At 47.9% G+C, this 57244-nt stretch overlaps 1 long non-coding RNA gene across 3 annotated transcripts; it reads right to left on the bottom strand.

Annotated features, from left to right (window-relative positions):
* Positions 1–17048: 17048 nt before the first annotated feature.
* Positions 17049–25990, bottom strand: LOC123330038. 3 transcript variants are annotated; one of them, XR_006545737.2, is made up of 3 exons: positions 22091–25990; positions 20308–20392; positions 17049–19286 (listed from the first exon to the last, which is right to left on the bottom strand). It is a non-coding gene; the product is annotated as an uncharacterized LOC123330038 (long non-coding RNA). The 3 variants fall into 3 exon arrangements; XR_006545741.2 differs by having other exon boundaries at positions 23099–25990; XR_006545740.2 differs by lacking the exon at positions 22091–25990 and adding an exon at positions 20585–21812.
* Between the last annotated feature and the right edge of the window lie 31254 nt (positions 25991–57244).

Raw genomic sequence — 57244 nt, 5'->3', positions numbered from 1 at the left:
AGAGAGGGTTAGTCATTGCTCAAGGTCCCCCCAGCTGCTGGATGTAGGAACCAGGTTTTAACACAGTGCACTAAGGTGAAAGCTCCATCCATCAGGTAGCAGAGCAATAGGCTGAGCAGAGAAGGGGGAAAAGAGTGAAGAAAATAGGGGGAGACAGCAATAGGAGCTGGAGGGGAAGTCTGGGGAGCATCTCCCGCCCTCTAGAGGGTGGGTTAGGCTGCTTTTTCGTAAGAGACCACCAGGGGGTGGCAGTGACCAGCAGCCCGCATCCAGGGGCCCCAGCCTGGGCCCTGACACGTGAGGCAGACAAGTCACAGATCTTTGCCCAGCGGTTTGCTCCTGCCTCCCTCCGCAGTCTGAGGCCCCCTCCCTTCTGTAGGGTATTTTTAAATTTTCTTGGTTGAGTCACACGGCACGTGGGATCTTAGTTCCCCAACCAGGACTCAAACTCACAGCCTCTGTTGTGGAAGAATGGAATCTTAACTCCTGGACTACCAGGGAAGTCCCTTTAGGGTATTTTTTAGCCCAAGAAAACCTACTTGGCACCATGTCTCTGGGGACCAGCCTGGCCTGGCTGTAAGTTTATTCCTTCATTCAACAAGTATTTGTTGAACATCTTTTTGAGCCAAACGTAGTTCCTATACCAGGGTACAGCAATGAAGGAGACAAAATCTCTGCCTTCATGGAGTTTATGTTCTTATTCAACAAAGTAAGTACATATTAATAAAATGTAGAACATATTAGATGTAACAAGTGACAAACCATCCAGACTTGCCTAGTTTTAAAACTGAAAAGCTTAAGTCTCAGGAAACCCCTTGTCATTCTGGTAGGAGAAAAGGAGTAAGAAAAGGAGCAGGGGGAACTGGGATGTGTGTGCATCCGTGTTTAAAGGAAAATCAAGGAGGGCTTCACTGAGAAGTCAGTGTCTGAAAAAGAAGCTCAAGGAAAGAAGAAAGGGAGAGCAGCACACAGGTGGCAGCGGGGAGAGCATTCCAGGCAGAGGGAACAGCAAGTGTGAAGGTCCTGCGGTGGGAGCCTGCCTGGTGCGTGCAAAGAATAGCGAGGAGCTCAGTGTGGCCGGAGCGGAGTGAGCAGGAAGGAGATCAGGGCAGAAGACCACTAAACTGAGGGTGGGGTCAGGGAGCAGGGCTGAAGGAGATGAGGAGTCTTGAGGGGAATCTGATTTGTTTTAATGGACTCTGTCCTGCTGCTTTTGCTGAAATAGACTGAAAGGGATGAAGGCAGAAGCAGCTGAGAGGCGGTCACAGCTGTATCAGTGAGAGGGGAGGTGGCTTATATTAGGGTTGGAGCAGTGAAAGTGGTGAGAAGGGATCGAATTCTGGGTTCATTTTGAAGGTAGAGTGGAAACCCCCCTACACAATGACTACGGTGGGAGAGAGAGGGAACCAGAGGTGACTCTATGGCCTCTGACCTGAGAACAGGGGGCTGGGGTGGAGTGGCCACTAGCTAAGATGAGGCGGCCTCGGGAGGGGCAGGTTGGGACGTGCACGAGTTACAGCTGAGGTGACCGCTCACAGCCTCGGCCAGTGGTCAGGTATCTGAGCCCAGGCACTGGGTCTGAGCTGGGAGTGTAACATGAGAGCGGTCATCCACAGATGGGATTTAAAGAGTGGGTGAAACAGAAGGAAGGGGTCCATGGACTGAGCCCCGGGTGTTAGCACCCTGACGTCCTGACCACTGCTGCTGCTACTGCTGCTGCTAAGTCGCTTCAGTCGTGTCCGACTCTGTGCAACCCCATAGACGGAAGCCCACCAGGCTCCCCCGTGCTTGGGATTCTCCAGGCAAAAACACTGGAGTGGGTTGCCATTTCCTTCTCCAATGCATGAAAGTGAAAAGTGAAAGGGAAGTCACTAAGTCGTGTCTGACTCTTAGCGACCCCATGGACTACAGCCTACCAGGCTCCTCCATCCATGGGATTTTCCAGGCAAGAGTACTGGAGTGGGGTGCCATTGACTGCACACACCTTTTACCTGCAGTGACAATTCTGAGAATTTACTCCAAGGAGGCAGATCAGTGAGACAAGACTCATGCATGTTGTGTATGGTGGTCCCCCAAACTGGAAACTATGTAAATATCCACCCAAAGGAGACTCAGCAAATAAACTCATGCCCATGGAGAGGGAACTCCTGGCAAAGTGCTGGGTCCACACAGTGGAGAACCGTGCGGCTCTGCAGTGAGAAGCTTCCATCTTAACAAGCTTACCTGGGAAGATGCCCGCTAGGTATTAAGTGGACAATAGCTACAGAAGGCTCTAACATTTTAAAACACTCACTGTATGTCAGGCACTGAGTTAAGGCCTTGGTGGAGATTATTGCTCTTAATTCTTTTTTTTTTAATTATTTATTTTTTATCTGGATTTTTAAAATAAATTTATTTCTTGCTTTCACTGGGTCTTCACTGCACGCACTTTCTCTAGTTGCAGAGGGTGGGGTGTACTCTTGAGTTGTGATGTGTGGGCTTCTCACTGCGGTGGCTTCTCCTGCAGAGCACAGGCTCTAGGTGTGGGCTCAGTACCTGTAGCGCACGGGCTTTGTTGCCACGCGGCATAAGGGATCTTCCCGGACCAGGGATCAAACCCGTGTCCCCTGCATTGTCAGGCGGATTCCTGTCCATTGTGCCACCAGGGAAGTCCTGCAGCTTCTATTGTGAAGGTAGTTTTATGAGTATATAAAAGGCCTTTGAAGATATTTGCTGTAAAAATGTCAAAGGTAATAGTAGTTTATTAAGTGAAAGGAACGTTAAGGTGTCAATCGCTCAGTCGTGTCTGACTCTTTGTGACCCCATGGACTGTAGCCCACTAGGTTCCTCTATCCATGGGATTTCCCAGGCAAGAATACTGGAGTGGGTTGCCGTTTCCTTCTTCAATTAAAAAATTATTATTACTATTTTTTGGCTCTGCTGGGTCTTCATTGCTGTGTGCGTTCTTTGTCCAGTTTTGGCAAGTGAGGACTATTCTTCGTCCTGGTGCTCGGGATTCTCATTGCGCGAGGTGGCTTCTCTTGGTGCCGAGCAAGGCTCCAGGACACATGGGCTCGGTAGCTGAGGCTCGGGCTCTAGAGCACAGGCTCAATAGTTGTGGTACACGGGTTTAGTTGTTCCTCAGGTGTGGAATCTTCCTGGATCAGGGATCAAACCAAGGTCCATGCAATGGCAGGCAGATTCTTATCCAGTGTATCACTAGGGAAGTCCCACTTAATTCTTAATAACATTAGAAGTAGATACTATATCCAAATCCTCATTTTACAGATGAGGAAACTGAAGCATCAATGGTTGAGTAGAACTTGCTTGTGGTCACACAACAGTGGGGAAGCGGCAACTTTCCAAATCACTGGCTGTGGAATGTTCCGGTCCTGCTTGGGTGAAGATATTTTACATCTGCCCCGACTGAAGGGTACACAATGCCCTTTACAGGTGATCGTTCTGCTGTCTTCTTTAGCTGCGTCTGTGGTGTTTGAATTTTTTTTTTCAACATGAGATATTATTCCATGATCACAAGAACAAAAGTGACTTTCCTGTGTTAAGGGGAAAATAAAGAAAGGCCCAGAAGAAGACTCACCCACCCTGCCCTCCTCGCAGGAGGGTACCTGATCTGCCACCGCTTGGGGTTACTTGGCAGAAATGCCAGAACCCAGAGGCTGTGTGCCCCACTGTGTGCTCCAGTGGCCCCCGCAGCCACTAGGAACTGCAAGCTGGAAGTACCCGACCGGAATGGAGTCGCTTATTATTCCGTGAATGAGTGTGAAGACGTGAAAATGTGCAGTGACCAGGGAGTAGAAGAGAGCTGGGACTGGCAGAACTGAGTCCCACCAGAAAGCCAGGAACACCATGGCTCATCTCCTGAGAGCTCAGAGAGGCCCTTATGACGCAGGGGGAGCCCCTGACCTTCCCGGGCTGACCTCATTCTGGCTTCCCTCACCCGTTGACCCTGTTGTCCCAGGCTCACGGGCTGCGTCAGGTAGGGATGACTCTAAGGGATTCCAATTTTCACCTTAAAGCTCCCTGCTTCTAAAAGGCTGGAGGCTTGCCTAGCAGTCTGGTGGCTCAAAGTACCCATGTGCCCTGATCGTGGAAGAGGATCTAGGGTGGAAGGGGAGGGAAGGCTGGCAGAGGCCAGGGCAGGGGCATCTCTGGAGGGCCTCGGGGGCCCCAAGTCAATGGAAGATGTTGTCTCTCCCTGCCTTCCCTCCGGGGGAATCCTCCTTCCTCCGGCACCTGGGGCTGACTCCAGGGCTCTGGGAACGGCATCTACTCATTCATTCACTCATTCATTGCTTCTCACATTCATTATTGCTCAACTTGCTGAGTATTTACACTACAGTGAGCCCTTGGCACACGTCATTTCATTCATTCAGGAACAGCCTTTTGGCATCAGTTCAGCTGTCCACATTTTACAGATGAGGACGGTGAAACCAGTCAAGGCTCAATAACTTGTTCATGGTCACCCAGCCTGTAAGTAATGAACTCAAAGTCTCCTCCTAGCCAACACTGGGGGGCAGTATGCCCCGTGGTTAGTGGGCCCAGGCCTCCACACAGCTCTGCCGCTTATTGGCTGTGCTGTCTTGGGTGAGACTTCATTACTCTGGGCTGGGTAAAGCGGGGGGGTGACCATAATCCTACCTCCCTGGGGAGTTCGGGGAAGTCAGCTGAATGACTATGTGTCCAACACTCAGAGCAGTAGTGGCCACACGTGCTTATTACAGGCTTTCACTGTGTCACACTGCGCTGTCTGCTTCTATGTGCTGCAATGCACATATTCATGGAGAATCTGGGAATACAAAGTTGAATAACTTGTAATCCCTACTCTTAGGGAGCTCAGTGTCTAGGTCATTTAAGTCACCTGAGAAGCTTTTGAAAAACTCCCAGTGCCCAGGCTGTACCCCAAGGCTGTTAAATGAGACTCCCCTGATTCAGAATGGGCTGTGACATCAGCATTTTAAAGTTCATCAGTGGTTCTGATGAAGAGTCCCTTCAGAAAGGGCAGGGCCGGTTCCTGAGCTCGGGAGCCCTGACTATGGTCCCCAAGGGTTCCCAGCAATGGTGAATCTGAGTGGGGGGTGTGGAAAGTGGCCTTACTAGGGCACTACGTGAGTTAGGATATATTGAGCTGTAATTTACATACAGTAAAACCCACCCTGTATAAAATAGTTGCTATGAGTTTTGGCAAAAGGTACAGTCACAAAACCATTACCACAATCAAGACTTATTAATAGGATAGGGACTTTCCTGACAGTTCAGTGGTTAAGATGCTATGCTTCCAGTGCAGGGAGTGCGGGTTCTATCCCTGGTTGGGGAACTAAGATCGCTCTTGCCACATGACATGGCCTTTAAAACAATGACATAGAACAACTCTGTCCCTCTGAGAAGGTTCCCTGTGCTGCACCTTTGTAGCCAGCCCCTCCCCTCACCCCCTGGCCCCTGGCAACCACTGTTCTGTCCCCTGACCTATAGCTTTGTCTTTTCCAGAAAGTCATCTAGATGGAGTCACAGTATGGAGATGTTTGAGTCTGGCTTCTTTTGCTCAGCCTCAGGCATCTGAGACTCACCCATGATGTTCATGGACCAGGACTTTGTTCCCTTCCCCTGTTGAGTAGAATCCCCCGTGTGGATATATATGGTTTGTTTACCTTTACCAGCTGAAGGAAGTTGGGTTATTTTCAATTTGGGGCAATTATGAATAGTGTTGCTATGAAGTATAAACATTCATGTTCTTTTTTTGTGACCATACATTTTCATTTCTCTAGGGTAAATACCTAGAATTGGATCACGGGGTCAGACAGTAAGTGTATGATTAACTCTCAGAAACTGCCAAGCTGGGACTCCCCTTGTGGTCCAGCGATTAAGACTCCACCTGCCAATGCCCCCAGGTTCGAGCCCTGCTCTGGGAAGATTCCACATGCTGCAGAGCAGCTAAGCAGCAACTATTGAAGCGTGGGTGCCTGGGGCCTGTGCCCTGCAACAAGAGATGCCACCGCAATAAGGAGCTCATGCGCTGCAATGAAGAAGAGCCTCCGAACGCCACAGCTAGAGAAAGCCCACACACAGCAGCAAAGACCCAGCGCGGCCAAAAAATGAATTAGTTTTAAAAATGTATTTTTAAAAAGGAGTATTAAAAGGAAGAACAAAGAAACTGCCAAGCTGTCTTCCAGGGTGGCTGTACCATTTTGCACTCACTCCCATTATCAACAACGAGACTTCCATTGCTCACATCTTCACCAGTTCTTGGCACAGTCAGGGTTTTTGTTTTTGCTTGTTTACAATTTTAATCATTCTGGTGAGTGTGTAGTATTTACAACTCTTTTTTTTAAGTTTACAAATGTATCAAAAACATCATGTTGTACATCCTTAATCTATACAATTTGTTGTCAATTATACCTCAATAAAGCTGGCAGAAGTTTATAAATGTAATGAAATAAGGGACTGTAATAATTAATATTTTGTAAACATAATAATTTTAAGTGTCTATTATGTGCCAGACAGTATCCTAATCCTTCCAAAGTCCTAGGGGCAGCTGGTATGTTGGGAAGGGCACCATGATGGTCTAAAAGGCTCAGATCCCAGCTCTGTGGTGGGTTTGCTGTGGGACTTTGGGCACATCACTCTCTGAGCTTCCATTATTTATGTAAATAGGTTGAGCAATGCCCCATTGCAGGTTTGGTGTGAAAACCAAAGATGATGCAGGCAAAGCTCCTGGTCCACAGAAGGAGTTCAATAGCTGGGAGTTGTGATTAACTATGCTCTTTGTGGAGGCTTCCCAGGTGGTGGAGCGGCAAAGAATCCACCTGCCAATGCACGAGACACGGGTTTGATCCCTGGGCCGGGAAGATCCCCTAGAGGAAGAAATGGCAACCCACTCCAGTTTTCTTGCTGGGAAAATCCCATGGACAGAGGAGCCTACCGGGCTACAGTTCATGGGGTCGAAAAGAGTCAGACACAACTCAGTAAACATGCCTGCTCAGTAGCTACATTCCTGGGAGAATTTGTTCCATTAGCAAGTCTAGTTACTTCTGCCTTCAGCGTTAGTATTAGTCGTTCAGTCGTGTCCAACTCTTTTCGACCCCATGGGCTGCAGCCCACCACACTCCTCTGTCCATGGGATTTTTCCAGCAAGAATACTGGAGTGGGTTGCTGTTTCCTCCCCCAGGGGATCTTCCCAACCCAGGGATTGAACCTGCGTCTGTTACATCTCCAGCATTGTCAGGCGGGTTCTTTATCACTAGTGCCACCTGGGAAGCGCCTTGGTGGTCATGCTCCAAACATCAGACATAGGAATTCTTTCCCACCTGAAACTTCAATCCAGGGTCCTGGTCCCAACCCTCCAGAGGTGGCATCACGGTTAGAAGTCCATGTAATGCCTCCCTCCTACAGTCCACTAGGCTTTTTGTGATCTGGGCCCTGGCTACCTCTCAGAGTTTGTTTATGCATCTCTGTATCCCAGAACTTAGCACATAGTAAGTGCCCAAGAAATACCTTCTGGCCTGGATTCACTAGCGCTGTCAGGTCACCAACATGGTTTATTTAGCCATTTAGAGGTGTGATTCCTCTTCCACTGAGAGGTGTAATGGGTGTGTGCAAGGTCGTGCGGCACTTCCACCGACTCTCCTAGGGCCCAGGACAAGGTCCCCTAACCCTGACCATGGCCTCCCACCTTTGCCTTTTCTTCCTGGCTGCCTGTCCCTCCCCCATGACTGGACCCCAAGGCCCACTTCTTCATGCAATCGGCCATGGTGGGAGGGTTCCCACCATGGAAATTGGCAAATCAGTCCCTCTGTTACTCCTCACCTCTCAACAAAGATCTGGTTGCTACTTTTTGCCAGCACACCACTGTCCACAGGGTCTGGCATCCTGAAGTAGCTGAACGAAGCCCCCTTGCTCACCTGCCCAAGCCTCAGGGTGGCATCTCTTCTCTCTTCTGGCCTCACGCTCTGTCCTGGGCCAGTTGCTAGCGGGCCTTAGCCTATGCAAACAATGAGCTTCTGCAAGTCAAAGGCCAAGGCAGAGGTGAGGGCACCTAGCTACTGGTGCTCCTGGCCTGACCCTGGCCTCCACCTGGTCTCGCCCTTCCTGTTCTTACTGCCTGAGTCACTGACATGCTGGAGCCATTTCTGCCTCTGATTTTTTTCTCCTCACCCTCTTCTCTCCGTGATTCTCTTATTTGTCATTTTTGGCACTTTAATTGTGTCTCTCTTTATCTCTGGGAACAAAAACAAGGGATAAATTTTAATGAACACTTATTATATGCTTTCAGGGTGCCAGTGCATTTAATCTGCAAACCTGCTCCATTGTACAGATGGGGATAGGGAGGTGCAGATTCAGCAGTTCACCCCAAATCACACTGCCCGTAAGTGGGGGAAGCTGGAACTGACTCCGGATGCTCTGTGACCTTTCTGGGAAGCGGCAGTAATCACATTGGACTTAGAATTGTAAAACACGGGTTTGAGTTCTGACTCCGTTGCCTCCATGTGACTTCACTCTCTGTGCCTTGGCTTCCTTCCTCCTTCATAAAACAGGGTGACCAACATGTGCTCTGTCCATTCATAGAGCTGTTTCGGGGTCAAATGAAATAATGGGTGTCAAAGGACTTTTAAAATGTTGACATGCTGAGCGTATGAGTGGATTATTCATATGTGGTTTTGTTTTCTAGTTTTTATTTTCTCTCTTGCCTCTCAGAAGAGGTCTTTGTCTGCCTTGGTTGTGCCAGTGCGTGTAGGGCCCAGACACGGAGGCACTCGGTTAATAACCTTTTCCTCTGTTCTCTGCTGGGCTCCTGTTTCTCAGGCCTTTCAGGGAGACTCATCACCTTTCCCTCTCTCAAAATCATCAAGCCCAGACTCAGAGGGTGGGGAGTTTACCACGGCAGGATTCCAATGCTCAGATCAAGACCAGCAACAGAATAAGCCCACAAACGCATCTCAGACATTATCACGGAAGCCAATTGGAATTTATGCTGCACTTTATAGAAACCGGCTTAAGTAAATTTTCAGAAACATACTTACTTTTGTGGAGCAAGGCAAGGTCTGACTTTATTTTTTGGCAGCCTGCCTGGTCTGGCTTTATTTTTCTTCTTAAAAAATTATTTTGGGGACTTCCCCGGTGGTCCAGTGGTTAAGACTCTGTGTCTCCATTGCTGGGGGCGTGGGTTCGACCCTTGGTTGGAGAACTAAGATCCTACATGCCAAGTTGTGTGCCCCGCCGATAAAATACAAAGTAAAAAATTATTTATAATATATATATATTTTTCATTGATAGACATTGCTTTCTTGAAAGTATAACATAATAAAGTGCATTGATTTTAAGTGTACAGACTGACAACTTTTCGTGTGTGTTCATCCACATAGCCACCACTCACATCAAGAACCAGAATATTTCCAGCACCCTGGAGAACTCCCTTGTGTCCCCTCCCAGGTGATATCTGCTCCCACAGTTTTGGTTTAATTCTGGTATAAAATTCAAAAGGAACAAGGATAAATCTAAAAACCTTCCTCCCACCCTGCTGTCACACACACATTTTTTTTCTCCTAAGAGTCGATATTACTGAGAAACCAGTTTCTATAAGAAACTATAGATATTTCCAAAGAAAGGAGATACACACACATTATATTATGTTTTATGTTTTGTTGTATAGATTCTCCCCCTTTTTACAATAAATGTATCTTTTTTCACTAAAGTTGCAATTGTTGTACACCTTGTTTCTTTGAAACACTAAAATCATTTTAACAACCAGCAAATTAATATCTTTACCAAAAGGCTTCCCCTTATAAAAAATCTAAACTTTGATTACTAAATAATTCTCTTCTCTGTCTTACAGCCCTCTGAGGGTCCTTAGGCAACAAGTCCAGCTACTACATCAAAAAGTATGATTCAATTAGGAAAATGTGATTCATGTTAACTTCTTGATCCAACCAATAAACCATTTTGTGAGATTCTATCTTATTAGTATTATCTTTTCTTTTTATAGCTGTTATCAAATAACATCATGGGTTTGTATTCTCAGTAATTCATGAGTTCTAAAGTACAAAAAAAAAAAAAAGACTAAAATTTGGAGCATAAATCATGGAATTTCTCTATGGTCTGAATTACTGGAGTTTATTCGGCTGGGGCGAATGAAGGGTGAATGAAAGACACATACTGTACTTTCAGCTGTATTAAGCAGTTTTCTCGGGAAATTGGTCAAGAAGAATCCACTGGAGGTGTATGAACTTTCCCAGCGCGGAGGCAGACCAGACCCTGCCAGAGGACAGCTGACGGGGTGGGGCTGTGAGTTCCAGGAAGCAGAGTGGAGGCCAGGCTGAGCGGGAAGGCTGGCAGGTAACCTGAATCAAAGTCCGCACATATATCAGCAAGGCCAAAGGGCATAAACAGGGCCCCAAACCAGAGACACAGCTTATGTCCAGGCAGATCTTCTGAGCTGGACTGGCTGAGAAGGGAGTGAGGAGCAAGCTGGGAGGCAGCAGGTTGTTCCAAGAGTGAGACCAAAGTTCGCAGATCTCTGGGTGCATGCGTGGGGCGTGCTGACCCAGTGTATGAACTTTGTGCACCATCCCTAGGGAGTATTGTTACAATAATGGCCCCCCAGAGAATTACCGCCACCTCTTTGTTCATGCCTCTTTGCAACTGGACTTTGCTGCTTCTGCTACCACAAGACGGAATCTATTTCACCTCTTCTTTCTCTTTTTTTTAATTTTTGGCTTTCAGGATTTAATTCCCCAACCAGGGATTGAACCTGTGCCCCTTACAAGGAGCACGTCAAGTCCTAATCACTGGATGGAATTTCCAATTTCACCTCCTCTTGAATCTAGGTTGACCTGGTGACCTGCTTCAACCAACAAGACACAGCAGCAGTGATGTTCTGATATCTTTGTGGAGACGTCCATGTGGAGAGGCACCTAGGCACCCCGCCTACAGGTGGCACTAACTGGCCAGCTATACAAGTGAGTAACCTTAGCAATGATCCTCCAGTCCCAGCTGAGTCATCTGATGACTTCGGCCTCAGTCAACACCTGACTAAAGCCTCGTGGGAGACCCCAAGTGCGAAGTGCCCAACTGAGTCCTTCACAAATTTCTGACTGAAAGAAACCATAAGAGAAAAAAAATTTCTGTTGTAGTTGTATGTCAATATATTTTGGGGGTAATTTGTTATATAGTCATATATAATTAGTAAACAATCTATATGGCCATCAATAGGGAATTATTTAAATATATTACAGTACATACATATAACAGCAACCATGCAGCTGCTCAAAACAATGAGGAAGTTGTTTATGTTCTGATATGGGACAGCCCTCCAAGATGATTCAAGTGAGAAATGCAAAGTGCAAAATAGTATATAGAGGATACTGCTGCTGCTGCTGCTGCTGCTAAGTCGCGTCAGTCGCGTCCGACTCTGTGCGACACCATAGACAGCAGCCCACCAGGCTCCTCTGTCCCTGGGATTCTCCAGGCAAGAACACTGGAGTGGGTTGCCATTTCCTTCTTCAATGCATGAAAGTGAAAAGTGAAAGTGAAGTTGCTCAGTTGTGTCCGACTCTTAGTGACCCCATGGACTGCAGCCTACCAGGCTCCTCCGTCCATGGGATTTTCCAGGCAAGAGTACTGGAGTGGGTTGCCACTGCCATTTGTGAAAAAAATTATACATAGACATATATGTATATGTAGAGAACGCTTCCCTGGTGGCTCAGACAGTAAAGAGGTCTGCCTGCAATGCAGGAGACCTGGGTTTGATACAAATGCATATTATTTTATGTGTGTATACACATAAACACATACTACCTACATGTGTATATGTGTGTATATATATGTATGTAAAATATCTCTGGAAAGAACATAAGACATCGGTAACAGCAACTGCCTCTGAGTAGGGGAACTGGTTGACTTTGGAACAGAGATGGGGATATACCTTTTAAATTTGGATATAATACTATATCCTTGTGAATATACTATCTATTAAAAAATAAAGTTGAAAATTTTAAACAGTGCTCTCTCTTTGACTCAGAAAATTCACCTCTTGGAATTTATTCATAGTATATAATCACGGCAAAGATTTAACTATGAAGATGTTGTTGCAGCTTCATTCAATATCATAAAAATGGTAAAATAACCCAGTTATTCAACAATAGGAAATTTGTTCAGTAGCTGATGGCGTGTGTCTGCCACCATAGAAAATAGCATTTTAGAAAACAATTCAATGCCTAGTGAGGTGATCATGATACAGTAATGGATAAGAAGTTATGAAATGGCACAGCTTACTCTTATCTTTAAAGTAAACTCAGCTATATAAATTTAGATGAAGATGGAGATTAATAAGACACATCAATAGATACAGATAGATATAGAAACCCAAATGTTAACGGTGATTATCTCTGGGAGGCCTGATTACTGATTATCGTTAATTTTTCCTTCTTTTTTGTCTGTTTTTAATGATAAACATATACTACTTATGTAAAAGGGCTTCCCAGGTGGCTCAGTGGTCAAGAATCCACCTGACAAGCAGAAGACTTGGGTTCATTCCTTCCGTGGAGAAAGAAATGGCAACCTACTCCTGTATTCTTGCCTGGGAAATCCCATGGACAGAGGAGCCGGGCCTATAGTCCATGGGGTCACAAAGGCTCAGATATGACTTAGCAATTAAAAAACAACTGTTGTGAAAACACCAGCACTGAGAGTTCATCTCTTTTTTAAAGAGACTCTTGAATGATCCTATAAATAGCAGCTCGGGGTAGAGAGTTTGAAACTTTGTTTTTAAAGACCACATCTGTTCAAGCACAATGATTACCAGACCTTTATCATACAGTAGGGAGCTGCTCACCCTATTCTAAGTCCCAGCATTTTGGTTGCAACACTAACCCCGCCCAGTCCACTGGCCAGTGGGGGCCACATCCAGAAGCTGCATCCCCAAACTACCAGGATCATAACTGGGTAGGCTTGTAAAAAACAACAACAAAACAACTGGGTAGGCAGGGGAGGCTCCAGAATGTCTAAGGAAAGCTGGTCATCTCTGAGGAGTGGTCTTGGGACCAATCTCCAACCTGCATTTCCAAAGCCAGCACACTGTCTTCACTTCCAATTTTAGTTAAAAATCAGCACATGTTTTTGGTTGAATTGTGCCCTCCCCCAAACTAGTATGTTGAAGTTCTAATCCCCAGTTCCTCAGATTGACTGTATTTGGATATTGGGTCTGTAAAGAGATAATTAGTGTAAAATGGGGACTTCCCAGGTGGTGCTAGTGGTAAAGAACCCACCTGCCAATGTAGGAGACACAAGAGATGGATGGGAGTTCGATTCCTGCTTTGGGAAGATCCCCAGAGGAGGAAATGGCAATCCACTCAAGCATTCTTGCCTGGAAAATTCCACGGGCAGAGAAGCCTGGTGGGCTACAGTCCAGGGGGCCTCAAAGAATCGGACACGACTGAACAACTGAGCAAAACACAAGATAAAATGAAGTCAACAGGTGAGCCCTACTCTTATATGACTGGTGTCCTTATCAGAAGAAGAGATTAGAAAGAGAGAGAAAGCCCCTTGTCTAGGGAATTCCCTGGCAATCCAGTGGTTAGGACTCCATGCTTTCACTGCTGAGGGCGCAGGTTCAATTCCTGGTTGGGGAACTAAGATCCCAAAAGCTGTGGAGCGGTCAAAAAAATAAAAAGCCAAAAGAAAGAAAGAAGAGGAGATTAGGACCTAGGCAGGGGGAAGGCCACAGAAGACAAAGAGGAAAAGAGGGACCTTAAAACAAATCAACCCTGCTGACACTTTGATTTCAGATGTCTAACCTCCAGGATTGTGAGAAAATTAATTTCTGTTTTTGAAGTGTCCACAGAAGGAGTCCTGTGCTTCAGCAGCCTGAACAAACTATAATTCACCAATTTTCCTAAAGATATACTTTTACGCAAGACTGAGAAAACGTGCATTGTCCACAGCAAAGACGATTACCTTCTGGTGGTGGCTGTGAGAGATGGCGCTGACGGTGACCAGGGGACCTTGGGTAACCCCAGCCCTAAGGTGTCGCTACTGCCGGCTACATGTGAGCATCCCTGGCCTTTCAGGCAGACAAAGGTCAGGAAGTAATCCCAGCGCTCATCCCCCCTGGGAAGCACCCAGGGCTTGCCCCAAGATGTGGCCTCCAGTTCCCTGTCAAGACTGTAGCCCTACTAGGAGCTGTAGTCTGGCCCCGAGGCCCCTGCCGGGTCTCAGCGGTCCCCTATCAGGGACCAGTGGGACCCTCTCTGAAGGGGCTTCACCAACTCCCAGACCTGCTCTTCCCTCATCTCTATCTCCAGAGATTCACCTTTACACTGCCGTCAGACCCTGGAATACGGCTGGTGGTCTGGAGGAATTCGCTGTCTCCACATCTCTGGAACGGCTGTATATGGAGCTTCCAAGCCCTGGGCATCTTACTCTCAGAGGCTACATCCCTGGCAGACTCTTGAGAGTCCCTTGGACTGCAAGGAGATCCAACCAATCCACCCTAAAGGAAATCAGCCCTGAATACTCACTGGAAGGACTGATGTGGAAGCTGAAACTCCAATCCTTTGGCCACCTGATACGAAGAACTGACTCATTGGAAAAGACCCCGATGCTGGGAAGGATTAAGGGCAGGAGGAGAAGGGGGCAACAGAGGATGAGATGGTTAGATAACTCTACTGGCTGAATGCATATGAATTTGAGCAAATTCCGGGAGATAGTGAAGGGCCGGGGAGCCTGGAGAGCTGCAGTCCACGGAGTCGCAAGGAGTTAGACACGACTGAGCGTTGAAAAAAACAACATCCCTAAATGTATTCAAATGGACCCACGTGCCACAGCGCATAATAATTTACATAAAGTACAGGAGCTGAGTTACAATTGCGTAGTTAACATTTTGTAGACCATTTAGCCATTTCATCCTTACAACATACTTTTCTAATTTGGGAGCTAGCAATGATCCCAGCTGTGGCTCAGGTGTTGCCATGAATGTTTGAAAAGCTGGGTGGGCTGACCCCAGAGGATCCCACCCAGGCCCCAATCTCCTTGGGTGCTGGAGCATAGGAGGGACAGCACTTTTCCCGGCAGAGCTGTCTCTTGCTTGTCTCTAAACCTGCTCTTTGGCTACTTCCCACCTCTTCTTGCTTCTAGCAGATTTTCAACGAGGCCAGAAACCAAGGGCTAGGAGGTCCTTGGGGTTTCCAAGGTGGTGCCAGTGTTAAAAAAATAAATAAATAAACAAACAAACAAAAACCCATGTGCCAATGCAGGAGATGTAAGAGACACTGGTTCAGTCCCTGATTTGGGTTACGGTCCATGGGGTCGCAAAGAGTCAGACTCAACTGAGCAACTAACACACACTCTCACTTCAGATAAACACTTTTTTTTTTTTTTTAGTATCAGGGTATCCCAAATGTTGTAGTTGATCTGAAACTCAATGTAACTGGGTGTCCTGTATTTTTATGTACCGAATTGCTCACCCTCCGAGTGCCCCCTTCCGTGTGGGTCCGGCCCTCCGCCCTGCAGCTGTGAGTTTTCTTGACACCTCAACAGCATGAGTCACACAGTTGTGGACTTCTAGGCAAATGTTTTTGAGCAGAACAGCATCATGGTTTGGGGGAATCCCCACACTGTCCCCATAACGCATGTGTTGGCAAAGCAGAAACCCTAACACGATGCCTGTAAGAGGAGAACAGAAGAGGCGACAGGAGTGTGGATGTCCTGGGGAGACCCCCAGCCGTGGCCGTGCTGCAAAGCCGGCGGTAACTAGATCGCTGGCTCGTCACCACTCAGAGCTTGCTTTGAGGATCGGCGATATTGGAGATCACACCTTCCCAGCCAGCTCCTTTGAGGGCCTGATAGCTTTCTTCCCCGCCTTTCTGAGAAGCAGTCTACTGGGAAGAACGGGCTTGCGGGCTGGGTGAATGGGCAGGTTGCTTGACTTCAGGAGTAACAATGGTGTCTTCGTCATGGGATTGCCCCCTTGCTTTGGGGGGGCGGGTTCCAGGAGGATATTCATGTAAAATGCTAGCACACGGTAAGTGCTTAGCCTCCATGGTGGCTCTTGTTTATAATCACATCAGGACTTCTGCTTTGCCACCAAGCCAAGCCTTCTTAAAAAAAAGGCGGGCTCTCAGTTCTTGGGGCTCACACAGTGTGTCCTCAAAGAAGTTTGGAGGTCTTCCGTGGCCCAGCATCGGCAAGAAGCTGGAGTCACCTGGTGGGTCTTGGTCTGGGTCAGATGTTGAGTCGCCCAGCAGAGCCCCAAGGAAGCGGGGCTCCAAGCACGTCGGCTGGGAGGGCTGAGGAAATAAATTTCCACCTGGCGGGTCCCTGAGGGAGGGCAGGCCACATTCTGTGCACCCGCTGCACGTGTTGGTGGGGGCAGGGAGGGGCGCAGGGGACCTGTGACCGGAGGGGGAAGAAAGGAGGGGGGCATGGGAAAGGGCCTGCAAAACCCGGGTCCAGTTTTCCTCTTCTGGAATGTCCACCCGTGAACCCGAGATGGGAAAGCCCCTGACGTGGGACGTCTCTTCCCTTAACACCTGGCTCTGCACTGCGGGGTTGGGACACTCCGGCTTCTTAGAAAGAAACTGAAAGCCCTTAGGAGAAACTCCCCCACTTCCCCTTCCTGAAGAGGAACTTGGAGTTGCCCTGACAGGAAAGTCTTGGTGGGGTTTCTCGGAAGCTGCCGCCCGCTGTTCTACTGAGGAAAACCGCAGGCCCGGGGCCAGGCCAGGGGCCCGGCGGGTAGAGAGCTGGCCATTGACAAAGCTGTGGCCCAGCTGAATTGGTAAGCCGCCAAGCTTTTCTCTTCAGCTCCACCTGCCACCTCCTCTCTGGGGAGTCCTCACACTGCTCCCCTCCCCTCAGCCGCCCCAGGGTCCCCTTCCGGCTGCCCTCCGGCTCTCTACCCTAGACCCCTGCTTGTGTCAGAGCGCCAGCGTCCCCTACTGCAAATGCGTTTCCACCCGGCACGATGCAGCCATCCAGTTACCATCTGTGCAGAGAGGCACCGACCCTCTAGTAGGGGGAGCTGGGGGCGCCTGAGGGTGCATAGGGAGCTAAGTTGTAGAAGACCTCTCACCCTCTGAGCTGTCTGGGCGGCCTGGTGAGTAGAAAATGGGCATCTTCTGGGCACATAGGCTGCCTGCCTTAACAGTGGCTGCTGTTTGCTTCATTTCTAGAGTGGACACAGGCTTCTCTCTGGAGACTGGGGCGGGGGTGCGCCTCTCCCCTTCTCAGACACATCCGAGGACTGCTGCTGCAGAAAGAAGAGGCAGTACCCAGGGACAAACCACATGCAAGGCCCCCAGCCCTAGGTGGGGCTGAGAGACCCTCAGGGCCTATGCTTCGGTACAGACGTGTCAGTAGCTATGGCTCCGGAATCCGGCCGGGCTGTTTCCCGGCTAGAAGCTTTCCATGGCTCCCCACTGCCTGCAGGGACAAAGTCCAGACTCTGTGGCCCATGTGTAAGGCCCTCTGCCCAGGATCTCAACTCTCCCCTCCAGCTCCTCCTCTGTGCTTCGCTCTATTTGACCTCTGCCTCCTTCACCCAGCCATCTCCTGCTCACAGGCTTTGACCCAGCAGGGGCTGGATCACTTGGGCAACTTGTCCCTGCCCCCAACTCCAGTCTAGATGGGTTAGGGGCTGCCTCTGCGACCTCACCAGGCGCATCTCTCCTGGGACCCTTACCTACATCGCCTAGTTACTGCCTGGTCTCTTGATCATCACCCAGCCAGGGATAGCAACTGTGGGCTTGGCATATCTGAAAGAACGTTTGGTAAAGGAAGAAATGAGTACATGAGTGAATTCAGTGCTATCTGCCAGGCCGTGTGGCAGAGAGCCCCACATGCCCACGGGCCCAGACATCCACGTGTGGATGTGTCCGCCCCCATGCAGTGGGAGGAGACACGTGCTTGCTTGTCATGGTGTCCCTGTTGAGTGTGTGTGTGCGTGCGTGCGTGCGTGTGTGTGGGTCCCTGCATTAATCAGCCAGCATCGCTGCTGGTGTCCTTCTGGCCAGCAGGTGGCGCTGCGCCCCTCCACGGCAGCGTGTGTCCATCCTGACTGCCACTGGCTGTCATCACCGGAGGGAGCCTGCGTCCCTCATCCTACAGGGGGCCAGGCCCACAGGGTCTCCTGGGGAATCAGTCTTGGTCTTCCAATTGAGCAGCCAGGGCTCTGATGCCACAGTGTGCGAGCTCCGGTTCAACCCATGTCCGTGGCACGATGAACACGGAGCGCCAACCCGGACCTCCACAGGACAGCCTGAAGTCCAGGCAGCTGTGGAGCACAAAGGTTGAAATAAAAGTATGAGCTCAAAAAAAATAATAAAGTATGGTCTCAGAGTCCCAGCTCTTAAGTGGAAATCATGGCAATGTGTAAGATGATGGACCATGGCGGGGCTGTATCACTGTCAAACTGTAGCCCTGGAGGGCTTGTTAAAACATGGATTCCTGGGCTTCACCTGCCAGAGTCTCAGATTCAGAGGGTCTGGGGTGGGGCCTGTGAATCTGTATTGCTAACAAGTTCCTGAGTGAGTGCTGATGCTGCTGGTATGGGGACCACATTCTGAGAACCCCTGGGTACATACTTAGGGGAGACACAAGGTTATAAATGCAGCAGGCTTCTGGTGAGATGTGATGGAAGCAGAGGTGACGGAGGGGCAAACTCCAGGTGCTACAGGGCCAAGAAGAGGGGACAGACCCCCGTGGCCTGGGCAATAGGAAGGGGAGTGGACCCGGCTGTGCTCACTCCCACCACCGTTCTCAGCTCTGCCCCTGGGCAGTCGCACTGGAGGAAGTGAGCCCAGAGGCCGGCTGTCCGGTTGGCGGGGCACCAGGCTTGCTCCACTCCACGTGGCTGCTGCCTTTTCCCGAAAGGGATGGGTCAGTTCTCTGCTCCGGGCCTGGCCTCTGCTGTACTTCCTCAGCTTCTGGGAACTCGCATTTCCTTTCTGTTTCTTTTTTTAATGCTGCTTTCAAATCCAATTATCATGAAGGCAAAGCATGTCTATCTTAGAACATCCATACAAAGCAGAAAAGTGTAAAGGAGAAAGCAAAGTTTCTTCTTCAGTGGAAGTTCCAGTTACTCAGAGGTAATCACCGTCTACTTCCTTCCTTGTACAGGTGTCTCCTGCACAATATTCTATCCGCTTGATGTTGTAGCATGAGTGTTGTCCTTTGACGTGAACATCCTTAGGAAACATGATTTAAGGGCAGCACAAGTGCACAGGTGCAGCTCTTGATGTAGTAACCGTGACCAGCGTGTCAGGTGACTTCTCCAGGGAAACCTCCCAGAAAGGGACTCACTGGGGTGAAGGGCATGAAAATTTTAAGACTCTTAATACATATGAACCACGTGCTTCCCAGAAACATTGTGCAGGTTGGTGGCCCGGCCCAGGGTGGGAGGGGAATGATAGCTGCTGGGCCAAATTCACAATGTTTGAAATGAAATGAGGAGGCCCATGCGGCCACATGGTGGGATGGAAGAAGGGCCTGGCACTGTCCAGCCTTCACATCTGCTTGGGCAGTGCCATGCCCCATGCCATGCTTCCGGTGGAGGGTGTGGCACCTCTGATGGGACCTGGCCTGGGCAGAGATGCCCTCCTGTCCTGGAGCCAGCGTGGGACTAGTGTCAGAACATCAGAAATGACCACTTCTGGAACTTCCTTGGTGGTCCAGTAGTTAAGACTCTGTGCTCCGAGTGCATGGGGCCCAGGTTCAATCACTGGTCAGGGAACTAGATCCCACATGCTGCACAGCTTGACCTAAAAACAAATGACCACTTCTTCCCACTTCACCACTACCAACCTGACCCATCTCCACCAGGATGGTCTCGGTAGCCCCTCATTGTCTCCCTGTCCCCATCCATCCCTTGCCGCGTTAGTCTGTCTCCGTAGCAGCCAGAGAGATCCTTTTCAAACCTAAGTCAAGTTGGGTCACTCTTCAGCTCAAAACCCTCCAATGGCTCCCATCTCACTCAGGGTTAAAAGCAAAGACCTCACTGTGACCTCCAAGGTCTTTAGGATCAGTGCCTCCCCTACTCCCATTAGCTCTCTGACCTCGCTTCCCACCACCCCCTCCCTTACCTGCTCAGCCGCCCCATGCGCCTCAGAACAACCCAGCATACTCCTGCCACAGGGCCTTTGCACTGCCGTTCCCTCTGCCTCAGCTAGCCACACTTCCTCAGCCATCCACAGGTCTCCTCCACTCAAACGTCATTTCAGAGACAACCACAGGCAAATATGCCCTGTTCTGGAAAGCCCCTCCCTGGCCACCGTGTTGGTTCCCTCACCCTGTGTGACGCTCCTCAGGGCACTGCTCACTCACCTGACCGTCTGCCTTCCTGCCGAAGCGAGGCCTCTATGAGGATGGTCCTCTTTGCCCATTTTGTTCTGTCTGGTTTTCTGTGAACCTGTTGAACGGACAACTTTTTTTTTTAAGTGGGAAGGCATGGGAAACTCCCCCAACCGGGGATTGAACCCGTGCTGTCTGCAATGGAAGCGTGGAATCTTAAGCACTAGACCACCAGAGAAATCCTGAATGGACAATGGACCGAAAGATTTCAGCAGCTGGGTACACGTGTGGTTTCTCCCCGTGATCGTACCTTGCCACTTCTAAGTCGCCAGCTTGTGGACAGCACCCGGTCCATACCAAGCACCCGTGTAGTGTTTATGTAGAGAACTTGAGGTAGGGCACAGGAGACCGCTGCACGGAGACTGGAAAACTGGGACTTGAGATGAGCCCCTGCCACTCGTAATCACACAGGCCTTGGGCAAGTCCCCTCACCTCTTTGAACCTTGGTTTTGTCATCCATAAAATGGGTATGATGATACCTGTGCTGCCAGCATCACAGGGCTGTGGTGAGGATTAAATGACAAATGTAGGTCAGCAAAGCCCAAGGACAGCCCTGCTCAAGCTGCAGCTCCTCTCTGAGGCTCGGCCCAACACCCCTCACCCCAGCAGCCACTCCCTGCTCTGAGTGCCTGCGGAGCCCTGCATAGGTATGTGGGTGTCTGAGAGCCATGCTGGTGTATTTACTAAGACTGTGCACCCTTGAGACAGGGCCAGGCCTCACCATCTCTGCATCTATCGGCAGAGCACTGTGCCTGGCAGCTGGGCAGTGCCCCTTGGACATCTGATGACTGGCCAACAAATATATTCATTGAACGCGATAGACAAGTTACTGTAATATGAATAAATAAGGGTGGGGATTTCAGACCCAGACAGAGGGCTGGGGTGAGGCCACCCAGCTAGGGGCTGTCTGGGTTCTGGACAGAGGGCCCACAGGGACACCAAGTGCCCCGACTGAAGAGGAAACGTGGGAGGGAACCAGACTCAGTGACACTGGGATACGGCCTGGCCAGCATCTTCCCCAGAGATCCACCACATCGAGAGCATCTTCTGGGCTTCGGGGCAGAGGCCTGGCTACCCACCTGCATTCCTTGCTCTGTGTACCCAGGATCTCATGCTGGCCTTGCGGGCCACCCACAGGCTAGAAGGCTTTGCCCCACTCTGAGCTCATGGAACTCAATGCCCCGACCTGAGGCAGGGAGTCATCTCACCTGGGTTCAGGCAGGCACCCTGGTGGAATTTGGTCAGGGAGACCACGCCACACTATTCAGTCAGGTTTTAAAAGCCCCAGTGATCCTATGCCCCTACTCAATAAACTCTGGTCAACCGACTCTCCCTAGGGCTGCCCAGGGAGGGTCCTGGGGTTTTCCAGGCCCTGCCGCCTTCCCTCTGCAGACTGGATGACCCAGACAGACTTAGCTGACAAACAGGCCCTACCCGGGAGGGGCGTGGGATGCAGCGAGCGAAACTCCTTTTAGGAAGGAAATCTCAAAGCCAAAGTTGAGAAACCAGCGTCTCGCCAAGGCCTGGGGGGGTGGTGGGGGAGAGCCCAGGTGAGCCGACTCAGTCCTCAGGAATGGGTGGGGTCTCGAGGTGGGGGGGGCTGGGCAGGCACTTCCTCCCGCCCCAGCCCAGGGTCTTGTTCAATCCTTATTGAGGAGTTTCCTGGCGACAGGTAGTGACCTGTCGGCCGCCCGTGTGGGAAGCAGCTTGGCGTGGCCCTCACCATCTCATTAGCCGTGATTCACCCAGGACTCACCTGCTGTCAGGGACCTGTCCCACTGCCCGCCAGAACCAGCCTGGCCGGCACCCTTGGAGAAGCCCAAACCCTGTTCCTGCAGCAGTCCAGCCTCCACGGCAGCCGGGGCCAAGCCTACCTGGCACACAGTCACTACTCAGAATTCATTTGTTCAACCAACAAATATTTACTTATTTGCACACCTACTGTATGCCAGGTGCTGTTGCTAGTGCTGAGGACACCGAGTGAACCAGGCAGACCCAAATCCTTGCCCTCCTGGAGCTCAGTTCTCAGGGGAAAAGACAGACAGTAAACAAATAAGTGAATCATACAAGCTCTTGAAGATGGTGAGTGCTGCGGAGAAAAAGGAGGGAAGAGCATGATACGAGTTGCAATTTTAAATAGTGTATTAGGATGTACCGCTCTGAGAGGTGATATCTGAACAAAATCTGATGAAGATGTACAAATAAGGAAGGGGAGAGGTGTACTAGAAACAGCAAGTGCAAAGGACATGGGGCAGGGATGCAGGGTGGGGGCCGTGTTTGAGGACGAGCAAGGAGACGGGGGTAGCCGAAACAGAGCTGGCAAAGAGAAGACAGTGGAAGATGGGGGTCAAGGCTGCGGGGGCAGGTCACCCAGTCTGTGCAGGGTCTCACAGGCCTTTGTAAGAACTTTGGCTTTTACTCAGCTGAATTCTGTTAAAAATTCTCCAAAATCCCCCCTTCCCCGCCTATTTTGAGCCCAAGATAAGTTTTCCAGGCTTTTGCCTGGCTCAAGAGGCCAGAGAGCTAAGTCAAGGGTCAGGGTTATTTTCACCAGGGAGGGTCTGGAAGGACAAGTTTGCTGATGAGAATGTCACTGCCTGTGGAGGATGGGGGAAGAGGAAGATGCCTGTCTGAGAATCAAGTACCTACTGCAGAGAGATACCGTGGGGAGAGGAGGAGAAGGGAGCAGAGGCTGAAAAGGAAAGGTGTCGGCAGTTAGAGACAGCCTTGCCCAGCCACTCCAAGCCTAACCCTCTAGACTCACCTGGGACACACCCCACTGATACTCTGCTCCAACCTCTCCGTCAGCTCTGGCCCACTGTACCTGCTGTTCCCTCTGCTTGGGAATCCTCGATGTTCTTTGCCTGGTGAACTCCCACTCAACCTCCACGAAGGGGTCGCCGAGTCCCCAGAGCAGGTGCTCCTCCCACCAGCCCAGCACTTCACTCCCACCCCTGGAAGCATTTTCACACTGAGTCATACCTGCCCACTGAGGAGTCTCGCTTCTCTGTGAGACCATGGCTGCGGACCACGCTGGGGGTTGCTCACCTTTCCATCCTCTGAGCCGGGCACAGAGTAGGTGCTGAAACAGCTAAAGGAGTGAGAAATCGCTTGCTAAGATTTGGATCTCTTCAAGGTTTTGGAACAGCGACAAGACCAGATTCACATTTTAAGAAGATGACTGTCTCAGTGTGTGTGTCTGTGTGTGTGGAGGTGTGGGGGAAAGATTGGAGGAGGGCGACAGCTAAGAGGCTACAGCAGAAGTCCAAGCAGGGGCAAGAGGGAGGCAAGGAAGGACAGAACCAGGGTGCCAGCTGCTGGGAGTGAGAGGAGGAGCAGTTTTTAGACGGGGCATCAACACTGGCCCTGGGGGCGATGAGGAAGAGGGAGCAGAGGGTGGGGTCCAGCTCTCCCTCTTGTGTTTTGTGTCCCTCCTTCTGTCCCGCCGGTGGATAGACAGAAACCACTTCTCAGACACAATACAGCGTGGCGGTTAGGAGCCCAGGTTTTGAAGCCTGAACCTGGGTTCATATCCCATTTCCACCACATAGTCGCTCTGTGGCATCAGGCAGGTTTACCCAACTTCTCTGTTCCTCGGTAAGGCTGTAAGGCAAGGATGACAACTGAGAATCGGTTACTGCATTTCATTGATTCTAACGTTCCCGTTTTAACATTTCTGAGCGCCAAGTGAATCTTAAAATCAATGGCATGTCGTGGATTAATTGGCAGTATTCTTTAGTGGTACATCATACATGGCATATCTGAAGACTGATGGAGCCTCAGATTTGATGAACCACAAAAATTACACAGAGAGACCAGTACCTGGCATGCCATAAGGGCTGAATAAATGTTAGCTATTATTACTGTCCTTACTTGCTTTCGGGAGTACTGTTCGTCATACAAGGTAACAGATGCTGCATCAGAATAAAGAGACAAATATAATCTGGAGCTAAAAGGGAAAAGGAGCTAATTCACAAATAGCTATAAAGGTGAAAGAAATCTTAGTAATTTCCCCTCCAGAAAAACACCCAAAGCGTAATGCTTCCTCTGAAAGATCCCACAGAATTCTGCCAAAGTTCCAGAGAGAACTTCAGAAATTCCTCCTTTACAATGGGAGACCAGAACTCCTGGCTCCCTGACCGGCAGGGGGAACCAGGGCCTGTCCCCAGATGACTTTGGGGGTGTTCCCTGTGTCCTTTCGAATTTTCCTGAGTCACCATTGCTCACTGCCCACAATCAGGGCTCTGCCACCTTCTGACCAGGAGGCCGATGCCCCGGGATGAAGGGGCACCCTCAGACAGAAGTGTGATTGTGGAATGCTCAGCACGGGCCGTCACCCGCGCCCGGCTCAGAAGAGCAGGGTGACCCTCGCCGCCGTCTTATTTTTGGCCTCTCGAGTTGTGTTCCTGCCTACTGACTTGGCAAATCCTGGGCGACTCGCCTTGTTTTCTCTCCTCACTTAAATACATGTCTGGAAAAAGCCTCCGCCCCCACAGACCCTGCTGTGTGTGGAAATGGTGACAGGCCCGGAGGAGGAGGAGGAGACACTGGGCGGCGGGTTCGCGGAGCCTCCCCCTCGATGAGGCGGGGAAAGAGGGCAGAAGAGTTGGCTCAGGCCGGCGCCCTGAGGCCCAGCTGCTCAGGTCAGCAGCGTTCCCAGGTTGGGTCCCGCGCCCCCTTGGGCTCAGCCAGGGCCCCCACCCGCCCGAGCTCTTATCCTCTCCTGCTCTGTCTGTAACAGCAAGAGACCATCTCAGCCCCCTTCCCCCGTGTGAGGCTCAGTCAAAAGTCCCCGGTGACAGGGACTGGTTTGCACCTGGGGTTGGGAAGCAGTGGGCATGAAAACTCAGGAATCTGACCACAGGCAGGCGGTGTGCACACGCTAGACGGCGAGGGGGTGCTGGGTAGACGTAGCTCTGCAGGCCACAGCCGGGGCCAGCTCTCAGCCGGCAGGCAGGCGAGGACAAAGGTGGCTGGGACACTCTACCAGGGGGAATGAGGGACTGAGCAGTCAGCGGTGGGTCCGTTGGGAGACCCGCCCCTTTAAACAGGACAGCTATCCCTGCTCCTGGCCCCCGGACATCAGGTCAGCATTCTTCCAGTGTCACAGTGTGATGGCATCTTCATTCCAGAACAGGCAATCTCCTGCAGATCTTTCCAATCACGAGTTCCACCGAGTCTCTTCTCTGGGCTGGAGTAAACACCAGGATGGTTTCAAAGCCCCAGGACACCCCATCCCACCGCTCCCATTTGCCCGGGGAGGATGGAACTGACAAAGGCATGTTGTTGAATAAAGGCACTGTGTGATAACCTGTGGAGACAGGCGTTGTCATTTTATCATCCTATTTATCATCCCCATTTTAAAGATGAGCAGGGTGAGGCCCTGGGAGGTTAACAGTCTTGCCTGGGTTCCCGCAGTTAGCAAGTAGCAGGTCTGGGCTTTTAACCAAGTTCTATCAGTTCCCAAGAGCCTTCACCCTTGACCTCTGTATCACACTACATGCTTAGAAGGTGCTTGACAAAGCCCCTGGCACAAAGGGTGGTGTTGGGGTGGGGGGCTTAATAAACAGTAGCTACTGTGACAAATAATACTGATCTCATAAAAACTCACAGAGATCCTTTCTTTTCCCATTTTACAGATGAATCTGAGGCTCAGAGAGGCTTCATAACTTGCTTCATAACTCACCACACAGAATGTGGTGGAGCCAGGTTGAGTTTGAACCCCAGGCTCCTCTGACTTCACAAGCCACGGTCTAGCCGGTGCACTCACTGTCTCTTGGGGGAGGACCAGCATCCTTGCTTAGCTGCACCCCTCATAGACTGAGGTTCTCTCTCTGCAGGGAACCATGGCTGGAATCTCCTCTTGGTCATCTCCCTCTCCTGGGCATCACCTGGGCTTCTGATGTAGCTTCCCAAGTGCGGGCACCTCTTTGATCTGTGCAGCTCCCCATGTAAGCTACCTCTCTACTTGTCTCTGTAAGTAACTCAAGGCCCTGCCCCCGAAGCTCATCAGAGAGAGCCAGAAAGCTCTGGCTTTGAACTTCTCAACAAGAATTTCTCCACTAAAGGGAATCTCGGGAGACATGTCAGGAGCAAGATAACAGTGGTGGGAGGTCACTGAGAAGGATGACAAGGGCCGCACAAAGAGAAGGCCCCTGGGAGGGTCACTTATTTCCTTGATGGCATCTTTGGAGCCAAAACAAACCCAGTAGTAGCCTCAGCCAGCCTTTGCAGCGTGTGTGTGCACACACACCCCAACCCCACCGCCCCAGTCACAGGCTATGGTGGACAGCTCTCAGCAGGTTGAAAGTACTGGCATTCCTTCTCCACCTGGCTTGCTTCTCCAAGAGAAACCACACTCCTTTCACCAAGTGCTGGGTCAATCCTGCAATCAGACTCATTTGCAGAATTGCTGGACTGATGAGAAGAAATGATAATTTTGCATAGAGAGACTGTTTACTTCAGACCCATTAGGATGGCTACTTAAAAAAAATATATATATATATATATATATATATATATATATGACAACAGGTGTTGGCAAGGATGTGAAGAAATTGGAAGCATTGTATACCATTGTTGGGATTTTGAAATGATACATCTGCTATGGAGAGGAGTATGTAACTTCCTCAAAAAATAAAATTACCTTATGATCCAGCAATCCCACTTTGGGTGTATACACATCCAAAAGAATTGAATGCAGGGTCTCAAAGAGATATTTGCACACGCTTGTTCATTGTAGTGTTGTCCACAATCCCACCAAGGGGTGGAAGCAACCCAATGTCCCTTAAGGATAAATGGATAAACAAAACGTGGTATATACTTACCACGGAATATTACTCAGCTTTCGAAAGGTAGGAACTCCTGTCACATGCCACACGGATGACACTCAAAGACATTATGAGAAATAAAACAAACCAGACACAAAAGGACAAAAAGTCCGTTATTCCACTTATGGGAGGCATTTAAAGTGGTCAAGTTCACAGAAACAGAGAGTAGAAGGGTGATTACCAGGCACAAGGCAAAGGGGGAAATGAGTTGTTGTTTAATAGGTATGGAGTTTCAGTTTTGCAAGGTTAAAAAGTTCTCGAACTTGCACACACAGCAATGTGAATATACTTATCCCTACTGAACTGTAGGATTAAAAATGGTTAAGATGATATGTGCCTTTTTACAATAATTAAAAACAAATTTTAAAAGGAAGGGATGGAATTCCTCAGCAGTCCAGTGGTTAGGACTCCATGCTTTCACGGTTCAGTCCCTGGTCGGGGAACTGAGATTCCATAAACTTCGCAGTGCAGCCAAATAAACAAATAAAAGGAGGGGGGACCTTGTTGATTTCCTCACTTTGGAGGGATTTGTAACATTGATCAAGATAAGTGCTTTATGCATATCATTTTCTCTCGCTCTTACCACAACTTAATTGGGGTAGACATCACTAGTCCTTGTTTACAGACTGGGAAATTGATGCCCAGTGAAAGAAACTGACTCACCCACAGTCTCAGGGAACTCAGGGAGGGCAGGAGCCCCCATCTGCAGTCAGACTCCTCTTCCTCCAAATTGGGGGTCTTGCCATTGCCCTCATCTCTCTGGCTGTTCTCCTTATTCAAGCTCCCAGTCATTGACAGAAAGCAAACTTTTAACATTCAGCGTTCCATTACCCCAAACTGAGCACAAGGTCCTTGGTGAGGAGCTCTTCGCATGTTCTATTTCTTGACTTGCCAGGTGGATTAAGCCAAGTGCTAGGCACACGTAGTTAGTGGGTGAAAAAAACACTTGAGAACTAGTGGATTTTGTTAAACTTCTCCAAGGGCTAGATAAAGGGACAAGGAACACGCGGAGCCGTTAGTGAGAGACTGTTAGTGTGAAACTTAGCGGATGACCGTTAGCGCAAGTGACCATTAGTTCGTGACCATTAGCATGGCGGTTAGGGGTCCTGCCCGGTCGGTGGTCAGCTTCAAGGTGGTCCTTTGGGCAGAGAGTGCAGTAAAAGGTGGACGGTGACCTTCTCCCCAGGGCCCTCCAGGCGCGCTGTCCTCGGGCTGGCTGGCGAGCCAGGGGCCTGGGCACGGGCTGCAGGCTGCGTCCTGCTGAGCTCCGGGGCCCTCACCATGGCCACCTGCTGGCCTGGCCTAGGCCCTGAAGCAGCAGTGAGCCTTTCTTCTCACCCGCAGCACGAGGCTGTGTGGAGCAGAGAAACGTCCAGAGCTGCGGCCACATCCAGTGTCACTCGGGGTGTCACTAGCTTGCTTGGGCTGGGAATTCTCTCCACTCGCTTCCCTTGTGGGCAGTAGCCCACTTTGGGCCCGTTCTCTTCTGAAAGCTGGGCTACTCATCGTGGAGGTCTCTGTCTTCGAGTGAAAGTCGAATTGCAGACTACACTTCCTGATTGTCAGCGCGGCCTGTAGTATCTGTTGTTTGTGTTTTTGAGTGCATCATTTGGGGGTAAGCTTTTTTAAATAAATTTTTTAAAATGTTTATTTATTTGACTGTGTTGGGTCTTCGTTGCAGCATGCAGGGTCTTCCTTGGGGCATGAAGGATCTCTCCACCAGCTCTTGGGCTCAGTAGTTGCAGGCTTAGTTGCCCCGCACCACATGGGATCCTGGTTCCCAAACCAAGGATCAAATCCACATCCCCTGCATTGAAAGGTGGATTCTTAACCATGGGACCATCAGGGAAGTCCCTGGGGTGAGCTTGTGACCCCACAGGTTTGTGCTTCTGTCTGTGGGACTATGCTAGTTATCTGTATGTTGTATGTGTATGGATCAGTACTTGTATTGGCTAGCTGAGACACCTTTGGTGAAAAATGGAGCTTGAGCTCACGTGTAATGACACCTTCCCTATCTGTGTCAGTTTTCACCTGTGGTGGAGCGCTGGTTGGGATTTTCCCTTTGCAATGGTTCCCTTTGCAAAGCTCCCTTTTTGGTGCTAGGGAAATGTGATCTTTCGAGACACTTTTTGTGCATTTGCTTGGTTGATATTTGATGACACCTGCCGTGATAATCAGACCTCTTTCCATCTGATAGTTCTTCTAGTGTGTATTTTGCAAAACTACATCTTTAGTATGATCCTAGAGAGAGAAAGTTTGTTTTTTTAAAAAAATGGAGAGAGAAAGAAGGTGTGTGTGTTGTTTTTTTAATGTGGATCATTTTTTTTAAGGTCTTTATTGAATTTGTTACAATATTGCTTCAGTTTTATGTTTTGGTTTTTCAGCAGTGAGGCCTGTGGGATCTCAGCTCCCCAACCAGGGATTGAACTCATACTCTCTGCACTGGAAGGTGATGTCCCAACCACTGGACCACCAGGGGAGTCCCCAGGAAGATTTGTTGAAATACTGCCTGGTTGCTATATTCTTTAGACTCTGGAGGAAAATTAGTTAAGATGAAACTCCTTCGAAATTCCAAAACTGGTTCTTTTCACATATGCAGTTAGAGAAAGCTGGCTTGATGGAATACTTTTTTCAGAATTCTGACCCTGAGAAACTAGAAATATTTCTAGGAGAAATCTTGAAGTTAGCTAAGTAAATTTAACTTATTTCAACTGTTATTTTTGGTTTTACGTTTGCCAGGTGAATGGCCATGACACATGTGGTCATGATTCCCTATCTTTCCATTTGTGAGTCATTTGTTGTTTAAAAGGAAGGATACTTGTCTGAAAAAGTTGACAAAGTTGTTAGACTTCACCTTTTTGTTTTTTGTCCTGCAGGAATTAGACTCTGTTCTTTGTGGGTATGTCTGCATTTGTCTTATCTGCAAGTGTGCTGGCTATGGGAAACTCAAATTTGTTTCCTGAGTGCAGCCCCTTGAGGTCCTTTCTTCAAACTGGACCACTTTCAGTTGCACTATTGCTGAGTTAACTTGTCAATGAGCTCTATTTGATTGACTTAAAAGTACGCGCTTACAAATTAAAGGCTTCCTAATATTTACAAAATGGGCCAAAATGAATTTCAGGCCCTCATGATTCTGTAACTATTCAGTACTGAATTGATATCTGCTTTTGGAGGTAGCTTAAGCTTGTTGGTTTGTTAAGTGTCATACTTCTGCTGTACCTAGGTATCAGTTCAGTTGCTCAGTTGTGTCTGACTCTTTGTGACCCCATGGTCTGCAACACGCCAGGCCTCCCTGTCCATCACCAACTCCCGGAGCTTACTCAGACTCGTGTCCATCAAGTAGGTGATGCCATCCAACCATCTCATCTTCTGTTGCTGCCTTCTCCTCCTCCCTTCAATCTTTCCCAGTATCAGGGTCTTTTCAAATGAATCAGCTCTTCCCATCAGGTGGCCAAAGTATTGGAGTTTCAGCTTCAGCATCAGTCTTTCCAATGAATATTCAGGACTGGTTTCCTTTAGGATGGACTGGTTGGATTTCCTTGCTGTCCAAGGGACTTTCAAGAGTCTTCTCCAACACCACAGTTCAAAAGCATCAATTCTTTGGCACTCAGCTTTCTTTATAGTTCAATTCTCACATCCATATGTGACTACTGGAAAAACCATAGCTTCGACTAGACGGACTTTTGTCAGCAAAACAATGTCTCTGCTTTTTAATATGCTATCTAGGGTGGTCATAGATTTTCTTCCAAGGAGCAAGCGTCTTTTAATTTCATAGCTGCAGTCACCATCTGCAATGATTTTAAAGCTCAAGAAAATAGAGTCTGTCACTGTTTCCATTGTTTCCTCATCTATTTGCCATGAAGTGATGGGACTGGATGCCATGATCTTAGTTTTTTGAATGATGAGTTTTAAGCCAATTTTTTCAGTCTCTTCTTTCACCTTCATCAAGAGGCTCTTTAGTTCCTCTTTGCTTTCTGTCATAAGGGTGGTGTCATTTGCATATCTGAGGGTATTGATATTTCTCCCAGCAGTCTTGTATATTAGAGATCAACTCAGACTTTATATGTGTTGCAAATTAGTCAGCAAGGAAAAATAACTTGATATGATAAAACTTTATATCTACTTAAAATAGCCTGTCCAGATTTTGGTAACTTGCAACTGAACTAAGTTAAATGGCAGGAATTCAGTGACTATCTGGGTCATTTCAAATAGAATAAGAGAATTTCCTGACAGTCCAGTGGTTAGGACTCTGCTCTTCCAGGGCAGGGAGCACAAGTTTGATCTCTGCTCAAAAAGCTATGATCCTTCATGTTGCATGGCACAGCCAAAAAAAAATCAAATAGGATAAAATATTGGAACATTGGTTGCTAGGCAAATCTAAGTTTACCTACCTTTGCATTTTGAGGAAAGAAAAACTGAAGCATAAGTTTCCAAGCAGAAAATGCTGGTATGACAAACAGTTATTTATGTTTTGAGTTAAAAAAGGAGTTTTATGTATGCTCAGGCTGAGATTAGATTAAATTTAGGTAAACGGATTTTGTTATTAAAACTAGGTAGTACAAGGCTAGATTTGGTTCCTCTCTGCTAAGAGAACAAGTTTACTTAGAATGCTACATTTGATAACAGATTATATGAACTTCCTTACCTTTAAGTAATCTGTATTTGCTTTTGAGATCTCTTCTCACTTTGGATAAGAAATAAATATTGTCTTACAGTGACCTATGAACGCCGAAGAATTGATGCTTTTGAACTGTGACGTTGGAGAAGACTCTTGAGAGTCCCTTGGACTGCAAGGAGATCCAACCAGTCCATCCTAAAGGAAGTCAGTCCTGGGTGTTCTTTGGAAGGACTGATGCTAAAGCTGAAACTCCAATACTTTGGCCACCTCATGCAAAGAGTTGACTCATTGGAAAAGACTGATGCTGGGAGGGATTGGGGGCAGGAGGAGAAGGGGATGACAGAGGATGAGATGGCTGGATGGCATCACCGACTTGATGGACATGAGTTTGGGTGAACTCCAGGAGTTGGTGATGGACAGGGAGGCCTGGTGTGCTGCAATTCATGGGGTCACAAAGAGTCAGACATGACTAAGCGACTGAACTGAACTGATAATCTTATTGACCAAGTATTTTGAAACTTTTGGACAACTGTTCCAAATATCAAAGTTTAATTATATTTCTTTTAACTTCCAGCTAACTTTGGGATGCTTTAGAGGACCCCTGAGGCATCTCAGAGAAGAATATTAAACTTGTATTATTTGATATGGTGAATTACATAGGAAAGCATTGTCAAATGAATGATAAATCTCAGATTATATGCCATGGATAAATTCTACTATAGATATTCTAGAAATTACATAAAGTTTCTGAAATACGGATATGTCATGGTATAATCTATCAGCCATAATTCTGGTTAAATCACAGGTACTTGATTAAGCTTCTTTGTCAACACATTGTGATCTTTAATTTGCCTTTTGAAGTCTTTGTGCGTGCGTGCATGCTAAGTTGCTTTAGTCATATCTGACTCTGTGCAACTCTATGGACTGTTGCCTGCCAGGCTCCTCTGTCCATGGGATTCTCCAGGCAAGAATTACTGCAGAGGGTTGCCATTCCCTTCTCCAGGGTTTCTTCCCAACCCACGGATGGAACCCATGTCTGTTAGTCTCCTGCGTTGGCAGGTGGTTTCTTTACCACCTGGGAAGCCCTTTTAAGTCTTTAATAGACAGTTAGTCTGATGCTTTGCAAAAATACTTCATCTTTAAGAAGTTTCATAGGAAGGACTTTTTGTCAAGTACAGGTTTCTAATAAATTTTAGACTATACCATTAAACCGGGTAAGAAATTTAAATTCCTAATGGAAAACCTAATGGCTTCATAAAATGTTGACAAAAGAATTGGTTACTGAGTAAACTGTTGAATATGGTTATAATGTTTATGGGTTTTGTCTGGTGTGTCACTGATTTTGATCTATGTTCTCCAGATATAGGAAAGCCCTTCCCCTCAAGTTACCCATGACTTACAACAATTTGGTAAATTATACCTCTGTGAGTAAAACGAAAATATTTTTCTTTTCTCTCTGGCTGGCCCCTCCAGAAACTGGACACTCCTGGGTTCTGAGCAGGTTTATCAGGTGAATTGGAGAGATTGTTTCCTAGCATATGCAGGAATCTTGATTTTTGGGGAGCAAGAATTCCACTAAGACAGAATCTGATGGCAGGCCTTTGGCATGGATTTCCTGGCCTTAAGAGGCCTTTGGGGAATTGTCTGAGACTCCTGAGGTGTTCCACTGAAACCACTTTGGAGGGATCTAGCGATCAATTGACCAGGCTTACTTTACAAGCAAATTAGTCTTTATTTGGCGTATATGTGGAGAACACGTCCTGCTTTAACTCTCTTGCTAAAAGCACATGCTTGTGTTACAGTTGGGAATAAGTGACAAAATGTATGACATACAAATGTTTCCCCATTAGCATAGCTCTGAGCCTGTTCACAATATCTGATCAGTTTTCCCCAATGTGAATATCTAGGCAAATATCAATATAAAGGAGGCCTAGCACCAGGGGACATGATCTAGACCCTTAGCTGGGCAAGCAGCTAAGTCACCCGAACATCAAGGGACATGTTTTGGTCTATTGAAGAATTTGCAATTAAAAATGGAGATGATGGGGAATTTCCTGTGGTTAGGACTTGACCCTTTCTTTGCCAGGGTCCAGATTTAATCCCTAGTGGGAGAACTAAAGTTCCACAAGCCATGTGGCATGGCCAAAATATATATATATATATATGGAAATGATGGGAAAATCTGCATGTATTTTGAGGTATGGAAAGTCATTCTGGCTGATACATGATCTAACTTGAACTTTACTGACCAGAGCAGCCTGTTTATGGTCTTTCAGACATGCATTGTACATCTGCCTTGGCCATCGAGGAGGGGAGTACATTTGAAAGTCAAAAATGGAATAGCTGTGGTTCAAACATCCAAGGTACAACTGGGTACAACTGTATGTGATTTTAGACTCATGCCCATATTGCTGAGAACTTGAATTTCCCGAGTTATGTCATGCTTGGGATGCTACCAACTATTCTCAAAGCAGTATCTGCTGGCAGATGGAAGGTGCAACCTTATGACCTCAAGGTCTCCTCTGGAAACATTAGGAGAAAAAGGAGACATGTGTAGTGGCCAATAGCTCCTTTTATGTACACCTTAATACCACATGGGAGGCTAAAATCACTCAAAAATCACCACAGATGGTTATTGCAGCCATGAAATTAAAAGACTCTTGTTCCTTAAAAGAAAAGCTATAACAAACCTAGACAGTATGTTAAAAAGCAGAGACATTACTTTGCCAACAAAGGTCTGTGTAGTCAAACCTATGGTTTTTCCAGTAGTCATGTAGGGATGTGCCAAGTTGGACCATAGAGAAGGTTGAGCACTAAAGAATTGATGCTTTCAAATTGGAATGCTGGAGAAGACTCTTGAGAGTCCCCTGGACTGCAAGGACATCAAACCAGTCCATCCTAGAGGAAATCAAGCCTGAATATTCATTGGAAGGACTGATGTTGAAGCTGAAGCTCCAATACTTTGGGTACCTGATGTAAAGAGTCAACTCATGGGAAGATACCCTGATGCTGGGAAAGATTGAGGGCAGGAGAATAAGGAGGCAACAGAGAATGAGATGGTTAGATAGCATCACCAACTCAATGGACATGAGTTTGAGCAAGCTCTGGGAAATAGAGAAAGACAGGGAAGCCTGGCATGCTGCAGTCCATGGGGTTGCAGAGAGTCGAATACGACTTAGTGACTGAACAACAACAAGAGGTTTAAAACCTCCTTAGATAAAAGTATTATATAAGGCTCAGATGAGGACTTAGAACTCAGGAATATTTCCAACTAGGTATCCATTTCCCAAGTCAAGGTAAGACAGCACCCCATTTCAGTAGGAAGTAGCCAGAGCGGTCATCACCCCATTTCTTGAAAGACTTGCGGAGGGATGAAACAGGATTGGAGGTTGAAACTGTGTCTCCCTAAAACCAGGTTCCTCTTCTAAGTTTATGATTAACCTCTCTATCCAAAACATTATACTCATGTGTTCTCCTCAAGATTGAGGAATATCAAAGAAGAAGGGAGAATTGTAATAGGGGCAGGGCAGGTGCATGACTGCTGGCACGGGGCCGTTAGTGCAAGAGCTTTAGCGTGAGACTGTCAGCGAGGTGGTTAGAGGTCCCACTGCAGCAACAGGCAGCCTCACGGCGGTGCTCACAGCAGAGAATGAGGTGAGGTAACATCTTCATAGAAAGTACCATTTAAGGACTTCCCTGGTGGTCCAGTGGTTAAGAATCTGTCTGCCAATCCAGGCTACACACGTTCAATCCCTGGTCCGGGAAGACTCCACATGCTTCTCGGGGTCGCTGAGCCCATGCACCGCGACTACTGAGCCCATGGGCCCTAGAGCCTGTGCTCCGCAACGAGAGAGTAGCCCCTACTCGCCGCAGCTGGAGAAAGCCTGCGCACAGCAGTGAAGACCCAGCACAGCCAAAAATAAATAAATAGTAAAAATATAAAAATAAAGTGTTTTTTTTTTTTAATACCATTTAAGCACTTTCGGCTCACAAAGCGTTTTCACATACATTAAGGTACTTGCTCCTGATGGAATCCCTGGATAAAAGAGATCATTATCATTTGCATTTCAGACAGGGAAGCACAACTCAGAGAGATGTGTTCAAAGTCCCCCAGCTGGGATTACAATCATTGCAGGCACGACTGGACATGTGTCTCAGGCCCCCACATCCTGCAATGCTTTTGCAGGTGGCCACATGAATTACAGCCGGGCTCCCCGTCTCGCTCAGCCTTCTCTGTCGGTCTTGTGCTATGCTCACCTGCTGACTGAGAGGGTAAGCCTTGATCTCCAAGGCCAAATAAATTGCAGACAGTCCTCATGACGGCCGGAGATGCCTTTCTTGAGACTGCAGTTTTAGCATCGAATACCCAGCCAAGTATTGTAACCATGCTCCAGTGAGTGAAACGCTGGGGCATTCCCAGGCCCAGGAAAGGGCTGGTCAGAAGGGGCTGGGCTGGAGTCCAGCTAAGCAGGGAGGCCTGGCAGCTGGCACAGGGCAGGGAGGCACAGACGGGGTCAGGCTTGGGGCCGTAGCTAAGGCCGTGACGTTGATATGAGCCAACCTGGTCTGCTGCCCAGGGGTCAGATCCTTGCTCAGAGGGGCCAGAGTGGGCAGAGGGGAGGAAAACAAGGCTGCTTGCTCTCTGACCTATCTCCCACCCCCCCAACCCTGCCCCACCCCTGCCAAGGGTGGGCAGCTGCAAGCCTGAGGATGCTGGCCCTAGAGTGAGTGAGGGTGGTCGCGGCCTGCAGGTGGGAGCAGCAGGATGCCCACCCAGTGGCCAACCACATCTGTTCGGTCCTTTCATTATGACTTTTTTTCCTCTGATCACTAAAGTATCTTGTGTTCACAATAAAAAAAAAGTTGAAGGCTACCAAAAAAACACAAACCCAAATAAGCACAAAATAAAAAGCACCCATAATGCTCTCTTTTTTTAACTGTATAAAGGACAAAAGGTAAAAAGTAAATGCCCTCATCTCCCTGCTCCTCACTGTCCCCTCCCCAACACACCCAGGGGTCATCACTGATGGCAGGCTGATAATGTTTGTTAAGGCTCCTTCTCTTTTTCTTTTGGAGAGAAGCAGGTAGTGATTTTCCCAAGAAGTGAAACAAAAACTTAGTCACTGTTTTGACCGACAACATAAACATTTGATTCTAATTCCTTTGAAATATGTTGGTGATAAGGACCTCTTTCTGGGAAGTGTCCTGGCTCTGTCCGCCCTGAACACCTGCACCCCCTGCTCACCTCTGGCCGCCTCTGCCACCTCCCTGTGAGGAAAACCAGGAAAGAAGGCCTCTGGGGGCGGATTTCAAGGCAAGTAGGAGTCTTGCTGGCCCCAAACATTTCTCTATTAAGTCACTGATGCTCGAAATCCCACCATTAGGACGTTATACCTTTAACAGAAAGCTTCATTTTCCCTGAAAATACAACTCCCTCATGAGAACTGCGAATCCTTTAAGAGTATGGAATACAAAATGAGTTTTAAATTTCTTTCCTGAGGACAGAGTTTTGTTTTTGTTTTTAGTTTTAAAGATATTAACATTTCTTCCCCCCTCCCCTTGATAATAAAAGTAACACATTTGTTGTGGAAAATGTGCAAAAAGCATAAATGAGAAAACAAAACAAAATTTGCTCTAGAATATCACGCAGAGATAACAAAGCTAAGGTTTTTATATAAAAATCTTCTGCTCTTTTAAAATTTTATTTCATTTTTGGCCACACTGCATGGCTTGTGGGGTTTAGTTCCCCAACAAGGGATCAAACCCACTCCCCTTGCAGTGGAAGCATGGAGTCCTAACCACTGGACTGCCAGGGTCTTTTTTCTATGTGATTTATACATGTGTAGATAAACATACACAAACACATTCCCACACACACATACAAATAACGCCAGATGGGCACTTTCTTCTAATATTACACCATGTCGTTAAATTTTCTTCGATACTGTAATTTAACATATATGGGCACACTGTCATATAAATATACCCAAATAGGGAACTAGTTCCCCCACTGCTAGACAATGAACTGGGGCTAATTTTTTCTCTACGCTATCCAACACCGCAGTGACCATTCTTGCATAGAAATGCTGCAGGCAGTTTTTAATCATGGGATTAGGGAGCACATAGACATGCCCGTATCTGGGGGCAAGGGGCCATTGAGAAGAGAGTGTCATCCACTGAAAACCTGGAGAAGGCGGAGACCGAGGACACCACAACCTTTCACAGGCTGCACGGCCTGTCCTGAGGCTGGCCCTCCCCGAGGGGCCCACGAGATGTGGGCAGGAAGGTGCTGTTTGCTGGCCGGCTTAATAGCCTCAGTGCTGTGCTCTCGCCATAAAAATAGCTCGCGTTCTGCGATGGACAGTCCGGGCTACTCTCTCTGAGGGCAAGCTGCGCCCGCGGCCCCCACAGGTGCTACCTGGCACCTTTGTGGTATAGAAGCCCACACCCCAGCCACAGCAGCCCAGGCCAAGTTTCGGCCTGACACAAAGGCAGCCCTTCACAGGCTGGATGTGCAGGAGGACCAGATCAGAGGGCCCTCCCAGCATTAAAACTGCCCAGTGGGGACCATCTCTATTGGACAGTGGCTCACCAAGCCACCTTGCTCACCAGGATGCTTGGAAACCGGCCCAGCATTAAGTGGTCAGAAGATGAGGGTTCTGTGGAGAGAAGGGAGTGGGCAGGGACCAGGACACAGAAACGAGGAGGCAGCAGAGGACATGAGGCAGAGAGAGTTCATAGTCGAGTTTGGCACACAGGCATCCAAGGACTCCAGGATGAGGGCTCAGTTGTCCCCGAGCGCTGCTCTTTGGTGAGACTCCTCCTGGGCTACCACGCAGCCTGGCCATCAGGGCTGGAAGTAACCACAGTCGGTCTGTGTCCCCTGCAGGCTGCAGGAGTCTTACCCCACATATATGGGTGGTATTCTGCAGCTTACAGGACTCTTCCCTAGGCTTTCTCTTGTCACAACTGTGGGAGGGAGAGTAGCTTATTCCCATTTTATAGATGAGGAAACTGATATTCAGAGAGGACCTGAGTCTGCTGACAGGTTAGGGAGCCCACCCTGTTCTCACCACACCAAGTGGCCTCCTGTTCCCTCCCCAGGAATGGCCCCACTATGCTGCAGTACTGCGGTCACAAGTCCTCTCTCTGAAGGTGAACTAGCCTGAGTTGATTTCGTGTGTTTCAACTTGTCTATCCAACTCATCGTAATGCATGAGGACTGGGTTTGCAGGTTTTCTTGTCCATAGTGCTCAGTACTTGTGAGGATACAGTAGGTGCTCAATAAGTGCTGACGGTTCCAAATGCAGTTTTTCAAAATGCAGAGGCCCACATCCCACCTCAGAGTACAAAACAGGACTCTGGGCAGCTCTAAAAATTCCCCTGGAAGTCTGATCACATTCCAGGTTGAAAATCAGGTATAGAGGATGTTTAATCAGCCCCCTCAACTCTCAGAAAAACAACCATGAACCCAGGTAATAAGCAAATATGTAAGTGAGCAACCAAACTGAATCTCATAAATGTTATGCACAAAAGGTGAAACATACTTATCTTTAAAAAACCTGCTCTAGCCTCACTCTGCACCTCCAGACCCTTACTTTACACGTTCTTCTAACAAGGTTGGTCACTTGGTTTCTCAGCCCACGGTTTATTGGAAGCATGCACAGAAATAGCTGTGGGAAACGAAGCTGTGGCAAACATCAGTAATTCTAATAGTGGTCGTGAGTGATCAAGAAAAGGTCAACTTACATCAGGAAGATGTACAATCCATTTTAGAAAGATCTTCTAAAGAGAATCGGTTTTGATGTTTAAAGGGTTGGGTTTCAGTTACCCTGAAAACTGACCATGTGCCAGAAAGGAGCCTAAGCCTCCCCTCTCCTATTGCCAATCCTGCCTGTAGTGACTGTCTCATCACACCGCATTGACAGGGACCAGCTCTCCAAGTTGTATGTTGTGTAGTAGTCAACAGCGTGAACTCTGGAGACAGGCTCACTGGGTTCAAATTCTGACTCTGCAACTTATGAGCTGTGTGGCCTTAGGCAAGTTACCTAATCTCTCCCTGCTTGTTTCCTCATCCGTCAAATGAGGATAATTATAGCACCCACCTCCAGATCAGGTACATAGAGAACTCTTCTACAATGGGAGCAGTAACAGCAGCGATTGAATCTCTTTTTTAAAATCAATTCATTTCTTATTTATTTGGCCGCGTCGGGTCTCAGCTGCAGCACGCGGGATCTTTGTTGCGTCATGCGGATTTTTCGTTGTGGCACGCGGGCTCTCTAGTCGCAGTTCCTGGGCTTAGGTGCTCTGTGGCATGTGGAATCTTAGTTCCCCGACCAGGGATCAAACTTGAGCCCCCTGCTTTGCAAGGCAGATCCTTAAGCACTGGACAACCAGGGAAGTCCTGCTGGGATTGCATATTATTCAACTCTGTGTCCCCACCTCTCCCTTAGCCCCTTACTCTTCAAAGTGGGATCCGACAGCAACTGGGAGCTGGATAGGAATGTAGACTATCGCATGCAGACCTATTCAGAGTCAGCAACTTAAGATTTCGTGTGCACGTCAGAGTATGAGAAGCCCTGGATGAATACTGTCGGATGAGTGAAACTAGGCATTAGTATATACTGAAATCCCAGGAGCGTCAGAAAGAAACAGGGAGCGGAGGCGGGGGTGTGGGGGTGGGGGACTAGCTCCTGAGGAAACCTAGGAGCTAGACGCAAAGGAGAAAGCGTGGGCAGCCACTCTCCCAGGTGGATGACCCTGGGTCTCAGTACCCTCATGCGGGAGATGGAGGACCGCCCGCCTTACAGGGCTCTGACCAGGATGAGAGACGGATACAGAGGTGAAGCGCCTGCGCACAGCGGGTGGTCATTACTGCAGGCTCACGGCTCCTCACCCGAAGCCCTGGGGCCAGACGCCTGTGGGTTTTCGGAGCTTTCTGGATTTCAGAAAGTTCACATGACGCGGGTGCTGACGCTACAGAGCACCCAGCAGGGTCTGGACGGCACCCTCAATTAAACACAGCAAAGCTTTTGCGACAAGATCTGTGAACGGTAAGAGACATAATAAAGACTTGAAATAGCCTCACACCAGGGCAGACCAGCTTCGTAGCCAAATCAGTTTATATCAAACCTATTTATTTTTTAAGGTCTGATTTTCAGAGCTTTTGGGTTCCAGAATTGTAGACAAGGGAGTGTGAGCCGGAATGACCGAGGAGGGGGGCAGCCCTGGGCCAGACTCGGAGGGGCATGTCGGAGAAGGGTTGAGTGGCTGGTTAATGCCGCGGTGAGCCCACAGGCAGAAGGAGAGGGCAGAAAGCAAGACTTGAAGTCTTGAGGTCTTGAGGTCTTGAAGACAAGAGGGACTCTGACACATGGATGGTACGAAGTTGCCAAGGTTAGGGCCTAAGCAGGAGTGTGACTTAATCAAAGACAGAGCAACAAGTTGGTCAGGCATACAAGCAGATAGGAACGAGGCATCTTGGCTCCAGGGAACCTCCCAGCACAGAAGGAAGAGTGGGCTCACCCCTACTCCCCATCTACCACGCTCTCCCAACCACCCAAAAACACAGAGGAGAGGTTTTCATAATTCCATCACACTGTCAGGGTCTTATCAATTACACAGGCACAAGTAAAATGATCACCATATGAACAAAAAGTAAAGATAATAAGAGCTCCAGTGTCTCGTTTGCCACGAACCTATTGTCTCCCAGCTCTTACAGTAGCTCTCTAAGGTATTAGCTATTGTTCCATTTTACAGAGGAGAACACTGAGGCCCAGGTAGCCCTAGAAAGTCCAGGGTCACATGGTTGGTTCATCTGACACCAGTGCCTGAGTGCCTTCTACTACACCACATGCTCACAGAATAACTGAGCCAAGGCAAGAAAGGGACCAGCTGGGAGGCTGAAATCTGGGAGAGAGGGCAGTTCCTACAGTCTCAGAGGTCTTTGATGTAGACTTGGGCTCTGCCCTCCACCTTTCTGAATCCTTATTTATGCCTTGGATGTATCTCTTGTAAACCCCAGAGAGTCAGGCTCTGTCCTCTATCCAGTCTGACAACCTTTATCTTTTAACAGGAACATTTCATCCATTTGTATTTAATGTAATTGTAAATGTGTGTTCGAATGTGTGTGCTCAGTCATTCAGTCCTATCAGACTCTTTTCAACCCTATGGACTGTAGCCCACCAGTCCATAGGACAGTCCCCTGTCCATGGGATTCTCCAGGCAAGAATACTGGAGAGGGTTGCCATTTCCTCCTCCAGGGGATCTTCCCAACCCAGGGATCAAACGCACATGTCCTGTGTCTCCAGCATTGCCAGGTGGATTCTTTACCACTGTGCCACCTGGCAAGACCCAGTTGTGAATATATTTAGGATTAAATATATTTTCTATTGGTTCCATCAGTCCTGTATTCTTTTTTCCCTCTTTATATATAGTGCCACTGAATGCTTCCTTCTATTATTTTGGAAGTTATTCCACTTTCCCAGTTTGGCCCTCCTTTCAATATTTCAAGGGTTACGTGATATATGCATATTTTGTACCATTAGTCCAATAGCTTGAGATGATCTTATAAAAACAAGACGGGACTTAGACAGGCCTGGGTTAGAAGCCTGGCTTTAGAACTTTTTAACTGTGTGCTCCTTTCCAGCTGCTTTTCCGTAAATCTCAGTTTGTGAAATACGGGTTGATGGAACTCATCATTCAGCTTATTGTGTCACCTCAGTGAGCTGAGGGGTGCCAAGTGCCCTTCCCAGGGCTTGGCACAGAGAAAGGGCTCGGTGTTCTGCTCTCCACTCTGAACTTTGCCTCTCCGCATCCCGGAAGGACTGGCCCCGGATGGAGGCTGCTCAAGAGCCTGGTTGCACAGCTGGGCTTGACCGTAGAAAGCTTCCCGGAAGGAATCCCTCTGGAATAAGATGTTCCCAGGGTGCAGCCAGCCTGCAGCCTTATCAGTGGACAGCACAACCTCAATCCGGGAAGCGGGAGGCTGTTGGGAAATTCTGCTGAAACAGGGCGGGGGACGGGTTGCGCTGATCAATGTCCCAGGGGAGCCCACAGAATGGAGGGGGGCTCCCCAACACTGTGTGTGTCTCTAATCCGGCCAGGGAAGTGGGGGGGCTGACCCTCAAGCAGCAGCTTCCCCTCCTGGGAGGCAGGTGTGTCCTCTCGGAAAGCAGAGCCATGACTCACCAGACTTCCATGGCTTGTTATAAATATCCCCCGAGACACCTAACTCCCTCGGCCCTATTCTATATTAGCACAAGTGTCGCTCCATAATTCCATAATTAATTAGGTTTCCTAGGCACCTCGAGACTGGGAGAGGGTGTCTCAATCTGTGGACACAAATATTAAGAACTACAATGGCGGGTCCCCTGCCCACACTGTGAATCGAACAATAAGTCCTCTTTTTCTATCGTATCTATTTCCTTATTGACCAGTTAGCACTGGGTGAATTTTGAGAAGTGAGGGCCGCCAAATGTCGCCTGCACAAATAATTCTTTTTTGTTGTTTTTTTTGGCAGTACCGCATGGCTTGTGGAATCTTAGTTCCCCAACGAGGCGTTGAACCCAGGCCCTAGGCAATGGGAGCACAGAGTCCTAAGCACTAGACCACCAGGGAATTCCCTGAAATAATTCTAAAATGTTCTAGGTGGATCCAGTAACCCAAACAAGCCTCCCTCTCATTTACTTCATCCATTTGGGGAAACTGAGGCCCAGAGAGGAAAATGAGCACCCAGATCTGGAAATAAGAGGAGGGGGAGCTGGGTGGGAACTCAGGGCTCCTCTCTTGATTCAACCTGCACAAGAACCCAGAAAACTGAGGGGCAAGAGTATGGGGTCCCTCTACCTGGTCCCTCTCTCTCTCTCTCTCTGCTTCCTTGAATTACACTTGGAGACGGACACATAGTCTTGATGACATGATTAGAAATTGGATTTTAGTGGCTTCCCTGGTGGTCCAGTGGTTAAGAATCTGCCTTGCAATGCAAGGGACACCAGTTCAATCCCTGGTCTGGGAAGATCCCACATGCTGTCGAGCAATGAAGCTCGTGGGCCACAACTACTAAGCCTGAGCTCTAGAAACCACCACAGTGAGAAGCTCTAAGACCACAGTAAAGCACAGTCCCTGCTGTCTGCAACTAGAGAAAGCCCGAGTGCAGCAACAAAGACCCACTGCAGTCAAAAAATAAATAAAGCAATTAAATCTTTTAAAAAATTGGATTTTACCTTTAGACACTCTAGGTAAAATCCAATATAATAACAAAGACACTATTTACTAAATACCTACTATGTGCTAGACATCAGTCTTCATACATTATCATTTTATTTATTTAAATCTGAGCTGTCCAGCATTGAAGTCACTAGCCATACATGGCTATTGAACACTTGAAAAGTGGCTAGTGCAATTAAGGAACTAAATGTTTAATTTAACTCAGTTTTAATTCAGTTATCAGAAAACTTTCAAGTATGTTTGGAACTACTTTGGTATATGAATGTACTATTTCAACTATATGTTTTGTGGAAATCTTACTACACAGCAAGCAAAAAAAATTGTCTCTAAATTGAAATGTGCTATAAGATCCACACTGATTTCAAAGATTTAGTATTTTTAAAATGTCATCTCATTCATAATGTCTTTTATATCGATTAATGCTGCTATGACAATATTTTGGATATGCTGGCTTAAAACACATTATTAAAATTAACTTTACCTGTCTTTTTAATTTTTCATTTGAATTTTTATTGATTGATTTTTGGTCTTGACGTGAGGCTTGTGGGATCTTAGTTCTCCAACCAGTGACTGAATCCAGATCCCCTGCAGTGGAGGCGAGGAGCCCTAACCACTGTACCACCAGAGAATTCCCTTACCTGTTTTTCTTTTTTTTTAATGTAGCTAGAAGAAAGTGTAAAATGACATTTGATTGAGAAAACTAGTACAATCTGAATAAAGTTGATGTGCCATTGTTAATTTCTTAGTTTTGGCAAATGTACCATGGTTATGCAAGATGTTGACCTTAGGAGAAGCTGGGTGAAGAGTTTACTGGAACTCCCTGTATAATTTTTGCAACTTTTCTATAAATCTAAAATGCTTCCAAAATGAAAGCGTAAAATACCCTCTCCCATTACATGTGTGTTGACGTTATATTTCTATTGGATAAATATACAATAGAATTATATTTCTATCACAGAGCTTAAAACATTTCTCAGGGCTTCTCTGGTGACTCAGCGGTAAAGAATCCGCCTGCAAATGTGGAAGACATGGGTTCAACCCCTGATCTGGGAAGATCCCACATGCTGTGGAACAACTGAGCCCGTGCACCACAGCTATTGAGTCTGTGCTCTGGAGCCCGGGAGCTGCGACTACTGAGCCCCCGCGCCCTAGAGCCTGAGCTCCACAACGAGAGAAGCGACCACAGTGAGAAGTCCACGTACAGCAACTAGAGAAAAGCCTGAGCTGCGAAGAAAACCCAGCACAGCCAAAAATAAATAAATAAATAAAATTTAACACAAACAAACAGGTCTCTAAAAGATATCATCTTGCGGCTGAAAAAAACCAGTGCTCAGAGGGGTTAGTCAAGCAGGATCTGGGACTGTGTCTGTTGGGTTTGAAGCCCTTGAACTTTCTACTGTACTCCTTGGCTTCCACTCCTACAACTGGCACCCACTAGGGCTTTCTGAGGCTTCCTCTGAGGGTACTTGTGCGGGCATGTGGACCCATGGGTAAGCCACTCTCTGCGGTGGGCAGGGGCTGGTGGGTGAGAGGCGGCAGAGGGAGAGCAGAAGCAGGAGAATTTGGGGGTTACTGGGCGAAGGGGTTGTCCAGGTGGGAGCCAAGGTCCGGGGCCCTAGGACAAAGGGGAGGAGTGACAACTGAGGTGATAGACCTTCTGTTTCATTGACTGGCGGGTTTTTTTAATCTCTACCTCGTTTTGGAAAGGACATCAGAAGTATCTACCTCTGTCTCAAGGAAAGAACTGGCAAGGTTGCTCAAGACTTGGCTGAGCCGACCCCAAAGGGGCAAATAATGGCCCACAGGAGCAGAGCCGGGTCTGGGCGTGTCCTGGACAAGGCAATGGGGATGCTGTTTCCATCTTGTCTCCTTGCACCTCCCTCCTTTCTCATATGGTCCTGATGTAGAAGACCCTGCCTCCGGTCCTGCAACCCCAGGGCTCAGCCACCCAGAGCTTAGGCAGTCCCCATTCCTATCCATTTCTGCTTTGCAATGGGGTCTGAAGCTGCCCTGGCAAGCTCCCCGGGGAACTCAGCCCCAGGAGCCCAAGGGCAAGAGCACCAGGCCTGGATTAGAGACCCCGCCTCTCCCCCAGGCCTGCCCCGCAGTCTGGGAGGTCCCAGGGGCCCCCTGGCTCTACCACCAGGAAGGGAGCCTCTCTGCCGGGCGGGGGCGGGGCAGGGCGCGGGCCACCCCAGCCCGCAGTGTACTGCACTGTCTGCGGCCAGCCGCCCACCACCTTCCCACGTCCAGATGCGCTCCGGGCGGCCCTGTCCTGACGTGCCCCTTCCCCTCTGCTGCCCTGACGCGCACTCCGCCGCGCGGCGGCCAGATGTGCGGGCTTTGGTGCTGGCGGCTCCTAATGAGGTCCAGATGTTTGGCCTGGCCTGGGCCGGCGGCGGCGGCGGCTACCAAAGGCGAGGGAGGCCCTGGGAGGGAGGAGCCGGGCTGCAGCTGGACGCGCGGTGCTGGAGGAGGAATGCGCCGGGAAGAATCCCCGCTGGAATGCAAGCTCGGGTGGCTCTGCCTAAATAAGGACTTGGCCTCGCTGCCAGCCGCCAGCCAAACTGGACGCTCAGCTCCTCCAGGTGGGGCAGCGCCCTGCACGGGCCTTCAGCCATCACTCTGTCTTCTTAACAATCTTTTTTTTTTTTTCCTTTTGTAACTCATTATAAAAACTATACACAGCAAAGAAAGGCAGTTTAGAAAACCCAAATCAATGAACAGATGAAGATTGAAATCAGCGATAATCTCACCACCCCAACCACCCTTGCCTTTCTGGCATGTGTCCTGCTAGACTTTTTCCAAATGCAGACAGACCATCGGTTGGTTTGTGAGTTTGAATTGTCCTGCAGAAATTCTCAGAACCTGCATTTTTCAGCCAGCTCTTCCCATTCGAGTCTCCTGTAACCAGCATTCCCCAAACTGGCCCCACAGGGCACCAGGGCCATTTTGCTTTTCAGAGGTGTGTCTTTCCCTGACTGTTTGGGACGCACTGGCTCACGCCAGCTTAAATGGGCTTCTTTCCTGAAAGACTTCTCAGAGTCTTTAATTTACTAATGTGTATTCTGAATCATCAGGAGGAGACTGGTGATTCCTAGACATATTTCACTGTGAAGTCCCTTGAGGGATCCTCCTGGGGCTTGGGTCTGTGGAGCCTCAGGTAGGAAGTGCTGTTCTGTGACATTCTGAGCCAGCTTTGCGTGGACTCCATCATTTATCCCAGCATCCGTCATGGGGTGGACACTGTGGTTGCTGTCAACTTAACTGCTATTACAAATAACCCCGTGATGACCATCTTCATACTTTTCCACTTTGTTGTACAGAAACATTCCAAAAAGCAGGACTGTTGTCCATGGGAAAGACCATTTCTAACTCTCAGGTTCTGGGGTACTGGTGGCTGTTGCCCCAGCCCCCAATCTAGCCCTTATATGGTGGGGAAGGGTTTTACCCCACTCCCACAACAGAGGGCATCTGAGAGGATGAGGGTGGGATCTGCAAATCTTTATTTATATTTGTTTAAAATATCTATTTATTTGGCTGCCCTGGATCTTAATTGTGACATGCAGGATCTAGTTCCCTCACCAGGGATTGAACCCAGGCCCCCTGCATTGGGAGCACAGAGTCTTAGCCACCAGACCACCAGGGAAGTCCCTGTAAATCTTTAGCTTAAGCAGTTCTTGAGCACTTGTAGGCATTGAGCCTTGGGGGCTATAGTGAAAAATAACTTTTCTTGGGCTATTATCAACATCTGTTAACAAGCAACTATTTTCCAAAGAACTATGACAACCAGAGAGTAAAACCACATTGAGGGGTGCAGAGAGCCTGTTAGTGAGTCACCCATGAGACCATACAGCCCCGTAGCACCCCTGGGTGCCTAGCAGGTAGAATGACAACCCCTAACATGCTGCTACCGAAGGTGCTGAGTGCGGGTTGCCTGTGAGATTGGGAACACAGTACACATGTTGTGAGCATAGTTCAGACTCATGTGAGACTTGCCATTGACGTCTTCCTCATACTATTCCCTTTGATCCCCACAACATCCTGTAAAGTAGGGAGTAGTAGGCCTAGTGAGTCATTCTACAAGTGAGGAAACTGAGACTCAGGGCAGAGCACTGTTCCAAGCTCACACAACGAAGTGGTGGGGACAATGGGACTTCCCTGGTGGTCCAGTGGTTATAACTCTGAGCTTCCACTGTAGGGGACACAGGTTCAGTCCCCGGCCAGGGAGCTAAGATCCCCCATGCCATGTGGCACGGCAAAAAAAAAAAAGGGGGGGGGATATTGGAAAGGAACTAAAACGCCAGCAACACCACTCTACACCTCTGAGAAACACATCACCTTAGTGGCTGCATGCCGCTGTCAGCAAAGAAAGCCTTCCTTCCTTTCGATTGGTCTTTATCAACATGGGACCTAGGAGGGTAGGGTAGGAGAAAGCCCAAAAGGTTTAGAGCCTGAGGCCTGTATTGTGAGGTCACTCCTGGGGTGTGTGTGTGTGTGTGTGTGTGTGTCCTTTAGTGGTGGAGAGGGGAGGAATGGGAACCCATCAGAGAGATACAATGTAGCTCCCACAGGCTTACAGACAGGGAGAAGTTCTTACTGGTCTTTGCATCCTCAGCCCTGGATAGAAAGTAAATGTTCCATGTAGGCTCCTAAACTCAAGTCATAACCCCCAACCCCAGGGAGAAACTCTCCTGGGCTCAGACACACACAATATACACAGGGGGCGGGAGCAATCCTGGGTGTATTTTCTTCTTGGCTCCCTCACACTCATCCCTAACTCCAACCCTAAATTCTCCTTCTTCCCCCTCCTTCTCCACACCTCAGCCTCTCTGTGTATGTTTGCCGCCTCTCACCACCTCACCCGATCGTCACTGAGTGTCTGTCATCAGAGACACAGTCTGTTAGACAGCCAGGTCCAAGCAGAGCAGCTCTAAGCACCATTTTGACCCTCAAGGGCACCCTCTAACTGAGCTCTGAGGCTTATTTGTGTAGATTTCTTTTGAAAATCTAAGCAAAGACAGAGATCTCAGAAAAATGCCTAAGACACATGCTTCTTCAGCGTCGGAAGCTCACGTGTGGACCCTCCGACAGCCCTAACCAAGAAAGTCTGCTCCTGATGGACCTGGCTTGGTGCACACTTCCAGGGGGTTGGGGGAGGCTGCTTTCTGTAACCTTCTATCAGCCCTGGATCCGGGCGGGTGCTTGCCTCCCACAGAGCCGATGGCTCATCGGGAACTAACAGGTTCTCTATGCTTTTTTTCTGTTCAAAAACCCCAAATCTCTGAAAACGTTTTATCTTAAGGCATTTGACTGCAAAGCCTGACCCGATGTGAACTTCTTTGGCTGCAAAACCAACCTCAACTGAGGGGGGGAGGGGCTATTTACAGCCTTTATTTACACCACTTAGTGTGTGAATATTCATAGACTTTGCTCAGAAATGTTTGTATGTTTACCCAGTGCTGACCTAGACCCTGCTGGGGGCATTTTATAATATATACAGTGTAAGTGATCTCATCAAGCTACCTTTCTAAACTATGAAAAATCCTGCATTTCCGAAACCTATTAGGCCCCAGTGGTCTTAGGCAAAGGATTGTGGATCTGTATTCATAAAATTTTCCTTAAAAAGTTCATGGACTTATGAGTGAAAGGAGCCAGACGTGGACCATATGTACTAAATGATCCCATTTGTATGAAGTTCAGGAACAGACTAGGACTTCCCTGGTGGTGCAGTAGATAAGAATCTGCCTGCCAATATGGGAGACATGAGTTTCCATCCCTGGTCTGGGAAGATTCCACATGCCGAGGAGCAACCAAGCCCGAGAGCCACAACGACAGAGCCTGCGTGCTGCAGCTACTGAAGCCCGTGTGCCTAGAGCCTGTGCTCTAAAACCAAGAGTATCCCCTGCTCGCCGCAACTAAAGAAAGCCCAAGCACAGCAACGAAGCCCCAGTGCAGCCCAAAATAATAAAGAAAGAAAGAACAGGCTAAACTGACAGCTGTAGAAATCAGAATAGAAATTACCTCTGGGAAGGGGGAATTGACCAGGAGGAAGCATGAGAGAACTCTCTACGGTATTGGAAATGTTCTGAATCTTGCTCTGGGTGGAGGCTACACAGGTACATACATATGCAGAAATTCACCAAGCTCTACATTAAAGATGAGCGCTTTTTGCTGTAAGTCTGTTACACCTCAAAATAAAAGTAAAACTTAAATCTATGGGAATATATTATCTCAAATTAAGCAATAAGAAGCTGCTTGCCTTGGCACCCCATCTCACCCTGTGATGTCTTTGAACTTTCCAACAAAGCTTAAATTAAAATCATCTTAATATATGTTTGGCTTGTCTTAATCCCAAGAAATGAGTTTAACACAAAAGTCAAATCAAGTGAACATTTTTTTTTTTTTTTTTTTTTTGAGCTCTTGATTTGCCCTCAAAAAGAATCCATCCTCCTAAAGGGTATCTTTGCTTTGAAAGTGCCACAGGAAAACACTCAGGACCTGGCCGCCTTCCGCTAGAACCTTCCACTCGCATTACCCCGAGAAGGATGTCTCCCGGCCCTGAAGCCTCTGGGACGAACACACCAGCCGGGCGGTGAGCACGAACGTGGGCATCCTACCCAGTGTACTGCCAGTCAGAACTTGCACCCAGCCAGCATATCCTGTAATTGCCGCTGATTAGCTGGAATTTGGAATTTGTATCTAAGAACAGAAGGGCATCGGGGACTCCTTGATTAAACAAGTGAGATAACCATACATTGCTAAGAGGAACAGAGATCTTTCCCCTCGCTCTCGCATTGCTCAACATCTGACTGCTCACGGCCTTGTCCTTTGACATTCACTCCCACAACATCCCCACCTCCGCCTTCCCTCCCACTTCCTATCTGGGCCCCGGAGCTCAGCCCACGGGGGCCTCTTCTCTTTGCTACTCCACTCGTGACCCAGTTCAGCCCACACGCCAGCCTTCCCATCTCTAGCCAGAGGGCACTGGGCTCAGGGCCACGGGCCGTCCTCAGCTGCTTCAGATCCTTTTGGGAACCAGTCAGGGTATAAACAAACACATCAACCTACTTGGGCTTTTCCCTCATCTTTCTAAAGCAGGCGGCTCAATAGAAGAGTCCGTGCTGATGGAAGTATTCTCTGCTGCGTGGGCCAGAGTGGTAGCCACTAGCTGCGTGTGGCTATTGAATGCCTCTTGTGCTTGACTTAGGAAGTTTGACTCAGGAACTGAGTTTTTTAAACTTTTTTTTGACATTTAAATACAACATGTGACAGGTAGCTACCCTACTGGTCAGTGCAGCTCTAAAGAGAAGGGAGGGTTTGAGGGCCTACCATTCCTGTGACCTCACCTAGTAGCCTGGAATCTCAGGAAGTGTTCTGCTCTTTGAAAATACCCAGCCCTTGTCTCCCCAACTCTCAGGTCTGTCTTCTCCCAAAATAACTGGGAGCATTTGTGGAACCCCTACAATGCACTGGATGTTTTGCAAATGTAAACCAGATATAATCAGTCACCTCAAGTCCTAGAATAGTGTTCAAAAGAAGCTCAGAGGGGCTTCCTCAGTGGTTCAGGGGTTAAGACTCTGCATTCCCAATGTAGGGGGCCCGGGTTCTATCCCTGGTCGGCGAACTAAGATCCTGCATGCTACACAGTGTGACCCCCTCACATTTTTAAAATTAAATTAAAAAAATAAAATTTGTTTTAAAAGAACCTCAGAATTCCAAGACAGCTTTAAAATTAACACAATAGGTCTTTTCTGAAAACCTCCCGAGGAAGCACACGAGCCATGGGGAAAGTATATCTACGAAACAGGGGGACTTCTGATCTCCCCAAGTGCCACTCCTCAGCCCATCTCCTCTGCCTCTCTCTTCCCACAGCCCCAAATGGTTCTGTGAGTCTCTTCTTCCTCCCTCCCGCTTCATTCTTACTTAGTGATAAACGGCTTAGTCATGTCGGACTCTTTGCGACCCCATGGACTATAGCCTGCCAGGTTCCTCTGTCTAGGCAAGAATACTGGAGTGGGTAGCCATTGCCTCATCAGGGGGATCTTACCGAACCAGGGATCAAACCCAGGTCTCCTTCATTGCAGTCAGATTCTTTACCATCTGAGCCACTAGGGAAGCCCCATTCTTACTTATTTAAAGAAATTTGACCCACTCTGGGTTTTGCCCTGTTTCACTTCCTCTGAAATAGCATGCCAACAGGCCAGCCTTCTTCCTTGGAAGGAGAAGACAAAAGTGGCAGACTCTTCACATGGACCTTTTTTCTTTTTCTCCCTGACCCACAAGGTTACATTGTCCCCAGTTTACAGATGAGGAAACTGAGGCACAGAACAGTTAAGAGCACATTCCTCTGACTCTGAATGGAGGAATTGTAATATAAGCCCAGAGCTATGACAGTCCTGGACAATGAGGGGGTGTCTTTCTGCTTGAGACTTGCCCATCGAGAAGGCTGCACTCTGTCCCCACTCTAACCATAAACCCACCATGAGTGGCTGGCTTGCAAACCCATCTGCATTAACTTGATGTGCCAGCTGCAGAGTCCCTGGGTTAACTCACCCCCAGGAAAGTGTTTATTTTAACCAGGAGGCAAAGGTTTGACTCCAAGGAGTGACTCAGTGAGGATCTCAAGTCCCAGTTTCTCAGCTGGACTTCAGGGCTCACTAGGGCATGCTGACCTCCTCTCCTGTCTCATCCCAGTTCTGACCAGGCCAACCCCCACTCCAGCTCATCCCAACTCTGCTGTCTCTCCAGCTCATGGGCCAGGCTTTCCCCACCACTGAACAGCCTGCTACTCCACTTTATTTTTAAATTGTGGTAAAATAAGGACTTCCCTGGTGATCCAGTTGTGTTTTGTTTTGTTTTGTTTTGAGCTTCCACTGCACAGAGTGTTGGTTTGGTCCCTGATTGGACTCAAGGTCACTGCATGGCCAAAAAGGAGAAAGAAAACAAGTAACAAGAAGAAAGGTAGAGCCTTCTGGGGAAGGGGGAGGCTGCAGCAGGGGGCTAAAAAAAAAAAAAAAAAAGAAGAAAGGTAGAAAAATAAACGTAACATAAAATTTACTATTTTAACCACTTCCAGATATACAGTTCTGTAGCATTAAGTACATTCATATTTTTGTGCAACCATCAATCTCTCTCATTTTCTCAACTTGAACGGTACCCATTAGACAATAACTCCTTATTCCTCTCTTCCTCAGCCCCTACCAACCATTTTACTTTCTATCTCTATGAATTTGACTGCTCTACAGACCCCATATAAGCAGAACCATACAACGTCTTCCTCTTGTGTCTGGCTTACATCACTTAGCATGTCTTTAAGGTTCATCCATGTTGCAGCATGCAGAACTTTCTTTTTATGACTTAATAATATTCCACTATAGGTTTAGGTCATCTTCTCCTTATCCATTCATCTGTCAGTAGACACTTGGGCTCCTCCCACCTTTTAGCTACTGATTCACCCTTTTGGTGGGTGATTTTTGGCTACGAACTTGGACGTACATACATCTGTTAGACTCCCTGCTTTCAATTCATTCAGGTGTATGCCCCAAAGTGGGGTTGTTAGATTTTATGATAATTCTACATTCGATTTTTGAGTAGCCACCATTCTATTTTATGCTGCTCTACTTTTACTCTCGTGCCATGCTCCCCTAACAGCTCCTACATTAGTCAGCATATTAGCCACCCCACTTAAAAATGTAGGGCTACCCTCATCACTTCCAACCCAAGGAGTGCAGATCAGTCTGGAGAAACTCAGTGGTGGTATGTCATGAGGCTGGTTTTGACCTGGCCCATTTCAGTGTTCATATTAGAAAGTCTGATAAAGGTGTGTATGTGCTAAGTCGCTTCAGTCGTGTCCAATTCTTTGTGACCTTATGGACTGTAGCCCGCCAGGTTCCTCTGTCCATGGAATTCTCCAGGCAAGAATACTGGAGTGGGTTGCCATGCCCTCCTCCAGGGGATCTTCCCGAGCCAGGGATTGAATCCACATCTCTTATGTCTCCTGCATTGGCAGGTGGGTTCTTTATCACTAGTGCCTCCTGGAAAACCCTTAAAGGTGTGTAGGTCAGCTAATTAGATATAGAGATGTTACAAAGGTGAGAAGTCTGACATACACAGAATGAAGATTTTAAAATACTGCGATGGGCAGGGTGATGGAGCTATAACTGAACACCCCAGCTGGGTCTCAAACCCACAGTCTGCCAGCTAAAACTGTTCACCTGGCCTCAGGACTTAATGAAGCTCAGGTTCTTTATGTCTCAGTGCAGAAGGAATTCAGTGAAAGTCAAAGTGATACATAAGAAGTAGATTTATTTAGAGAGCTACACATTCCATAGCCGGAACACAGTCTGTCTCAAAAGGCAAGGGTGGCTCTTGGAGATGCACACTCTACAGAGAGAGTGTGAGCCATCTCAGAAGGTGAGAAGCCCTGAAATATGGGGTGGTTCATTTTTATGGGCTGGGTAATATCATAGGATAATGAGTAGAAGGGTTATTCCAACTATTTTGGGGGAGGGGCAGGTATTTCTAGGAATTGGACCACTGCTCACTTTTTGGTCTTCTATGACCCACCTGGGAACTGTCCTGGCACCTGGGGGTGTGTGACTTAGCTAATGTATTACAATGGGTGTATGATGCTCAAGGTCTACTGAAAGTCGAATCTTCTGCCATCTTGAACCTAGTCTGTTCTAGCCAGTTTTTGCCCTATCTTCAATGACTGTTTTCATTCTTTTAAAGGTTGTGCCCTGCCCCCTTCCCTTCTATCTCAAAGCTATAAAATTGCTTCTCTTCACTGAGTGTCCTAATTGGCCAAGTACTAAGTTCATTTCCTTTAGAGGTGTCATTGATTGTCACACCTCCATGAGATCACAAATACTGACTCACTTTACAAATAAGGACGCTAAGTCTCAGAGAAGCTCAGTAACATATCCACCCTGAGCATCTAGTCAAAGGAATCTGACCCCCAAAGTTCATATTATACTTTCCACTGTTCCATGCCATCCCTTGTTCCGTTAGAAAAAAAAAATGAAATGAACATCGAATGGGGTAATTGACACAATTCACATTAAAATTGGAGGAGACCATATATAAAATAGACAGCCAATGGGAATTTGCTGTATGGCTCAGGAAACTCAAACAGGGGCTCTGTATCAACCTAGAGGGGTGGGATGGGGAGAGAGATGGGAGTTTCCAAAGGGAGGGGATATATGTATGGCTGATTCATGTTGAGGTTTGACAGAAACAGCAAAATTCTGTAAAGCAATTATCCTTCAATAAAAAATAAATTAATTAAAAAAAAATTGGAGGCGGGTTGGCATGTCAGCATTGATGATGTCAATGTCCTATAAGTTTTGCTGAACTTAAAGGAGAGTGATAGCACTCCTAAAACTCACATATGGACTTCCCTGGTGGTCCAGTGGTTAATGGACCACTGGATTAACTGGACCACTGGTTAATGGATTAACCAGTGGTTAATCCACCAGTCACTGCAGGGAACACAGGTTCGAGCCCTGGTCCGGGAAGATTCCACATGCCGAGGGGCAACAAAGGCTGTGGACCACAGCTACTGAGCCCATGCTCTACAGCCCGAGAGCCACAGCTACTGAGTCCGAGTGTTGCAACTACTGAAGCCTGCAAGCCCTAGAGCCCATGCTCTGCAACAAGAAGCCCTCTGCAATGAAAAAACTAAGCGCCAAAACTAGAGTAGCCCCTGCTCGCTGCACCTAGAGAGAGCCCACACCCAGCAATGAAGACCTAATGCAGCCATAAATAAATAAAATTTGGAAAAAAAAAAAAAACAACTCACATAAACTTGGGTTTCATCAACAGACTATAGTAACAAAATCAAAGGAGCTAGCTGCCCTACTGTGCACCACATCAATCAGTGTCAATGAGGGGATGTAGCCAATTCCAGACACTGATTTTTGGTTGCACTACAAGGCTCATGGGATCTTAGTTTCTCAGCCAGGGACTGAACCAGGTCACTGCAGTGAAAGCATCAAGTCCAAACCACTGGACCACCGGGGGATTCCTTAGGCTTTTTTTTTTTTTTTTTTTTAAACAGCGTTCTCGAGGTATCATTGAATTACAATAAACTGCACGTTTAAAATATACAATCTGATCATTTTGACGGGTGTATAAGCCATGACTAGAATCAAGTAAACATAACCATCACTACACAGAGTTTCCTTGTGCCCTTCCTAATCCCTCCTCTTGCTCCTCCCCACCTCCACATCCCCGAGCAACCACTAAGGTGCTTTCTGTCACTATCAGTTTGCATTTTTTAGAATTTTAAATAAATGAAATCACCTAGCATTAACTCTTGCTATTTTTCATCCAGCTTATTTTACTCAGTATAATTATTCTGAGATTCATCAACATTGTTAAGTATGTCAATCTGTTTGCTTTTTAATTTAGTATTTTTGCTGAGTAGTATTCTATCCCATAGACAGAGGAGCCTGGTGGGCTACAGTCCTGATGCTGCTGCTGCTGCTGCTGCTGCTGCTGCTGCTAAGTCGCTTCAGTCGTGTCCGACTCTGTGCGACCCCATAGATGGCAGCCCAAGGCTCACAAAAAGTTAGACACCACTAGGTGACTAAGCACACACTCCATCATAGGCTTCCCTGGTGACTCAGTGGTAAAGAATCTGCCTGCCAAAGCAAGAGACTCGGGTTTGATCCCTGGGTCAGAAGATCTCCTGAAGAAGGAAGTGGCTACCCATTCCAGTATTCTTGCCTGGGAAATCCCATGGACAGAGGAGCCTGGAGGGCTATAGTCCATGGGGTCACAAAAGAGTTGGACGCATTTAGTGACTAACAACAACAAATTCTAATAAGTGTGTAGTGATCACACATCATTTTTTTTAAGGGTTATATTATAAGCCAAAAAATGTATGGATGAAATTACTGGAAGGAGAAGAGTCTGGAAGCAGGACCCACAGAGAAAGTGAGTGGTTTGGAGAAATATATATATATCTTAAATATATCTGGAAGAAGAATTAAATTTCTGTGTTGTATTACTGGGGCTTCCCTGGTGGCTCAGAGGGTAAAGCATCTGCCTGCAATGCAGGAGATCTGGGTTTGATCCCTGGGTCAGGAAGATCCCCTGGAGTATTATTATCCCCTGTTGTATTATTAACAGAAGAAATGTACTTTGCTTCTGATACAGTCTCTCAAAGGCAGAATGTACTTTTCAGGAAGTGAGATCTCTGTCACTAGAGGTATTCAAGCAGCAGAAT

The sequence above is a fragment of the Bubalus bubalis genome, chromosome 2 (genome assembly GCF_019923935.1).
Source record: "Bubalus bubalis isolate 160015118507 breed Murrah chromosome 2, NDDB_SH_1, whole genome shotgun sequence".
In the NCBI taxonomy this organism is placed as follows: Eukaryota; Metazoa; Chordata; class Mammalia; order Artiodactyla; family Bovidae; genus Bubalus; species Bubalus bubalis.
This window is presented reverse-complemented; position numbering and strand designations above follow the sequence as displayed.